General features: G+C 51.3%; 4 protein-coding genes across 5 annotated transcripts; 3 read left to right on the forward strand and 1 right to left on the reverse strand.

Annotated features, from left to right (window-relative positions):
- The first annotated feature begins 357 nt into the window (after positions 1-357).
- TRNP1 (TMF1 regulated nuclear protein 1) lies at positions 358-7,361 on the forward strand. 2 transcript variants are annotated; one of them, XM_064363528.1, is made up of 2 exons: positions 358-1,201; positions 6,555-7,361. In XM_064363528.1, the coding sequence occupies exon 1, from the start codon at positions 358-360 to the stop codon at positions 1,039-1,041; it is 684 nt and encodes a 227-aa protein (XP_064219598.1). In that variant the 3' UTR covers positions 1,042-1,201; positions 6,555-7,361. The 2 variants fall into 2 exon arrangements, with proteins under 2 accessions (XP_064219598.1, XP_064219597.1); XM_064363527.1 differs by having other exon boundaries at positions 358-1,183.
- A 4,011-nt stretch (positions 7,362-11,372) lies between these two features.
- TENT5B (terminal nucleotidyltransferase 5B) lies at positions 11,373-19,379 on the reverse strand. The gene is made up of 2 exons (XM_012440227.2): positions 18,936-19,379; positions 11,373-13,301 (listed from the first exon to the last, which is right to left on the reverse strand). The coding sequence occupies exons 1-2, from the start codon at positions 19,197-19,199 to the stop codon at positions 12,288-12,290; spliced, it is 1,278 nt and encodes a 425-aa protein (XP_012295650.1). The 5' UTR covers positions 19,200-19,379; the 3' UTR covers positions 11,373-12,287.
- On the forward strand, positions 14,232-14,574 carry LOC105708626 (large ribosomal subunit protein eL39-like). Its single transcript, XM_064363747.1, has one exon. The coding sequence runs from the start codon at positions 14,256-14,258 to the stop codon at positions 14,409-14,411; it is 156 nt and encodes a 51-aa protein (XP_064219817.1). The 5' UTR covers positions 14,232-14,255; the 3' UTR covers positions 14,412-14,574.
- An 11,685-nt stretch (positions 19,380-31,064) lies between the features above and the next one.
- On the forward strand, positions 31,065-31,934 carry LOC105708388 (protein JTB-like). The gene has a single exon (XM_064363748.1). It carries the CDS (start codon positions 31,089-31,091, stop codon positions 31,527-31,529), a length of 441 nt encoding a protein of 146 aa, XP_064219818.1. The 5' UTR covers positions 31,065-31,088; the 3' UTR covers positions 31,530-31,934.
- Positions 31,935-69,314: the final 37,380 nt, after the last annotated feature.

Raw genomic sequence — 69,314 nt, forward strand, 5'->3', positions numbered from 1 at the left:
AGCTACCAGAGCTTATGACTCTGAGGGTCCAAACCAGGGAGTATGAGGTTCCCTTTGCAGCCAAAACTTGGGGAGAGGCGAAAGGGGACCGGATGCCCTAGAAGGGCAAAATCCGGCGAAGGTTAGGACCTGAAGGGTTTGGAGAATGCCCTGAAAGCGTAGCAGGGGAGGGGGCGGGTTCAGGGCATGCCCATCTCTGATTGGCTGCGCTGCCCGTCGCTCCGCCCCGTGTTCTATAAGATGCGCGGGCGGCGGGCGCGGCCTTGGTGTGGGGTCTGCGGCCGAGTTTTGATTTTCAGGAGCGCGGTGCTCATCCTCCCAGCGCACCAACAGCCGCAGACCGCCGGGGGGCGGGGGATGCCGGGCTGCCGCATCAGCGCCTGCGGCCCGGGGGCCCAAGAAGGGACGGCAGAGCCAGGGTCGCCGCCGCCGCCCTGGGAGCCCATGCCATCCTCTCAGCCCCCGCCCCCAACTCCGACCTTGACCCTGACCCCGACCCCGGCTCAGTCCCCGCTGCTGCCAGACAGAGCCGGGACTTCGGCAGGCGCGGCCGAGGGCCAGGAGCTGCAGCACTGGCGCCAGGGCGCTAGCGGGGGCGCGGGGATCGCCGGGCCCGGAGGGGGCTCTGGCGCGGCGGCGGGCGCAGGAGGCCGCGCTCTGGAGCTGGCCGAGGCGCGGCGGCGGCTGCTGGAAGTGGAGGGCCGCAGGCGCTTGGTGTCCGAGCTGGAGAGCCGCGTGCTGCAGCTGCACCGCGTTTTCTTGGCAGCGGAGCTGCGCCTAGCGCACCGTGCGGAGAGCTTGAGCCGCCTGAGCGGCGGCGTGGCGCAGGCCGAGCTCTACCTGGCGGCGCACGGGTCGCGCCTGAAGAAGGGCCAGCGCCGCGGCCGCCGCGGCCGCCCCCCTGCCCTGCTGGCCTCCGCGCTCGGCCTGGGCGGCTGCGTGCCATGGGGCGCCGGGCGACTGCGGCGCGGCCACGGCCCCGAGCCCGACTCGCCCTTCCGCCGCAGCCCGCCCCGCGGCCCCGCCTCCCCGCAGCGCTGACCTCCACGCCCGGACCCCTGGCCACCCCAACAGGCCTCACCAAGGTGCCGACCGACCGACTGATCGCGGACGCTGGCTGGATGGAAGACGGATCTGCAGGAAGAGACAGTGGGGGGCCAGGGGCACAGTAGAGGAGGCTGAGGTGCGCTCTTAGCGGCTGGTGCGTTCGAGGGTCAGGATGTGTTGGGGGGCTGGTCCAGGGCCCCGGAACTCCCTTCCCTGGGGCTGCCGGCTTCTGCTGGGTCCCTAGTAAAGCTGCCACTTTCTGTTCCCGTCTCTCCCCGACCATCTGGGTAGTAAGGTGGTAGCACCAAGTCTCCATTATGAGTTGGACTCTTGAGGGGGCTCAGATCCCAGGAACGGGTTGGTGGCAAACTTTACCATTTGGAACCTGCGGCATGGATCCAGCAACCCCCATCCTCACCCCGGCTTGCGTTGCCTTTCCCAGACCCCTCGGGGCTGTGAGCAGTCTTGCCCTTGAGGCCGCTGCTTCCTGGCGCCGCCCAGCTCCATGCCTTCAGGAGGACAGAATAATGAGGCCCCAGGATGGAGTAGGGGCTGGCACAGGGCTGTACCACTGAATTCTGCTCTAGGCCTGTTTCCCATCTGGGGAGACAGAATCCCAGAGAGGTTTAGGATTTGTTCCCTTCATACTTGGGCTCTTCTGCTTCTAGAAGACAGCTTTTCTTATGCCCTCATGCAGCTTCGCTAAGACTATGGCCTGACTCAGATAACCAGGACAGGGTGTCTGGCCCCTGCTCACCCAGGGATCCTTATATAGCAAAACCTACAGACTTAGCTCCCAACCTGCCCCTAAGATAGCTAGGCCAGGGTGGAACCAGGTGATACCCTTTAACAGGCCCCAAGGGGACAGGTAATAACATCAGCTTCCAGAAAGGCGGCCTTAAATGGCCAGATCTGAGGTGAGATCTGCTTCTTTTACTGTCCAAATGCCCTTCAGCTTCCCATTCCTCTGTCCCCACTCAGCTGTGAATGACCTGGCTACTGCATTGCTACTCACCAGCTGAGTTAATTGCACTCACTTGTCAGTCTGTGAAGTGGATCTCTTCACCTCACAGAGGGGCTGTGGTGGTGATAACACAGGGCGGAGGTCCTTCTTCTTACCCCCTAAATCATGAAAAGGTAATTTATTATTTTAACTTATACCTAGAAACAGGCACTGCTTTTGATGATAGAGCCACATGCTAATTTAAAGTCCATCTTTTACAGAGTGAAGAGGGAATTTCTCTATGTCACAGGCCAGTGAGGGAAGAACCAAGGTCCCTGGCCTGTGTGTGCCCTTCCCACGGTACCCTGGGTAGGGGCTAGGGAGAGTTGGCTTCTGGATCCTGTCTGCTCTGTGACTGACAACAACTCTGGGCCGCTTTCCTCAGTCCCTTCCAGGGTCAGGATGTCGGAATGGAGTAAAGTGGGGAGGATGCTTTCTCCCATGGGAATCTGGGAGGGTCAGGTACACTCTTCTGACAGGCTGAGAATTGGGGCCCTTACTAGATCCTCCCTCATCAGCCCTTCCCCCAAGATATGAAACTTTTTGGCTGGTTTCTCAGCCAGCAGCCAGAATTTCCTGAACCCTTTCTTAGCCAGGGAAGGGAGGTTCTGGAAGGGGTCTCAGAGCCTCTGACAAAGCTAGGGGACCCCAGGGAAGTAGTGAAGGGGGCAATGCTATCCTCTGGTCTTTCCAGACAGGAAACATCTTCCAAAGCCACTTGGGTCATTTGGGGTCTAGAGGATTAGAGAGGACAGGACTTCTTGGAGGTGACACATGGAACTCAGCTCAGGCCTTGGTGCTGGGCTGCAGCCAGGACTGTGTTTTCTGGGTTGCATGGGAGGGGGCACTTGGTCCAGAGAAGCTTTTAGCTAGTGGTGTAAAGTGCTCGGTGCCATCATAGTTTTGGCTTTCTCCAGGATTTATTTGTAATCAGCTTGTCCTGATTTGGGGTGGGGTGGGTGAATAGAGAATTAGAGATGACACTGGCTAGTAAGAGAGTGTGTGTGTGTGTGTGTATGTATGGGGGGGTAACTGGAGATTGGTCCTGGTGTCACAGGCAGCTGTGCCCCCTCCCTCCACTTCCAGATGTTCCACTGCTCCTCACCAAGCTTCCTGGCCAGGGCACAAACACACAGACTTGAACCCCAGCTCCTAGTTAGTGCTGTGTCCACTACCTCACAGGCAACTAACAAAAGGCACCTTTCCACACCTGCCTGACCCTCCAAGGCCCCCTCTAGAAACTCAGCTGTCTGGCTCCGTTCAGGCTGGGCTCGGTGGCTGTAATCCCAGCACTTTGGGAGCCTGAGGTGGGTGGATCACAAGGTCAGGAGATCGAGGCCATCCTGGCTAACACAGTAAAACTCCACCTCTATTAAAAATACAAAAAATTAGCCAGGTGTGGTGGCAGGCACCTGTAATCCCAGCTACTTGGGAGGCTGAGGCAGGAGAAATGCTTGAACCCGGGAGGTGGAGGTTACAGTGAGCAGAGATCGTGCCACTGCACTCCAGCCTGGGTGACTTTTAAGGAGGCCACAGCTGTGCCTATCACCGACTCCCTAGGGGCAGGAACCCTCTACTTTAAGGGCTTATGTCTCCCAGCCCTTTTCCTGGCAGCCTTTCCTGGCTGTGACCATCCCAGGGGATCCTTGGGGGCTGAGCAGTTTGTTGGAGGCCAGCTCTAGCATGGGACAGAAGACTGACCCACCTTTCTCCCCACATGACTTTCAGAACACTTTCTTGGTGGCCCCCAGCTCTGGAGAGTACAGGGATCTTGGGGATATGTGAATTGAGGACACTGAGAGCCACCAGTGAATTCAGATCTCAGCAAAGGGAAATGAGGGGCACAGGAGCCTTTCCTCAGGATGGTTCTTAGGGCTGGGAGACTAGTTCAAGGTTCTAACCTGAGACCTGCCCCTACCTGGATAACCAAGTGTATGGTGCCACCAGAGGGCAGTGTGGGGCTGCTTTCTCGAGACGAGGGGGCGCAACCTGGAGCAGATTTGGTTACTTTATTGTTCCCGCCCTGAATTGTCCCTTTACCCGGTAGTCCAGGGGCTTCCCAGGACTTGAACTGTAGGGGTCTGGGAGAAAGAGCAGGGTAGTCATGGTCGGCACATTCATAGAGCGGGAGTGTAGTTCTGGTGATGGCTTCTTGAGTGGGGTGTATTGGAGGCCACAGCAGTGCCCATTGCTGACTCCCTAGGGGCAGGAACCCTCTTTGAAAGGGGAGCAAAGGATGCCCCTTTGGCTAGGCTGAGCCTGGAACCCCAGAGAGGAAAGACTTTCAGGAAAGACAGGTAGCCCTTTTTGGGGTCACCATCAGGATGAAAGACCTGAGTCATTTTGCATTCACGGCTTTGTTACACTAATTGATCAGAACCCAGTGTCCCGCTGCCAGTGGTGGCCAAGGTTGCCTTAGAGATTAGGCTGGAGCAGGCTGGGTGCGGTGGCTCAGGCCCGTAATCCCAGCACTTTGGGAGGCTCAGGCGGGCAGATCACAAGGTCAGGAGTTCGAGACAAGCCTGGCTAATATGGTGAAACCCCATCTCTACTAAAAATACAAAAAAATTATCTGGGCATGGTGACGCATGCCTGTAATCCCAGCTACTTGGGAGGCTGAGGCAGGAGAATTGCTTGAACAGGGGAGGCAGAGGTTGCAGTGAGCCATTTTTTTTTTCAGACGGAGTTTCGCTCTTGTTACCCAGGCTGGAGTGCAATGGCGTGATCTTGGCTCACCGCAACTTCCCCCTCCTGGGTTCAGGCAATTCTCCTGCCTCAGCCTCCCGAGTAGCTGGGATTACAGGCACGTGCCACCATGCCCAGCTAATTTTTTGTATTATTAGTAGAGACGGGGTTTCACCATGTTGACCAGGATGGTTTTGATCTCTTGACCTCGTGATCCACCCGCCTCGGCCTCCCAAAGTGCTGGGATGGCAGGCGTGAGCCACCGCGCCCGGCCCTCAGTGAGCCTTTATTGTGCCACTGCACTCTAGCCTGGGTGACAGAGCAAGACTACGTCTTAAAAAAAAAAGAGATTAGGCTGGAGCCACAGAAAATGGCCGAGGTGCTCCAAGCCTCAAGCCTGCAGCCACTCCCCTTCCCTAAGCCTGTCAGTGGGCTCCTCAAGAACAACTTAGGTGCCCAGGCTTCTCATGGCTGAAGGAGAGGCTCCCTGTCATAAGAGCAGTGCAGGTGGAGGTATTTGGGAAAGCTTGGAGATCCCCAACCTACTTCCCCCCATTAGTCCTTGACTGCACCCTGGCCAGGGGCGATGGGGGAAGGGAACCCTTGGTTCTGGAATAATATCTTAACCACCTCCTCTATGCCAGGCCCCTGAGCACTTTACACCCATTAATCTGTTCCAGTCCTTGCCACCACTCTGCAAAGTAAGGGTTATTATCCCCATTTCCACAGGTGAAGAAACAGGGAGGGCGGGTGACTTGCCCAAAGACATGAGCTGTAACTGGGGGATCCCTTAAACATTAGGCTATATGGTGATTCATTTATCAGGCTAAAGAGGGGTCCATTTAGGGGGATATCTGGGTTCCCACATTCAAGGCTGTGTATAGTGACTTCTGGTCCTTGGGTCTTGGAAGGGACATGAGATGCTGGAGGGATGGCAGAAAGTGCCCCTCCCCCCAGAGTCTGGGCACACCCCAACCTGCTTGGGCTCTGGGGGGTGAGTCAGGCTGAGTCAGCACACCTGGCTTCTGACGAGGGTGGGCCAAGGATGCTCTGGGCTTAAGCCTCCCAAAGGCTTGCCTTGGAGGGCTGCCTCCTCTCCCTGCATATCTGGGCTGGAATGTTTGGTGTCAAGGAGAGCAAAGAGCTGGGATGGCAGAGGAGGAGGATGACACACTTCACGGTGGGGGCAAAAAGGGAACAAGACAGACCTGACATTTAGTCCTGGCCTGGAACTCCTCAACTGAGGGATCCTGAGCAATGCCTTTCCTTTCCTGAGCCAGTTTCTTCTGATTTTTTTTTTCTTTTTTCTTTTTTTTTTTTCAGATCCAGACTTACAAGATGTTTTTGTATTTTTGAGGGGAGCTAGGACGTAGAAAACTTGAATATTAAATTAGAAGTCATACTAAGTACCTAGTATATGGTAGAGATCCATAAATGATGGAACCAACCTGCCCAGCCCTGGAGAGGCCACCAGGACAGAACCCCGGGCAGTGTGGGCTTCTGCTTCTCCAAAGCATCACCATATCAGGAATCCTTGAAATGGGCTCTGGGGAACTCCATAAGGGGAAAAGTGGAGGAGGGGCAGGCTTTTCATCCCAGGAACATTCCATTCTAACTGCTCAGGCTAGGGAATCCCAGCCAAGGACAAAGGCCCAAGGGAACCACTGCTTCCCCCAGGATCCCCATTCCGTACTATTGCCTCCTGCGTCTTCTCTCCACGGTGGCCCTTCTTCAGGCAGATTTCAAGTTGAAGGGTTTGGGTGGGGCTGGGTGGCTGTGGGAAAGAGGTCATTAAAGCTCTTGGAATTATTCTTTCCAGCTCCTTCCAACTCCTCAGAGCCTCCACTCTATGGATCTGGACTCCTGGATTCGGCTTCCTCCCTGGGCACTTCAGGAAGACTTTGAGAATTGACCTTACACAACCCCGCGCCCTCCTTACAGGAGCCTCTTGCTTCACATTGACAAGGGGCTGGGTTCTGAGGAATGGCTGACACTCGGAATTTCTTCATGTACCCCACGTTTGACTTTGGCTTACACTGCACAATTGGAGATGTTGCTACAGGTCCCCAGGATGCAGTCAGATTAAGTGTAGCTAGCATTGCCAATGGGAAACTCAAAATAATTTCTTTTATTTTTTTCCCTTTCCCCCACCCCATCCTGGGCCAAGAATTTCTTTTAGACATAGTCATCATTCCTAAACAATTCACAGCCCAGCAGGGGTCCCCATTTTAGTAGATGTCATTGCTTCAAAGTCTAAGGGTGAGGGAGGCCTGTTTGAGGGAAAATATTAGTTTGAAAAATCCCTGTTTCCTTCATCCATTGCCCTTTTTCTCTCCACGTGGGAGTGTACCTGTGGCCCCTCAGAAAGATAGTCTGCTGGCTCCTATGGGGTAGGGTGAGGGACACACCCTTTTTCTCAGGAAGAGGTGGTGGCAATGTAAAACATCTAGGCAATGTTTTAAATGAAAAAGAGGAAGCGCATTTACTCAAACATCCTGGTAATAGAGGGAAGAGGGGCACATTTACACAGCCCAGAACTTGTAGAATTCTGCCAAGTGAATGTATATTGAATTAGTCTTCTGCCTTATACATTCAGGAAGAATAAATTTCCATAATGAGAGGCAAATGCATGGGGTTTTGAGGTTTACTTTGCCAAGTGTCCTTGCTGTCTTTCCTCTGTGTCTGTTATGGCTATTTAAGTTGACAGTTCCTGGAGCAGCTTCTATTTTGTTTCATTTGGCAGTCTGGCCCTGTCAACTGACTTTGATTTGCAGACCCATTCTCCCTTGACCTGGCTCACAGCCATCTGCTCTTACCCCCCTCCTCAGGAAGTCTTCCTCATTAAAGGATGTGATGAGGGAGCTCAGGTATGAGAATGCACATGTGAGACCGTGTGACACTGAGGGGGGTTGTGTGTATTGGTGACAACATGGTAGCACAATGGCCTGTGGGGGTTGTGTGACTGTGTGTGACTGTGCTGGCGACCATGTGGACCTGTTTGTCAGTGTCTAAGCAGGAGATGCCATACTCAAACTAGAAAGTATTTTAAAAATAGGCTATTCTGGCCTGGCATGGTGGCTCATGCCTGTAATCCCCACACTTTGGGAGGCCAAAGGGGGAGGGTAGCTTGAGCCCAGGAGTTCAAGACCAGCCTGGGAGATCCCTTATCTATAAAAATGAAAAACTTAGCCAGGTGGGGTGGCACATGCCTGTGGTCCCAGCTACTTGGGAGGGTGAGGTGGGAGGATTGCTTGTAGCCCAGGAGGTCAAGGCTGCATTGAGCTGTGATTGTACCACTGTGCTCCAGCCTGGGTGACAGAGCAAGACCCTATCTCAAGAAATAAAACAAAAAGAGACTATTTCCAAAGGCGTGGGCTGGGCTTAAGAAACTAACAAGGGGCTTGGTATGGTGACTCACGCCTGTAATCCCAGCACTTTGGGAGCCTGAGGTGGGCAGATCAACTGAGGTCAGGGGTTTGAGACCAGCATGGCCAACATGACAAAACCCTGTCTCTACTAAAAATACAAAAATTAGCTGGGCTTGGTGGTGCACACCTGTAGTCTCAGCTACTCGGGAGGCTGAGGCAGGAGCATCGCTGGAACCTGGGAGGCAGAGGTTGCAGTGAGCCGAGATCGTGTCACTGCATGCCAGCCTGGGTGAGTGCCATCCCCTCCAAAAAAAGATACTAACAAGGGATGGTGCAGCTCTCTGGGGCCAGCAGGTGAGAAACCTTTACAACTCCTGAGTCTGAGGGTGAGGAGAGGTCACTGTGTGGAGTGGGGCCCCTGACAGGAACAGTGACCTTTGGTTGAGGGATGTGACCAACCATGGCAACCTGGTGGAGAGGGAACAAAGAGAATAAACATCTTCTACTCCTCCCTTAAGTCTTCTTAAGATGTTGGGCTGTCTCATTGGCAATCCAACAGGAAACCGGGGAACAAGGGAGCCATTGATGCAGTCCACAGATGTCAGGCCCCGGGGCACAGAGCAGAAGTGTGGTGAGTGGATGTGGAAGGGCAGCGTATCATGTAACTGAGGGTGTGCCTTGTTCCCCAAAGCTCACAGCAATGCTCTTTCCTCATTCGGAACTCCCGCCACCCGTTGGGTCTGAAGAGGTGGGTGGACTGTTGCTTGGAGAGCACAGTGAGGTTGGAAGGTGGAGGGAGGACAGGGCTTTCCCCTCTCAGCCTTTGCCTTGCTGGCTCTAAGTCCCAGTTCCTGGTCCCTGCCTGTCCTGGTGTCTTAGGTAGCCACAGGAATTGTCCACAAGAGGAACGATGTCAGCCACTGAGTCAGTGTTTTTCTCACACCCAGAAATACTGCACCATTCCCAAACATACCCACAGGCATGCTGCTGCCACCATGAGCCCTTGACAGTCATCACAAGCCATAACTAGTGTCACATGTACATCAAGAAAACGTACATCTTGGCACACTACTACACTGTGCCATAGTCACATACAAAACGACAAATGTCACAGTAATGTCAAATTATGTCCTGCTGTCACATACGTACAGGAGACATACTGTCACATCATGTGAAATCACAGTGCAGGAGCAGGATGGAACAGAGGTTAACAGCAATGGCTCTGGAGCCAGACAAACCTCTTTGACCTCTCTGGCCTCAGTTTCTGTGCCTGCCAAATGGAAAGAATACTTTGTTTCTCCTTGTGGAGTTGTTGCAAGGATGATATGAGAGATCATGATTGGGAAGACCTCAGCATAGTGCCTGCTAGAGTGAAACCCACCAGATATCACGGCTGCTACCGTGAACATGTGTCTCACACGCCCCCACTGCCTCACGCCCGTGTGCTTGTGCAGGACCAGCATCTGCACGAGGCCAGCCAGACACCCTCAGGTGCATGGGCCAGAGCACGTACACATTCACCAGCAAGCTCTGCCCAGAATGCTCTTTCCCTAGACATCCTTATGCTCACCTCCCACCACCTTTGTCTTTGTTCAATCAAAGGTCACCTTTCAATGAGTTGCACCCTGACTTTTTTCAATTTGCAAACCCCAGCATTTCCAGTCCCTTACCCTGCTATATTTTTCATAGTTTTACATGTCATGGACCACCTAAGAACATACAGTCCAGTTTATTTTCTATCTACTCCATTAGAATGTAACCTTCATAAGGACAGGAATTTTGTCTTTTGTTTGGTGATGTATTCCCAGCATCCAGAATGGTATCTGGCACATGGTGGCTGAATGTGGTGTATACACACATGTACCACATGGGTTTCTGGCTTTTTTTTTTTTTTTGAAACAAAGTTTCACTCTTGTTCCAACCTCTGCCTGCCCGGTTCAAGCGATTCTCCTTCCTCAGCCTCCCAAGTAGCTGGGATTACAGGCATGCACCATCGTACCCAGCTTATTTTTTATTTTTAGTAGAGGGTTTCTCCATGTTGGTCAGGCTGTTCTTGAACTTTCGACCTCAGGTGATCTGCCTGCCTCAGCCTCCCAAAGTGCTGGGATTACAGGCATGAGCCACTGTGCTTGGCCTGGTCTCTTCAGCCCTTAAGACAAACACATCCAGGTGAACCCCAGCCCCCAGCCCAAAAAGGTAAGTTTGTTGTATTTACAGTGAGCCTCTCACGCCAAGTCTCAAATGGCCAACTCAGGAGGTGGGACAAACTTAGTCCTTCTCATGACCCTAGTTGGGGTGGGCACAGTTGGGATGGGGGTGGATGTCACCAAGCAAAGAAAGCCTTTCTGCTCGCCTTCCAGCTATTTGGAGCCTAGCAGCAGAAGGGACTCAGAGCAGGTGAGGTGGCTGGACTTACCTGGTGACCTGGAGCCTCCTCTGCAGCCTTGTTTTTTCTACCCTGGCTAGAACCATCAAAGTCACCACTTCAGAGGCCCCTAATGAGGCTGAATATGTTAAGGGCTTTGCAATCCTTAGATCAAAGAGGCTGGGTAAACAGCGGGCAGCGTCCAGGCCCATGACTGACTGGCTGATGCCTTGAGGGCGCAGCATCCTAGGAGCTTGCGGTTGACACTCCTAGACAGCCTGGCATGGCCCCATCTGGGTTTAGAAAGGGGACACCCTCCCGCTCCAGAGGATCTGATTAGAGAGAGCCAGAGTACACTGGTCAGTGCTCTGGGCAAGGAAAGGCGCTGGAGGACTGAGGGAGCCTCTCCCAAGTAGAGGCCCTACCTGAGCTCAGGCTTGGGGGGACCCTAGGAGTTCCCCAGTCTCAGCTGCCTTTACTGGAGGGGCTGCCAGTCCAGATTCACCCAGCCTGTTCTCTAGCTGCTCCCTTGAAGAGATGGGGTAGATAGAGCTGGGCTCAAGTACCCCTGAGCACTAGAGTCTGAGGCTAGGCCCAGAGCTATTGGATTCCAGGTAGAAAACATCAAAATATTTACTTCTTAACAAGAGTCCTAGACCTGCTGAGGCAACGTGCAGGTGCAGGTTACACGTGTAGACAGCAGCTCCCAGTGTACAGCTGGTCAGGCTGGGGCTGATTCTGGGGGAAGGAGGGACAGTCCCCCAGATACAGCCCAGGCTTCAAACCCTGCCCCCCACAAATGCTCCTGTCCACAATACAAGCCAGACTCCACCTGGAGGAGGCAGCTGCAGCCCCCACAGCTATGGAAGGTCCTTCTTTACCCAGAGAAAGCATGGCACTAGGCTCAGTGTAGACAGTCTTTATTGGCAGGTGTTAGGAGTGCAAAATAGCAACAAATCCAGGGGAACGTGCAAGGCGGTTACAGGGCTCCCCTCCCCCACGTGAGAGCCCTGTAACCAAGCCAGTGGGGCAGGAATGTTGACTTGACTGTGGCATATTTAGGCTCAGCACCCTCCAAAGAACAAGCTCCCAGGCAGGAGGGCTCCTTGCAACACAAGGGGGAAAGGAGTGACACCCTGGAAGGGCCTGGGCTGCGACCCACCCTGGGCGGCTTGGCTCCTGTGCACTGCCCACCTCAACCCTTCAAGAGGAAGGCTTCACAGCTTAGGGTATCTATTTCAGAGAACCAGGCTAAACCCAGCCCTCCCCAAACCCAGGTAACTGCCTCATGCCTCAGTTTCCCTCCCCCTAGTGATTACCCAAGTTGGACCATCAGGCCCTGTGGTGGCCCAGCCTAACCCAAAGTGACAAGTCCCTGTAACATACCATATATCAGTCAGTGTGTGGGCTGCAGGCCCTCCAAAGCTGCCGGGATCACCACAGGCCAGCCCTAGTCAAAAAAGACCCTTGTAGGCCATGGGAATCAATGTGAGGTGCTGGGCTACCACCCCAAACTTGCTTTGTCTCCTGAAGGCAATTGACCTCCAAGACAAATGGCTCCCGCACCCCACTGTCATGCTGGGTCCAAAAGTGTGATGCAATAAGCAAAGGGTCCTCCAGCTGAGAACCCCAGCCTGGCCTTAAGCCCACAGCGGCCTCGTGCTCGGGGAAGTCTGGTTTGTTCAACAGAAGGCCCAACCCGGCAGTGCTGGGCCAGCTGGCACAGGCTGCCTGTCCCTAGTCATGTCCTCCACACACTCTTGGAGGTCCCACCCCACCCCGTGAAACCTAGTCCCTTCCCTTCTGGCCAGGGTCTGAGTCAGTTACAAGGCAGCCAGGTGGGATAGGCACGAGCCAGGAGAGGCTGCACAGGGGTCACGTAATAATTGACAGTGGCCGGCACAACTCCGTCGGTGCCTGGTGGGCGCCAGGCCAGGGCAGCAGTGGCAGCGGGGCCCTGCTCAGCCAGTGCCTGCAGCGCCAGTGCAGCAATGAGGCCCAGCGTCTGGCGGCGCTCATGGTTCATGAGGCACACGGTACTCTCGTTGACCACCCGGTGTAGCGTCACCAGGCAGGAGTAGCGGCGGGCGGCATCAGCTCCACCGAAGTGGGCCTCTAGGTAGCGCTCTAGGGTGCGCCGCTGCTCCACCAGGTCCGGAAAGTCGATGAAGAAGCGGGAGCACATGTAGCGTTGCAGGGCGCGCACGTCAGTGCTGGGCCGGGGCCGAAAGCCCCGCACCAGGAGGTGGCAGTACTTGAGGAGGCCACCACCTCGGATCTCCTCGGGACTGCGCGTGGCGATGACACGGTGCCGCAGGTGCTCCAGGGCCTCAGCGAAGTCCCCATACAGGCTTTCGCCTGTGACCGTTGGGTGGAAGGCCTCAGACATGGGAGTGGATGAGCACTGGCCAAAGAGCAACAGGGAGTCCAGGATGATCTGGAAGGAGTCTATGCTGAATTCAAACTGGCGTCTCACTGAGTCCACAAACTTGAGTTCCACATTCTTGCCGCTCTTGTTGGACAGTGAGATGAGGCTCCAGCGGTCTGAGTCTGTGCACACTTTCACCAGCTTCTGTACGTATGCCTCCTTGAGCGTCAGTGGCGTGATCTTGGCCCGGCTCACACCAGCCGGCAGGAAGTCTAGCAGGCAGGCCAGCACCACTGCCTTGGTCAGCTGGAAGGATGCCTCGCTGCGCAGGTCCACCTGGAACACCAGGTCCAGGTCCTTGTAGCCCAGGCCACTCTCAGGGTGTAGCACGTGGCTGGCAGCTGAACCATGCAGCCGCACACTGTGCACGCGTAGTCCCTGCTCCTCCAGGCTGCTGCGGACCACCTGCGGAGGGGACAGCAGGAGGGAGAGGTGTCAGGAGCAGGCCCCAGGGGTCCACCAAGGGCTTCTATGCAATCATCACAGTAACCTCAACCATAGTTGGCCCCTAACCAGCTGTTAGGCCTTTGGAAAGTCATTTAACTTTTTTGGGGGGTGGGGTGGGGGAAGTCATTTAACTCTCTAAGCAGAATCTAGAGAATGGCCCATCTGGAGGAATGACTCAGAAAGAATAGCAATGATAATAGCACACATATGCATGGAATTTACTAAATGGCAGGTCACTTAATCCTCACAATAACCCTGTGAGGTGGATACTATTATTCCCACTTTCAGATGCAAAAATGGAAGTACAGAGGGGCCAAGTACCTAGCTCAAAAGCAAACAGCTGGTGAATGCAGAGGTGCGAATAAAACTGAGAGTCCAAGTCTTAACCATGCTATTCTATCTCTCTCAAACTGCTAGTTAAACAGTTTTGTGCCAGGCACTGTGCTGACTGCTCAAACATGTTGGGAATATGGTTAGCAGTTCACATTCATGACCACATTAACCCTCCTGATAATCCTACATTTGAGTATTATTATTTTGATTGATAGATGGAAGACTGAGGCACAGAGAGGTTAAGAAACATGTCCAAGGTCATAGAGCAGTCAGGCTGAGACCAGAACCCAGGTTAGCTGGATTCTCAAGTTCACGTATGTCCTTTTGACTACGATGTACTCATCCTAATTCATCCTTACAAGGACCCAGTGAGGCAAATATTACATACTTTTTTTTGCTCTCAGATGAGGAAACTGAGGCTTACAGTCAAACAGGCTTACAGGTGAAATAACTAAGGCTCAGTGAAAGGTCTCAGCCCTCAGACAGCCCCCAGGCTTGATGGCACATGACAGATAAACCTATAAGTGGCTCTCTTCCTTTCTCTGCCATCGTGGTGTGTGCTTTACTCCGTTTCTCGCCATGTCTTCTCACAAGACTTTCAGGATTAACCGATTCCTGGCCAAGAAACAAAAGCAAAATCGCCCCATTCCCCAGTGGATTCAGATGAAAACTGGTAATAAAATCAGGTACAACTCCAAAAGGAGGCATTGGAGAAGAACTAAGCTGGGTCTATAAGAAATTACACATGCGATGGCACACATATTTATGCTGTCTGAAGGTCACAATCGTGTTACCAAATCAAGCTGAAAAATGTCACCGCTATCTGGAGAAGTTTGAACAGTTTCCTCTCTGGATCTGTTATGAAGGCATTAGTTAGTATAACCCACAGTGCTTCCATTATTCATGTTAAAAAAAAAAAAAGAGGAAGGCTTTGGTTGCCTGGGTTCAGTAATAAATATGTGAGACCTTTCACTTCAAAAATAAATAAATAAAAATAAACCTCTAAGTGGTTCCTCGACTGAGGTACCAGGTCGGGAGAAGAGTAAAGCTGAGGGTCGGGGCTGTTCAGTTTCCTCCGTAACCCAAAGTTGTCCTGAAAGTGACCAGGCAGCATTCCTGCCCTGAGTGATTCTGCAACCCTGCCTTGCTGCCAAGTCAGCACCCAGCTCTAGACTAGGCTGTTCTCCTTGCCTCCCAGGGAATTACTACAAAGAATGTACCTAAGTGCTGAGAAGGCAAGCTGTGGTGGGGCAATCTGAGGCGGGTGGCACCCTCCAGGAAGACTTCCGGGAGGAGCACCTTTACCAGGAGAAGATATTGTCATGGCAACGGGAGGGTAAGCACCTGGCTGTCAGGAACACAGAGGGTGGAGGAGGGAGGCTAGGCACCTAGTGAGTGCCAGCACTGGACCTTGTTGCCAGAATCTATGCGGACAGGTCTTTTTTTTTGAGATGGAGTCCAGGCTGGAGTGCAGTGGTGCGATCTCAGCTCACTGCAACTTCCGCCTCCGGGGTTCAAGCGATTCTCCTGCCTCAGCCTCCAGAGTAGCTGGGATTAAAGTCACCCACCATGACACCCAGCTAATTTTTGTATTTTTAGTAGAGACGGGGTTTCACCATGTTGGTCAGGCTGGTCTCAAACTCTTGACCTTGTGATCTGCCTGCCTAGGCCTCCCAAAGTGCTGGGATTACAGGTGTGAGCTACCATGCCAGGACAGGTCTTTCTTTTTTTAATACGGAATTTTGTCTGCCTTTCCAAATCCCCTTCTCTACCTTCCTTCCCTCCATTCCTTTTTTTTTTTTTTTTTTTTGAGAGAGAGTTCTGCTCTTGTGGACCAGGCTGGAATGCAGTGAGTGAGTGAGTGCAGTGGCACAATCTCAGCTCACTGCAACCTCTGCCTTCGGGCTCAAGCAATCCTCCCACCTCAGCCTCCGAAGTAGGTGGGATTTAAGGTGCGTGCCATCACACCCAGCAATTTTTTATTGTTTGCAATGATGGGATCTTGCCAGGTTGCCCAGGCTGGTCCCAACGCCTGGACTCAAACTATTCTCTTGCCTCGGCCTCCCAAAGTACTGGCATTATAGGCATGAGCCACTGTGCCAGGCTTGGGACAGGTCTTTATGATCTTCTGGGAAACTGAAGCTCACAGGAGTTATATCACCTGCACAAGATCACGCAGAGATGCCTTCAAACCCGTGTATGGATGACTTCAAAGCCTATCCTGTTTCTACCACATTACAGTCCCAGGGTTCAGAAGGAGCATAGACTACTGTTCTAATCCTCCTTCTCTTTCCAAATTTTGAAGTCAGCCCTCAAGTCACCGAAGCCCAGAGCCAGAGTAGTTGGGGAACAGGAAGGTGGGGGTTGGGAAAGGCCTTGGCCAGACAGGGCCAGTTGCTGCAGTCCAGCCTGTGGGACTTCTAACCCACACCCTGTCAGCTGGCAGCTGTGCCTGCATGGGCCAAAGACCTTGGTCCAAGGACTGCCAAGCCTGCAGAGAAGACCAGCCCCTTCCTCAAATCCCATTAGGGCTGACTGAGGCTTACTTGGTGCCAGCTCCTGCTCCCAGGCCGGTGCCCAGCCCAGGGCATGGCATCTGGCCTAGTGAGTAGGCAGGAGTACTCTTGTTAAATCCCCTGCGTCAGGGCCATGGGGCCAGCTGTGTCAGCCAGCCAGTCGCTGCTGTCTCCTTCCCAGGTGTGACTACTGCCAGTTTGGCAGGCGGTCTCCAGTTACCACCACACCCAAGTACTGCAGGGCAGCTTGGTGCCTCCTGAATCAGACTTTCCAGCCATGGAGGGGGCAGGGGCTGCACCCTCCTTTCTCCCATGCCAAGACCCTCCCCACCACCACTCTCCTCCAGGCTGCTGCTGAGACCTGCGGGGAGGCTGACAGACGCCGTCAGCCAGCAGGCTTACAAAACTCACTTGCGGGGCAGCCTGATGCAGGCCCTCTGGCTGCAGCTGGAGAGATAAGATTATCTAGTTCAATCCTCTGGGCCCAGAGAAGCGAAGGACTTGTCCAAGGTTACACAGCCAATAAAAGCCCTCCTTGCCTGTAGCTTTGGGAAGCCTCCTTACAGTAGGGCGGGTCCCTTTAGCATAGATACAAGCAAGAACAGCATCTAGCTGCTCAGATTGTCACTCCAGGCAAAGCCTTGTAGGGGTGGAGATGGAGAAAGATTCCAATTTTTGAGCCATAGGACAACTCAGCAGTGGTGAAAAGCCATGAGGCAAGAGCTGGCACCACCCTCCCCTCTCCCCGCCCCCATCCCTGCACACATCCCAACAGCTTTCGAGGTTGACAGCTGTGGATTTCTTCCAAGAAACTTTCTTTCCTGTGGAGGCAGCTGTACAGGCCAGGTGAAAGCACCTGTTCCCTTTGGAGTCTGGAACTAGAGGGTGTTGGAGAGAGAGCAGCAGCCTTGTCCATCCATCCCAACTGAACAGACGGGGACACTGAGCCCAGCAAGGGGAACTGACAACTAACAGCCCAGGCCCTGAATCCAGAAGTCCAACTTCCCAGCCCAGCTCTGAAGTCTCTGCCACCCTTCCTCACTGCCGCCGACAGCTCCCTGTTCTGGGCTGTCTCTGACCCGGGTCTAGAAGGACGTGGCACCACCATCACATTGTGAGGTTAGCTCCTATTGACCTGGAGTCTCCCCCATCTGGCTAGGAGCACCTGAAGGGAGGAGGCTGAGTCCCAGTCACATCTGCGCCCTTGACTTCCCAAACAGGGCTTGGCACAGAGCAGACACCAAGAGGGGCAGTTTAAACCATACTGACAGGGCAAGGAGTTCTCCTCCCTCCAGGGTATCCCCTGTTCTTGCAGAGGGAGGCTGCCACACTGGGCTCCACCTTCCCCCTCCCCCAATGCCTGGGGCCACAGTCATGGAGGTGCAGCAGCTGGGGCCCCAGGATTGACTTGACAGTCCTGGGGAGTAAAGCCTTGACTGGTTTCCCCAGGTGACCAGTTTCTTGAGCAGGGCAGCCGAGGAATGCTTCAGCCACATGAGTCAGCCCAGGATAATCTGCCCTCACCCCCTCCTGTTCCTAGTTCCTCAGGAGGGTGAGGGAGGTAATCCCCCAGCAGGCACCCCTCCCCCTCTGCAGGAAGCTAAGGTGGTAGGAGGCAAGGGAAAGGCCTGTTTCATCCAGGCTGTTAAGTCTGCCTCCCCAGGAAGAAAGCTATCAGCTGGCAGGAATGCACAGGAGTCCTCGCTGGGTTTCCTGGTTTCTTTTATCAGAGGAGCCTTTCTAAGACCTAGAAGTTGACCTTGGGAGCAGGGGCAGGGGTGGGAAAACATCGAACCTACCATAATCTGCTCCTGGGAAGACCCAAGATTCCCTGGGTTTGATTTTCACCTCATTAAGTAATCTTAGGTGGCTCACTGCCCCAGCTATAAAATGGGTACAATTACCACATTCTGGTATTTCAGAACATGACAGCATCTGGGCTGTACAGATGAAAAAGCAGTCTTGGGGTCGTTGAGGTTCAGATAAAGGGAAGAGTTGGAGTACGAAGGAGGAGGGAGGGGCTGTCAGAATTCTCTTCTCCGGTTCCTCAGGAGAGATGGGACATGGGGCCTGAGGCCTGGGTCGGCCTTCATTTCCAATCTTGGGAAGAAGAAGCAGCACCTAAATTGGTCATTTAATGTTGCTGTTGGGGGTGGGGTATCAGGTCTGACCTTCGGCTTAATAAATCTTGGGCCACAACCGCAGCTGAGAGAGGGAGTCCCTGACAAGATTTCTTGGCTTTTCCACAGGGCCGAGGGGGAAGGGTGAGTTTCTCCAGCAAAGGGCTGTAGGAACATAAGGCCTAGAGTCTACTTCTAGAACCTCGGGAGGAAAGGAGGCTGAGGGCCAGGGATGCCCAGATAGGGAAGGAAAGTCTATTTTGAACTCAAGCATTCACACTTACCCACCCAGGGCCGCCTGGCATCTTTTGTCCTTGTAGGCAGAGACAAATTCTTCCCCTAATGCCCTCGACATCCTCCTCCCCTCCCCCAGCCAGGCCCTAGGTGAATGGTCTGTGGGGAATCAGAGTTCTCCAGGAGTCGAGATGAAAAAGCCAGATAGGGAAGGATTAGTAGATGCAGGGGGAGGTCTGGTCTGCGATTCATAATGCTATGCAATTGTTACAGCCCTGTCCGCGTTCCTCAGTTTCTCTAGCTGTCTAGAGACTCAGACTCCAAATGCCTTCCAGCCTCGAGAGCTTCAGAAGGGATTCCACCACATCCCCCGCCCAGCGTCGTCTCACCTGCACGATCTGCCGGGGCTGCACGCTCAGCGTGGGGAAATTGCCGCGCCCGTGAATGGGAATCGGCTCGCTCAGAAGAGCGTCCAGTCGCTTCACCTGTGGCCAGCTCAGCCCGCTCAGGTGCCGTCCGGGGGAGGCCGAGAAGGCCTCCGGGTCGGGGCCGCCGCCTACCGGGGCTACCGTGGCCACCACCGTGGCCGCAGCCATCCCCACCTGCACAGCTGCCCCATCCCCGCGCTCAGCTACGCTCTCCGACGGCATCATCTGCCCGGACCCCGGACCCCGACGGCAGAAACCGTGGGGGTGGTTAAGGGGAGGAGGACAGGAAGAGCGGCTGGGCCGGAGCCAAGCCGGGGAGCACGGAGGCAGGGACGGGGCGGCAGCGACAGCGAGAGAAAGCCAAGGTACACCTCGGACGGCGACGACTGACCGACCCTAGCGCCTGCAGCCGGGGGCCCAGCGGACTCTTATAGGCCGCGGGCGACGTGCTCATTGGTCCCGGCCGCTGCCACACATCGGGAGCTGCCCCGCCTCTCGACGCTCAGGACATTGGTCGGCAGAGCTTTGCACGTGAGTCACTGTTCTCCAGGGAGATTCCGATTGGCTGGAGGGCACGCCCCTGCCCCGCCCTCCTTCTCAAGCTGAATTCCCTCCTTTGGTCCTTAAAGAACTTCTGTTCACTGTGATTGGCCCATGTCTGGACTTAAAGGGACAGCTCCCCTCAGGGGCAGGAGGGAGGGAAGTAACCGGCGGAGTTTGTAGTAGAGTCAGGCCACTGAGAAATTCCAAGTTTCTGTTTTTTGTTTTTTAGCGCTGAAAGAAATTGAGAAGTCACCGGGCCTTTGTCTTGGTCATCTGCCATTTTCAGAAGCCCAAATTGCGCCACGTGATCAACTCTGCACAGCACTGCTCACGATCTGGCAGTTTTCCAGAGCCTAGAAAAGGTATAATAATAAACTCTGTTCTGTGCATACCATGGTAAAGGCTTTCTTTCTTTCTTTTTCTTTCTTTTTTTTTTTTTTTTTGAGACGGAGTTACACCGTGTCGCCCAGGCTGGAGTGCAGTGGCGCGATCTTGGCTCACTGCAACCTCCACCTCCCGGGTTTAAGCTATTCTCCTGCCTCAGCCCCCAGAGTAGGCAAGTGACACCACGCCCAACTGACTTTTTTTGCATTTTTAGTAGAGAAGGGTTTTCATCATATTGGCCAAGCTGGCCTCAAATTGCTGACCTTGTGATCCACTCGCCTTGGCCTCCCAAAATGCTGGGATTACAGGCTTGAGCCACCGCACCTGGCCCTAAGGTAAAGGCTTTCTAAAGCACTCTGTTGATTGGCATTTGCAAACCAGAATATGATGAGTGTTGATGTACAGCATAGCAAATTTAGAGAATGGGGGATCCACTCAGAGTTTGTGTGATTACCCCACTGTCACACAGCAAACTAGTTAGGCCCTGGTCCTGAACCAGTGCTATAGAATCTGTGGCTTATGCTTTTTCCACTGCACCTACACAGACCCAGCAGCTTTCTGGGGCTAGAGAATGAATAATATATTTACATGTTTCTCTGCAGGTCGAAGCTATTCTCCTGCCTCAGCCTCCGGAGTAGCTGTGACTACAGGTACCCACCACCACACTCAGCTAATTTTTGTAATTTTAGTTGAGACAGAGTTTCACCATGTTGGCCAGGCTGGTCTCAAACTCCTGACGTTATGATCCGCCTGCCTTGGCCTCCCAAAGTGGTGGGTTTACCATGTGAGCCACCGCACCCAACCTTTTTTTTGAGATGGAGTTTCGCTCTTGTTGCCCAGGCTGGAGTGCAATGGCATGATCCCAGCTCACCGCAACCTCTGGGTTCAAGCTATTCTCCTGCCTCAGCCTCCTGAGTAGCTGGAATTACAGGATGCGCCACCATGCCCGGCTAATTTTGTTTTTTTGTTTGTTTTATTCTGTCTTTGTTTTTGTTTTGTTTTTGAGATGGAGTGATCCACACAACTCAGCCTCCCAAAGTGCTGGGATTACAGCGTGAGCCACTGCGCCCAACCTGTTTTTTTTTTTTGAGACAGGGTCTCACTCTGTTGCCCAGACTGGAATTCACTGGCATAATCGTGGCTCACTGCAGCCTCAACCACTCTGGCTGAAGCAGTCCTCCGAATCTCAGCCTCCTAAGTCCCTGGGACTATGGGCACATGCCACAACACCCAGCTAATTTTTTAATTTTTTTGTAGAGATAAGGGTCTGGCCATGTTGCCCAGGCTGGTCTTGAACTCCTGGGCTCAAGTGATCTGCTGGCCTCAGCCTCCCAAAGTGCAGAGATAAGGCCCAGTGTGGTGGCTTATGCCTGTAATCCCAGTACTTTGGGAGGCCAAGGTGGGTGGATCATCTGATGTCAGGAGTTTGAGACCAGCCTGACCAACATGGAGAAACCCTGTCTCTACTAAAAATACAGAAATTTAGCCAGGTGTGGTGGCATATGCCTATAATTCCAACTACTTGGGAGGCTGAGGCAGGAGAATTGCTTGAACTCAGGAGGCGGAGGTTGTGGTGAGCCAGGATGGTGCCACTGCACTCCAGCCTGGGCAAAAAGAGTGAGACTCCGTCCCAAAAAAAACAAAAAACAAAAAACGAAGTGCAGTGATAAGGGATACAGGTGTGAACTACCATACCCGGCTTGTTGTTACTTTAATTTTTTTATTTTTCCCCAACTCCACCTGTTACTTCAAAATTTTGTTTTTCTGATTTTAAACATATGTGCTGTGGTGAAAATTCAGAAATTGAGTCTATCTGATTTATTGCTGCAACTTTTTTTTCTGTTTTTCTTTTTTTTCATACAGTCTGGCTCTGTTGCCCAGGCTGGAGTGCAGTGGTGTGAGCTTGGCTCACTGCAACCTCTGCCGATTGGGTTCAAGCGATTCTCCAGCCTCAGCCTCTCAAGTAACTGTGCACCACCTGCCACCGAGCTAATTTTTGTATTTTTAGTAGAGATGGGGTTTAACCGTGTTGGCCAGGCTGGTGTCAAACTCCTGGCCTCAAGTCATTTGCCCACCTCGGCTTCCCAAAGTTCGGGGATTACAGGCGTGAGCCGCAGCGCCCAGCCTTTTTTTATCTTAAATATTGTTCTCAGGCCGGTCACGCCTGTAATCCCAGCACTTTGGGAGGCTGAGGCGGGCAGATCACGGGGTCAGGAGTCCGAGACCAGCCTGGTCAACATGGTGAAACCCTGTCTCTACTAAAATACAAAAGATTAGCTGGGTTTGGTGGCTCTCGTCTGTATCCCAGCTACTTGGGAGGCTGAGGCAGGAGAACCGCTTGAACCTGGGTGGTGGAGGTTGTAGTGAGCCTAGATTGAGCCATTGCACTCCAGTCTGGGTGACAGGCAAGACTCTCTCTCTCTCTCTCTCTCTCTATATATATATATATATATATATATACTCCTGGCCGGGTGAGGTGGCTCACACCTGTATTCCCAGCACTTTGGAAGGCGGAGGTGGGTGGATCATGAGGTCAGGAGTTTAAGACCAGCCTGACCAACACTGTGAAACTCCATCTCTACCAAAAATACAAAAAAATTAGCCAGGCATGGTGGCGCATGCCTGTAATCCCAGCTACTCAGGAGGCTGAGGCAGGAGAATCATGATCTTGGCTAACTGCAACCTCCAGTAGGTGGAAATTGTAGTGAGCCCAGATCGTGCCACTGCACTCCAGCCTTGGCAACAGAGTGAGACTCAGTCTCAAAAAAAAAGGGCCAGGCGCGGTGGCTCACGCCTGTAATCCCAGCACTTTGTGTTGCCAAATCACGAGGTCAGGAGATCTAGCTAACACGGTAAAACCCCATCTCTACTAAAAATACAAAATATTAGCCTGGTATGGTGGTGGGTACCTCCTGTAATCCCAGCTACTCAGGAGGCTGAGGCAGGAGAATCGCTTGAACCTGGGAGGCAGAGGTTGCAGTGAGCCAAGATTGAGCCACTGCACTCCAGTGTGGGCAACAGAGCAAGACTCCATCTCAAAAAAAAAAAAAAAGCCAAGTGAGGTGGCTCATGTCTGCAATCCCAGCACTTTGGGAGGCTGAGGCAGGTGGATCACAAGGTCAGGAGTTCAAGACTAGCCTGGCCAAGATGGTGAAACCCTGTCTCTACTAAAAATGCAAAAATTAGCCGGGTGTGGTGGTGGGCACCTGTAATCCCAGCTACTTGGGAGGCTGAGGCAGAGAATTGCTTGAACAAACCCTGTAGGCAGAGGTTGCAGTGAGCCAAGATCGCATCATTGCACTTCAGCCTGGGTGACAGAGCAACACTCCGTCTCAAAAAAAAAAAAAAAGAAAAGAAAAGAAATAGATAGCAGGTGGGAATGGTCACTCATGCCTGTAATCCCAGCACTTTGGGAGGCTGAGGTGGGAGAATCACCTGAGACCAGGAGTTTGAGACCAGCCTTCTTAGCAAGATCTCATCTCTACAAAAATTAAAAGAAAGTAGCCTGGTGTGGTGGTGCATGCCTGTGGTCCCAGCTAGTCAGGAGGCTGAAGTGGGAGGATTGCTTGAGGTAGGGAGGTCAAAGCTGCAATGAGCCATGTTCACACCACTGCACTCCAGTCTGGGTGACAAAGAGAGACCCTGTCTCAAAAAAGAAAAGAAATAGATAGAAATCTCCTTTGGGTGAATCCAGTCTCTAAACCCTTGAACTACCAAGTCTCTCTGAGGCCACTGATGAAAGAGCTTGAGGCTCAGCCACAGCACTGTCTCTTCTTACTCCCACCTCCATACCCCAGCAGAGGAAGTGGGGTTGGGGTGGGGTGGGTGGAAAAAGAAAACTAACATTTACTGAATACCTACTGTGCACCAGATCACTTTACATCATAAGCCCTAGTTCCTAAAGATACACCGCAAGATGTGGGATCATTATCCCCAATTAACAGATGAAGAAACCAAGTTTTAGAGAGGTTGAATGATATGTCCAAGGTCATACAGTCATTAATTGGCGGTATGGGACTCAAATTCAGGTGTCCTGACCCCCGAGCCCTATTGTTCAACCGCTTCTCTAAGGAAGACTCAGCACGGATCATTCATGCTTGGCAGAGTGTTGGCACCACCCACAAGATCTATACATTCATTCATTCATCAGCCAACGTACATACTGAGCACCTACCTGCGTACCAGGTGCTGGGCTAAGCCCTGAGAAATAATAGGTAAAGTCCCTGCCCTTCTAGAACTTTTTTTTTTTTTAGACAGAATTTCACTCTGTTGCCTAGGCAGGAGTGCAGTGGCTCAATCTTGGTTCACTGCAACCTCCACCTCCCAAGTTCAAGTGATTCTCTTGCCTCAGCCTCTCAAGTAGGATTACACACCCACACCACCACACCTGGCTAATTTTTGTATTTTTAGTAAAGAGTTTCACCATATTGGCCAGGCTGGTCTCGAACTCCTGACCTCAATAAATCTGCCCACCTTGGTCTCTCAAAGTGTTAGGATTACGGGCGTGAGCCACCACGCCTGGCCCTTCTAGAACTTTTGTTCTTTCCTTCTTTTTTTGTTTTAGAGACTGGGTTTTGCCATGTTGCCCAGGCTAGTCTAACTCCTGACCTGAAGGGATCCGCCCGCCACAGCCTCCTAAAGTGCTAGGATTACCAGTGTGAGCCACTGGTCCCAGCCCTAGAACTTTCTTTTTCTTCTGAGATGGAGTCTTGATTTGTAGCCCAGGCTGGAGTGTGGTGGCGTGATCTTGGCTAACTGCAACATCTATCTCCCAGGTCCCAGTTCAAGCAGTTCTCCTATTTCAGCCTCCCAAGTGGCTGGGATTATAGTCACGAGCCACCATGCCCAGCTAATTTTTGTACTTTTTTTTAGTACAGACAGGGTTTCACCATATTGGCCAGTCTGGTCTTGAACTCCTGACCTCGTGATCCACCCGCCTCGGCCTCCCAAAGTGCTAGGATTACAGGCATGAGCCACTGTGCCTGGCCAGCCCTAGAACTTTCTAATGTAGGAAGACAACAGTCAAGTAAACAAATAAAGAAGACATTTTCTTTATTTCTTTTTTTTTTTTGAGATGGAGTTTCGCTCTTGTTACCCAGGCTGGAGTGCAATGGCGCGATCTCGGCTCATCGCAACCTCCACCTCCTGGGTTCAGGCAATTCTCCTGCCTCAGCCTCCTGAGTAGCTGGGACTACAGGCACGCACCACCATGCCCAGCTAATTTTTTGTATTAGTAGAGACGGGGTTTCACCATGTTGACCAGGATGGTCTCGATCTCTTGACCTTGTGATCCACCCGCCTCGGCCTCCCAAAGTGCTGGGATTACAGACTTGAGCCACCGCGCCCGGCCCGACATTTCTTTATTTCTTTTCTTTTCTTTCTTTCTTTTTTTTTTTGAGATGAAGTCTCACTCTGTTGCTTGGGCTGGAGTGCAGTGGCAGGATCTCAGCTCACTGCAACCTCCGCCTCCCAGGTTCAAGTGATTCTCCTGCCTTGGCCTCCTGAGTAGCTGGGACTACAGGAGTTTATCACCACACCTGGCTAATTTTTATATTTTTAGTAGAGACTAGGTTTCATCATGTTGGCCAGGCTGGTCTCGAATTCCTGACCTCAATTGATCCATCTAACTTGACCTCCGAAAGTACTAGGATTATAGGCATAAGCTACCGTGCCCGGGCAACTGATCCTCTTTGAGATGGGTCTTGCTGTGTTGCCCAGGCTAAAATGCAGTAGCTCGATCATGGCTCACTGCAGTCTTGACCTTCCAGACTCAAGTGATTCTCCCACCTCAGCCTTCAGAGTAACTGGGGTATGTGCCACAATGCAGGGCTAAATTTTTTATTTGTAGAGATAGAATCTCACCGTATTGCTCAGGCTGGTCTCGAACTCCTGGGCTCAAGCAGTTCTCCTGCCTTGGCCTCCCGAGGTGCTGAGATTACAGGCTTAATCCACCTCACCAGGCCTTAATTGATTTTTTTTTTTTTTTGAGATGGAGTCTTGCTCTGTAGCCCAGGCTGGAGTGCAGTGGCGCGATCTCAGCTCACTGTAACCTCCGCCTTCCAGGTCCCATTCAAGCAATTCTCCTACCTCAGCCTCCCAAGTAGCTGGGATTACAGGCACAAGCCACCACACCCAGCTAATTTTTGTAATTTTTTAAAGTAGAAACGGGGTTTCACCATGTTAGCCAGTCTGGTCTTGAACTCCTGACCTCATGATCTGCATGCCTTGGCCTCCCAAAGTGCCGGGATTACAGGCGTGAGCCACCGCACCCAGCCGATTTTTTTTTTTTTTTTTGAGATGGAGTCTTGCTGTTTCCCAGGCTGGAGTGTAACGGTGCAGTCTCAGATCACTGCAACCTCCACCTCTCAGATTCAAGTGATTCTCCTGCCTCAGCCTTCTGAGTAGCTTGGATTACAGGTGCCTGCCACCACGCATGGCTAATTTTTTGTATTTTTATTAGAGACAGAGTTTCACCATGTTGGCCAGGCTAGTCTCGAACTCCTGACCTTGTGATCCACCCACCTGGGCCTCCCAAAGTGCTAGGATTACAGGCGTGAGCCACCACCGCCTGGCCTTAATTGATTTTATTTATTTTTTACTTTTTAATTTTTTTTTTGAGACAGAGTCTCGCTCTGTCGCCAGGTGCCAGGCTGGAGTGCAGTGGCTTGATCTCGGCTCACTGCGACCTCTGCCTCCCAGGTTCAAGCAGTTCTCCTGCCTCAGTCCCCCGAGCAGCTGGGACTACAGGTGCACGCCACCACACCCAGCTAATTTTTGTATATTTTAGTAGAGACGGGGTTTCATCATGTTGGCCAGGATGGTCTCGATCTCTTGACCTCGTGATCCTCCCTCCTCGGCCTCCCAAAGTGCTGGGATTACAGGTGTGAACCACCTTGCCCGGACTATTTTTTAATTTTTAATTTTAGATGGAGTTTCAATCTTGTTGCCCAGGCTGGAGTGCAGAGGCGAGATCTCAGCTCATTGCAGTCTCTGCCTCCTGGGTTCAAGTGATTCTCCTGCCTCAGCTTCCTAAGCAGCTGGGACTACAGGAGTGTACCATCACACCCATCTAATTTTTGTATTTTTAGTAGAGATGGGGTTTCACCATGTTGGCCAGGATGGTCTCAATCTCTTAACCTTGTGATCCACCTGCCTTGGCCTCCCAAAGTTGATGGGCATGAACCACCCCACCTGGCCTCTCACTCTCAATTGATATATATATATATATATATATATATATTTTTTTTTTTTTTTCTCCATCTAACCAGTGTGCTATTTTTTTTTTTTTTTTTTTTTGAGACGGAGTCTCACTCTGTCACCCAGGCTGGAGTGCAGTACGCAATCTTGGCTGACCGCAACCTCCACCTCCCGGCTGCAAGAGATTCTCCTGCTTCAGCCTCCCGAGGTGCCTGCCACCATGCCCAACTAAGTTTTATATATATATATTTTTATAAAAGACGGGGTTTCACCATGTCGGTCAGACTGGACTTGAACTCCCGACTTCAGGCGATCTGCCCTCCCTGGCCTCCAAAGTGCTTGGATTACAGGTGTGAGCCACCACACCCGACAGTTTTGTATTTTTAATAGAGACGGGGTTTCACCATGTTGGTCAGGCTAGTCTTGAACTCCTGACCTTGTGATCCGCCTGCCTCGGCCTCCCAAAGAGCTGGGATTACAGGTGTGAGCCACCATGCTCAGCCTCTCAGTTGATTTTAAAAGGAAACTTTTTTTTTGTCGCCAGGGTAGAGTGTAGTGGCATGATCTCGGCTCACTGCAACCTCCATTTTCCAGGTTCAAGGGATTCTCCTGCTTCAGACTCCCTAGTAGCTGGGACTACCGGTGCCCACCACTTCGCTCAGCTAACTTTTGTGTTTTTAGTACAGGCGGGGTTTCACCATGTTGTCCAGGCTGGTCTCAAACTCCTGACGTCAAGAACCACCTGCCTTGGCCTCCCAAAGTGCTGGGATTACAGGCGTGAGCCACTGCACCCAGCCTCATTTAATTTTCAGAACATGATCTTATGACAAAGGAGTAAACTCTTACTTTACGGAAGTGGAAACTGAAGCTCAGAGAGGCTGAGTAATTTGTTCAGGGCTCCACAGTTGGAAAGAGGGACTTCGTAGCTAGTTCTGACTGAATCCCAGCCCTATGCCCTATCGGGCTCTGCCTATGAAGATGACACAGTGAGTTCAGTTACACACACCGAAGCAAGGAGGATCACCTATCCCCTCCTTCTGTGGTTCTTGTCCTCCACCCTACCTCAGGTCCTGCCAAGGTAATGGACCTTGTCATTAACAATAATTGTACCCTACCCCAGGTAATTTGAATACGAAGTATCCTATCCTCCTAACACCACCTCCTATCTTTCCAGCTTACTCCTTGTAGATCTGGGACTCCAATAGCTCTTTAACCTGCCAGAACCTTCAGTCCACTGATACTTCCATTTTTTTGGTCACTGTTCCTTCCCTCCTTCATGTTTTGACTTTCCTCCTTAACCAGCTAGACTCCACAGAACATTGCTATAATTACATCCTAGCAACCCCTTATAATTACTTCCCTCAACCCCCTTGCCGTCTCTCATTAAATTGCATCCACCTGGCAAGGCCACACCCTGCTTAGTTCCACGTAGGTGACTGAGGCTAAAGAAAGACACAGGCTTGCTGACTGATCTCCCTCGAATGTCATGCCCACCATCCTCCAGGGGCCCTTAGAACTTGCTGTCGGTCAATCCCACCACATGACCCAAGCTTTTTACTCTTCCGCAATCCTGTAGGACAAGGTCATACCTTCTCCTCTCTCCTCCATCACTGACAGCTTCTCCCACATCGTCCTCTCATCTGGTGTCCCTGCTTCCTACTTCACTAAGAAAACAGAAGCAATCAGAATAAGAGGAATAGTATGGGGTGGTCAGAGGAGAATAAAAATTCCAGACAGCAGTTTCACATGACTAGAGGTTAGGGCTGGTAAGACCCTGAAAAACAGGGTGTGGACCATGCTGGTTTGAGATGGACTGGACCCAACGTGGCACTGGATTTGACCTAGGTTTCTCCTGGGACCTCATTATGATAGATGCAGGAGGAAGATAAGGAGGAGAGTCCCCTGAGAATCTCCCACCAGCCTGCCCATTGGGAGGATGAGGTGGAGCCTCAGGAACTTCATGCCATTTGCGGGGGCGGGGAGGGGGAGGATCGTGGCCTCTCCTGTTCCTAGGATTTAATCTGTGAGGTGGGGCCTGTAAGCAGGAACCCCTCTTGCTATGCAGAGTTTGTTTTTTTTTTCCTTTTCACCCAATAAATTCAGTTCCCCCTCACCCTTCAAAGTGTCTGCGTGCCTAACTCTTCCTGGTCATGGGAGCTACTCAGGACGCTGAGGCAGGAGAATCCCTTGAACCTGGGAGTCGGAGGTTTCAGTGAGCTGAGATTGTGCAACTGCACTCCAGGCTGGGCAACAGAGCAAGACTCCATCTCAAAAATAAATAAGTAAAATAAATAATAATAAGCTGGGCCCGGTGGCTCATGCCTGTAATCTCACCACTTTGGGAGGCCAAGACGGGTGTATCACAGGTCAGAAGTTGGAGACCAGCCTGGCCAACATGGTGAAACCTCATCTTTACTAAAAAATACAAAGATTAGCCAGGCACGGTGGCAGGCGCCTGTAGTCCTAGCTACTCAGGAAGCTGAGGCAGGAGAATCGCTTGAACCCAGGAGGCAGAGGTTGCAGTGAGCTGATATCACACCACTGCATTCCAGCCTAGGTGACAGAGTGAGACTCTGTCTCAAAATAATAATAATAATAATAATAATTTTTTGCATTAAAAAAAGAAACCCCACAACCTTTTTTTGTGGGGTTGAGGGAAACCAAAAGAAACCAAAAGCCTCTCTTGACCCCAAACCTCTTCTCTTTTTGTTTTCCTCTTTTTTTTGAGATGGAGTCTGGCTGTGTTGCCAGGCTGGAGTGCGCTGGCTCCATCTCAGCTCCTTGCAACCTCTGCCCCCAGGTTCAAGCGATTCTCCTGTCTCAGCCTCCCAAGTAGCTGGGTTTATAGGCATGCACTACCACACCTGGCTAATTTTGTATTTTTAGTAGAGATACCTGAGATCTCCCGACCTCAGGTGATCCACCCGCCTCGGCCTCCCAAAGTGCTGGGATTGCAGGCATGAGCCACCATGTCTGGCCCAGATCATGTCTTTTTAATGCCTCCTTCTCACTTGGAGTAAAAGCCGCACTTTCCTCCCACACCCCTTCCCTTATCTTGGGCAGCCACACTGGCCTCCCTGATATTCCTCAACCATGCCAGGCACGCTCCCACCTCGAGGCCTTGCAACTGCTCTTCCATCTGCCTGGCATGGTCTCCTCTGATCTCCACATGGCTGCTCCCTCAATTCCTCCAGGTCATTTTCTCCGTGTGTCCTGTTCTCAGGGAGGCCTTCTCCGACTATCCAATTAGAATGGCACCCTCTCTCCCCATGCCTGCTAGCCTCTTCTCTATTTCCACAGCACCTACCACCATCTACCATGCTGCATGTTTACCTATTTAATGCCCCATTTCCTGCCCCTGGAACTGAAGCTCCAGGAGGGCAGGGATTTTGTCTGTTTTGTTTTCTATGTAATCCAGCACCTGGAAACCTGCGTATGCTCAGTAAATATTCATGGGATGAGTGAAGGTGAAACAGGATTAATACGGGGTGGTTGCAGAAGAATGGAAAATTCCAGGCAGCAGTTTCACATGACTAGCAAAAGGAAGCTGTTGAAATAGCTGCAGAAGCTAGGGGCTCATAAGACCCTGTAAAATCAGAGCATGGACAAAGCTGGCCGAGACCAACTGGACCCAGCATGGCGCTGAATTTGACTTAGGTTTCTCCTAGGACCTCATTATACCCTCATTAACATGCTAAAAACCACACACCCAGCAGCATCATGATAGTTCCCATATTTGGTGTAAAAATGGGTGGCACTACAGTTCCAAGAAATCTCCACCTTTTTCCAGTAACTTTCATAAATATTCCACCCCTTAGTTAAAGAAACCTATAAAAATAGAAACCGGTGAGCAGCGGACGAGGTGCCACCGACCACGGAAGACTACAAGCCCCAGCGGGCGACGAGTCGACGCGCCCGGGAACACCGGCCCCGCGCAAAGGCCATCCTCCACGTCGGGGGCGGAAGCGGAGGTGCGACACTGGGCGCTCCATGCCTGCGGGCGCGGGGAGGCATGGCCTCCCCCAGGGCCGCCGCCTCTGCTGGTTGCTCTGTGCTTTCACATTAAAGCTCTGCCAAGCAGAGGCTCCAGTGCAGGAGGAGAAGCTGTCAGCGAGCACCTCAAATTTGCCATGCTGGCTGGTGGAAGAGTTTGTGGTGTCAGAAGAGTGCTCTCCATGCTCTAGTTTCCAGGCTAAAACCACCCCTGAGTGTGGTCCCACAGGGTATGTGAAGAAAATCACATGCAGCTCATCTAAGAGAAATGAGTTCAAAAGCTGCCGCTCAGCTCTGATGGAACAACGCTTGTTTTGGAAGTTCGAAGGGGCTGTTGTGTGTGTGGCCCCGATCTTCGCTTGTCTTGTCATCAGTCGTCAGCGACAGCTGGACAGAAAGGCTCTGGAAAAGGTCCAGAAGCAGATCGAGTCCATATAGCTACATTACACCCTTTTATCCTGGGTCTTAAGAGACCCGATCTCAGACAGTGAAAGTGAAATGGACTGATTTGCACTCTTGGTTCTTTGAAGCCTTGTGATGATAGCCCCTTTCCCCATCTTCTTCCAGATCACTAATGAGCAGAATAAAAAGAATAAAATAGTTTCCTTGCCTTCTGTAACTTGGATTAGGAAGTCATGAGGGCAGAGAGGGAAAGGAGGCAGCTACTTAAGGCCCCAATCTACCAAGTCTTCCCCACCACTTTCTCTTTGTTTTTCCCCCTCTTCTATTTATTTCAAACTTCTGGGATACAATTTCAGTTAAAACATTTATTTCTCACTCAAGACTTATTTCCCCTCAACTCTATCCCCAAAGAAGAAATAAAATCACAGATACATAAAAAAAAAAAAAAAGAAACCTCAGAGCCCCTGTGCGACTCTTTCTTGAGTATACCCGCACTCCCCTCTCAAGTGTGTGTACTTTTTAAAATTATTATTATTATTTTTGAGACATGGTCTCACTCCGTGGGCCAGTAGGGGAGTGCAGCGGCACGATCGTGTCTCACTGCAGCCTCAACCTCTAGGGCTCAAGCCATCCTCCCGTGTCGGCATCCTGAGTAGCTAGGACTACAGGCGCTCGCCACCACACTCGGCTAATTTTTGTATTTTTTGTAGAGATGGGGTTTTGCCATGTTGCCAGGCTGGTCTTGAACTCCTGGGCTCAAGTGATCTACTCACCTCAGCCTCACAAAGTGCTGGGATTAAAGACATGAGCCACTGTGCCCAGCCAAAGCTCCAATTCCTTTTTCTTTTTTTTTTTGAGATGGTGTTTCGATCTTGTTGCCCAGGCTGAAGTGCGATGGCTTGATCTCAGCTCACTGAAACCTCCGCCTCCCAGGTTCAAGCGATTCTCCTGCCTCAGCCTCCTGAGTAGCTGGATTACAGTCATGTGCCACCACGCCTGGCTAATTTTGTATTTTTAGTAGAGATGGGGTTTCATCATGTTGGTCAGGCTGGTCTCAAACTCCTGACCTCAAGTGATCCACCTGCCTCGGCCTCCCAAAGTCCTGGGATTACAGAAGTGAGCCACCGCACCTGGCCTTATACACTACTGATTTTGAAGAAAAAAAAAAGTCCTAACTCAAAGTAAGAAAATAAAATGAAAGTAATATATAATATCTCTCTCTTTTGTTAAATTAAAATTTTTTTTTGAGACAAAGTCTCCCTCTTCTCCCCCAGGCTGGAGTGCAATGTCTCCATCTTGGCTCACTGCAATCGCTGCCTCCCAGGTTCAAGCGATTCTCCTGCCTCAGCCTCCTGAATAGCTGGGATTACAGGTGCCACCCGGCTAATTTTTGTACTTTTAGTAGAGATGGGGTTTCACCATATTGGCCAGGCTGGTCTCGAACTCCTGACCTCAGGTGATCCGCCCAAATCCCACTCCTAAAGTGCTGGGATTACAGGTGTGAGCCATGGTGCCTGGCTAAATTTTTAATTTTTATTTATCTATTTTGAGACAGAGTTCCACTTTGTCGCCTAGGTTGGAGTGCAGCGGCATGATCTCGGCTCACTGCAACCTCTTCCTCCAGAGCTCAAGCGATTCTCCTGCCTTAGCCTCCCAAGTAGTTGGGAGTACAAGCCTGCTACCACATCCGGCTAATTTTTGTATTTTTAGTAGAGATGGGGTTTCATCATGTTGGCCAGGCTGGTCTCAAACTCCTGACCTCAGGTGATCTGCCCACCTTGGCCTCCCAAAGTGCTAGGACCACAGACGTGAGCCACCGCGCCCAGCCTATTTATTTTTTTGAGACAGAGCCTTGCTCTGTTGCCCAGGCTAGAGTACAGTGGGGCAATCAAGGGTTATTGCAACCTCTGCCCTCTGAGCTGAATCTATCCTCCCACCTCAGCCTCACCAGTAGCTGGGACTACAGGCGCATGCTACCACACCCGACTAATTTTTTTTTTTTGAGACTGGATCTCGAAGTGTTGCCCCGGCTGGTCTTGAACTCCTGGGCTCAAGTGATCCGCCCTCCGCTGCCTTCCAAAGTGCTGGAATTACAGGCATGAGCCAACGCGCCCGGCCTCTGTCTTTTTAAACCTGTAAATACTCAGGCCGACTCTTGTAGAAAAAGGAGTTATCAAATTTGAACGTGCCCGGGAGTCACCTGGGCTCCTGGGAAAATGCAGATTCTGAGTCAGCAAGTCTAGGGCGGGACCTGAGAGCCTGCATTTCTAACTTGCTCCCAGATGGTGCCCAGCTGTTGCTCCGCAGGCTGGCAAAAGATGACGCTGGCTGCAGATCTGAGGTGCTGCGAAGCTCAGGGCGTCCAGTTCCAGGGGTGCCCCTCCGCCCAGAGCCGCCCTCTCCCCAGACCCCAGTGAGGGTCAGCCCTGTCCCGGGCCTGTCCCGACCGCTGCCCAGGGAAGCGCCCGCCCTGCCACAGCCGCCAAGTCTGATTCCTGGAATCCACGTGGCTGGGCGTCCGCTGCAGAGACAGCAGTTCCCACGGGAGAAGCCGCCCCGGAATGGGCCGCGGGGGAGGGAGCGGGGGAGGCCCCGCGGGGGAGGGAGGGGGGGAGGCCCCGCCCCGCCCCGCCCCGCCCCGCCCCAGGACTTGCCCTCTGAAGGGGCGGGGCATGGGCGTCCCCCACCCTGCTAGCCCCATCTCCTTCCCTGTCCCTGCTTGGGTCAGTAAATCCCTAGTACTTTCCGTCCCTCCCCCTTCCTCCTGGCTGGCTCCTTCCTTCTGTCTTCAGTCTGAGCTGGGCCCTTGCAGTGGGGAGCCCACAGTGACCGGCTGTTCCCTGCCCCCACCTCCCTCCAGGCAGGAAGGTTACGGAGGGCTATTGCTGGTCTTGGCAGGGCAGGGGCCGTGGTTCCTGGGGAGGACCGAGGAGGTCTCCCACTCGTGAGAGTGAGGCCAGGCAGATCTACAGGAAGGCAAAACATGAGCCCCTAACACCAACTGTCCTTCCCTCCCAGGAGGACTGCACTTTACAGTTTACAGGACACTTTTCTTGCCACCGTCATGTTTTATCCTCATAAACTTGGTGTTCTTGCCATTTGACAGATGGCAAAACTGAGGGCCAGAGAGGCCAAGTCACTAGGACAGAGGGGGTCAAGTCACTGAGCCAGAGCTCAGAAGACATTCCAGGACCTGAAGCTGGTATGCCATACATGTTTTAGGAGAAGCTTTCTGGGTCTCCAGGCCTGGATTATCCAGGAATACCATTCCAACCCTTGAGCATGGGGCTTTAAATTTCCATCTGGATCCTCAACTTTGAATACCAGAGCTGGAAGCCTAAACCATTATACAGATGGGGTAACTGAGGCCGAGAGGGTCTTGCCCAAGCTCACAAGCCAGATAAGGTTCTGGCCCCCACTGCTTAGGGTCTCAGACGAAGTTTCTGGGGCTTTCACGGCTCCCTGTCTTTCCTACTTGAGCAACTGGGGCCTGTGTTTGGGTACAGTGGGAAGAAGGGTTTAGAGCAAGAATCCTCCAAATCAAAGCGGGCACCCAGCAGGGAAGGGGAGAAGATTTAGTGCCTCTGAAAATACACTTTGCCTTTAGGCTTCATTTCCTAAGACAGAGATGTGTCACTAAAGCAAGGAGATGATAGTGGGTTTTAACTTGATTTTGTTTTTCACTATTTTGCTTCCCAGGCAGGAGGCTCAAGCCCTGACAACAGAGGCGAGAGATGCTGTGCCAGCCCTGGTCTGGGCATGTTTGGGCTCAAGGGCCAGGCTCTGCCTCCAGTCTAGGGCTAAGCTGGGGCCTGTGGCAGGATCAGATAAATGTGAGTGCATTTTCTGTGAGTGACCCCACGAGGCCTAGCCCAGAACAGGTGGGGCTCTGTCTGGGCCTGGGTGGAGATCTTTGTCATTGGGCGCAGGCTCAGTTTATGACCAAGGTCAGGGCCCATCCTGGGATCAGGGAAAAAGGAGAAGCAGCTCTGAGCTTCTCCTAGGACAGAACCGGCCCAGGATTCCTGCTCCAGGAGGGTGAGTCAGGCAGGTGGCTTGGAGCCCACAGGACATAGGCCTTGGGCTAGAGCAGAGGCTCCGAGTGAAGGTATGTCCCCGAGCTGAGGCCCAGGCTCTCTGGCTCACCACTGAGGGGGGTTTTCAGGGCAGATGAGCCCCCATCTCTACCCACATTCCCCACCTCACAGCTCAGCCACCACGGCTCTATAGACGTGGCTGGCCATCTCCTTCCACTGTTCCTGCCTGAGGCTCTGGCACTTACAGAGGCAAGTGGTACGACCACCAGCTCTTTCTAGTGGCAGCTGGATTGTCGGGGGCTCAGCTTCTCTAACTCCTCAGGGCTCTGTCCAGAGGTATGGATTCTGGCAAACCGGCTAGCTGGAAAGAGTAACCAAAAGCCCTCCACCATGGTCAATTTCAGGCTACTCCCATGATGCCACTACAGGTGAAGTTGCGAAGAGATGTGCAGAATTGGCTCCAGCACACCCCGGCCCTATCCCAGGACAGCTCCGTTGCCTTCCACAGGGCCCAGGAAGGGGCTGGGGTCCTGTTGGCTTGCCAAGTTCGGGTACCCTCGAGGGCTTCCTGTCCTGCCCTTGTGCCTGTTGCTGTGAGGTATCTGTGATTAGGATAGTGGCTGTAGCTGACATTGTGATTGTCATGGTTGAAGCTTCAGTTACTGGTGCCTTTTCAGTGACACAGGAGAAGCAGCCAGTCAACAAAGTGCCTCTGTCCCTCAAGGGACACTGCCAGGTGCCGAGGACTATGAGGACCAATTAGGGCCCAGGGTCCTCAGGGCTGTGTTGTGGCTCTATGCAGGAAATGAAACCTGATGTGACCCAACCGACACATCTCCTGCCACTCTCGCCTCCCCTCACTGTGCAGTGATGACCTGGCCTCATGCCGCATTGAGGAGAGAGGAGCCCCAGCTGTGGGACGCTCTCACCTTTCCATGGCGGAATCTGTATTCCCACCTGCACTGTGCCCGTCTTCTTCCTTACTTGCATCTGAGGTTGGGTCCCTCCTCTTATCAAAGGGCAGTCCTTTTTTTTTTTTTTTTTTGAGATGGTGTCTCTCTCTGTCACCCAGGCTAGAGTGCAATGGTGCAATCTCAGCTCACTGCAACCTCTGCCTCCTGAGTTCAAGTGATTCTCCTGACTCAGCCTCCTGCGTAGCTGGGACTACAGGTGCCCGCCATCACACCTGGCTAGTTTTTGTATTTTTAGTAAAGACCGTGTTTCACCAAGTTTGCCAGGCTAGTCTTTTTTTTTTTTTCTTTGAGAGACTGTCTTGCTCTGTCGCCCAGGCTGAAGTGCAGTGGCCTTGGCTCACCGCAACCTCCACCTCCCGGGTTCAAGCAATTCTCCTGCCTCAGCCTTCTGAGTAGCTGGGATTACAGGTGCGCGCCACCATGCCCAGCTTGTTTTTGTGTTTTTAGTAGAGACGAGGTTTCACCATGTTGGTCAGGCTGGTCTTGAACTCCTGACTTCGTGATCCACCTGCCTCAGCCTCCCAAAGTGCTGGGATTACAGGTGCGAGCCACTGTGCCCGGCCTAAAGGACAGTCCTTAGTGGCTTCCCATTGGCTGGAATAAAATGCTGATTCTTTCCCGATGACTTTAACCTCATCTCCCCTCCCACCCGCAGCTCCTTGTGTTCCAGCTTCAGCTGGCCCCTATTCTGTTCTACAAGCACAACAAACTTGTCCCTGCCTCAGGGACTTGAAGTCCACAGTTGCCTCCCAGTCTGCGTGTCTGGTTCCTCATCCTCCTAGACTTGGCTCAGAGAGCCCTTCCCTGACCGCTCCCTCTAAAGGGAGCTTCCTAGTTACCCTCCGTCTCTTCACCTTCGTTGTGACCAGCCCAGCACTGATCATCTGTGGTTGCCTTGTTCACTGCAGTGTGACTTGTTTCAGGGTCTTCCCCACTAGAGTGCAAGCTCCATGAGGGCAGCGCGCTCATTCTCTGTGGTACCTGGGATCTGGCTGGCACCAGTTAAATGCACGTGGAATATATAAGTACACGTCTGTGTTTATTTCCCTTTTGTTGTCCCTGGGCCATTGCTAACATGTTGTTTGCATATCCAGGCCTGGCTTCTCTCCACTGGGCTACAAAGGGAAGGGGTCAAGCATCCCCTCCACATTTGGCTAGAGTTTGAGAGGGACTAGTGCTCTGCAGGGGTCCCTGTGGTGGGTGCAGCAGAGGTTGTTGGGTGAGGTCAAGGGGCTTTGAGCCTCCTGGGGTTGAGAGGTCTGGATGTTTCCAACCTTGATTTGCTTTTGGTTCAGAGGGCATCATTTCCTCCAGCTTCTGTGTGCATCCTGGGCCCTGGGCTTCCTCCCTGAGTGGACTTCCATTGTTTTCTGTCTGCCCTCTGCCCATTTTCTCCTTCCTGCCTCGCTCCTGAGGACGAGCTCCTCTTCTTATCAAAGGACAGCCCTTCCTGGCTTCCCATTCCATCCAAAGCCCCTTTCTCTTTGGAGAGGAGCCCCCACTGCATGAGTCTTGATGGACATCTGGGCCCCATCTCCCACTACCAGAAGCTGGAGGGGACCACAGACCCTTCTTCCTACTCCCTGGCAGAGAGGGCGTGGGCACATCACTTGGGGTGGTCAAGGGACGTAGCCCAGGGCTTGGCCAAGACAGGAGGGTTAGAATTCACTTAGAATGGTGGCCTTTGCCAGGTGCAGTGGCTCATGCCTGTAATCCCAGCACTCTGGGAGGCCGAGGTGGGCAGATCACCTGAGGTCAGGAGTTCAAGACCAGCCTGGCCAACATGGTGAATCCCTGTCTCTACTGAAAATACAAAAAATTAGCTGGGTGTGGTGGTGGGCACCTGCAATCCCAGCTACTCGGGAGGCTGAGGCAGGAGAATCGCTTGAACCTGGGAGGCAGAGATTGCAGTGAGCCAAGATCGTGCCATTGTACTCCAGCCTGGGCAACAAGAGTCAAACTCCATCTCAAAAAAAAAGAAAAGAAAAAAAGAAAGGTGGCCTTTGTCAGCCTGGCCAATATGGTGAAACCCTGTCTCTACTAAAAATACAAAAAAAAAAAAAAAAAAAAAAAAAATTAGCTGGGCGTGGTGGTGCAAGCCTGCAATCCCAGCTACTCAGGAGGCTGAGGCAGGAGAATTGCTTGAACCCGGGAGGCAGAGGTTGCAGTGAACTGAGATCGCAGCACTGCACCCTAGCCTGGGTGACAGCGTGAGTCTCCATCTCAAAAAAAGAAAAAGAAAGGTGGCCTTTGATAGCAGTTGCCAATGTGGTGTCTGATGGTGATAGCGATGTCCAGGTGTCTTGCAGCAGGCTTGCCTGTCCAATGCTGCCACTTCCCTCATTCCTGTTTTTATCTGAGCCTGAGAGGTAGCTTGAGAAGTCGCCAGTGCAGTCACAGAGGGGTGAAGAAAGCAAGACCCCTTTGGAGAGGAGTTAACAGTGTTTCCTGCCCCAGAGCTCTGCCTCCACTCAAGTGCCCAGAACCACCCCTCAATTCCACTCTCTGAGAGTTCAGGGTTGAGCTCCCTCCTTCCTCCACCACATCTCCCAAGGCCCCTCTCACAAGCTATTCCAGCTGAAGAGGCTTCTCCCTGGGAACAGCTGCCTCAGCCCAGATTCAAGTCAAACAACAGGAAGGACTTCCTGACTGGGAGGGATGGGAGGCCCTGGACAAAGTAAATGGGGGCATTTCTGTCCCGAGACAAGCGACTGACTTCTGGAGGCCTTTTTCCAAATGACAGACAAAAAGAGCAGAGTCTTCTTCCACCTGGTCAGGCCAGAGAGGGAAGGTTTTTAGAACAGGGAGCAGCACTTGGGGCCAAAGAACACCAAGGTGAAGAGCTCAGACTCTAGAGCTAGACTCCCTGTGTTAACAACCCAGCTCGGCCGGGTGTGGTGGCTCACGCCTGTAATCCCAGAATTTTGGGTGGCCGAGGCGGGCAGATCATGAGATCAGGAGTTTGAGACCAGCCTGGCCAACATGCTGAAACCCCGTCTCTACTAAAAATATAAAAATTATAAGTGTATTAGGTGAATGGGTTAAAAAAAAAAAAGGAAAAAAAAAATTAGCCTGGAGTGGTGGTGTGTGCCTGTGATCCCAGCTACTCAGGAGGCTGAGGCAGGAGAATTGCTTGAATCCAATGGGTGGTGGAGGTTGCAGTGAGCCCAGACTGCGCCATTGCACTCCAGCCTGGGCGACAGAGCAAGACTCTGACTCAAAAAAAACCAAAAATCTCAGCTCTGCCACTAACTAGTTGTGTCATCTCAGGTAAGGTACTTAACTCTGCTTCAGTCTTTTTATCTATAAAATGGGAGCAATAGTCGTACCTATTTCAGAAGGTTTCAATTAGTGATTAGTGAGTTGAAATTTGTAAAGCGTCAGAGCAGGGCCTGGCACAAAGTGAGCATTAGATACATGTTTAATAAAAGAAAGAAAGATATTAGCAGCTTCCATTTGAGAGCCACTGGGGCGCTGGGCACCATGCCAGCTTGTTTATTTGCATTACCTCTAATCCCCACATTACTCCATAAGGTAATTCTTTTTGCGCCCATCCTACAGACGAGGAAACTGAGGCCCAGAGAGGGCAAGTCAGTTGTCTAAGTTGACCTAGACAGATTCTTCAAGTTTGCTGCATTATCACACTCTTGCTTTTCTCCACCACAAAGGCAAAGCACCGATGAGGAGGGGGATGGACAAAATGGGCCTTGCAGAGGTGCCTCGGACTCTCCCAGCCACTCTACAGCCACAGAGCCCTCTGCTCACAAACCATCTCGCCTCATCAGAACCTGGGAAGGGTTCCTAGTTGTGCAGGGTTAAGGAGTAAGCTCAGAGCCGCAAACATCTCATTAAGCAATTACCCCAGGGAGCACCAAGTCAAGGAAGTGACCTCACTGCCATCTAGACACCACCCTGCCGCCGGGGAGAGAGTAATGGGGGTAATCATGGCAGTGACATTGATGGTGACGCTGAGTGACGAAAAGATGACAGCTCTGTTCGATCTCAATGTTGGTGAAGGAAGTGAGGAGGCTGGCGACGACTCCAGGGTAGTTCAGGTGATTGCTCATGGCGGTGGCAGATCATAATCTTGGTGGAGAGGTGACAGTGGTAGTGGTGATTTGTGGGGCAGACACTGTGGCTTGGCTCTCAATGCTCCATTGCACCCTCCTAGTTGGGCAGCTGGACTGCCTTTCCCTTCCCTGTGGTGCCTGCGCGGGGTTAGGCTCCGCCAAGAGACTCACTGCAGCAAGGTTTGGAAGGCGGAAGTGAGGCTCAATCCTCTGTGCTTCAGTTTCCTCATTTATAAAGTAAGAATAGGCCGGGAGAGGTGGACCACGCCTGTAATCTTAGCACTTTGGGAGGCCGAGGTGGGTGGATCGTCTGAGGTCAGGGGCTAGAGACCATTCTGGGCAGCATGGTGAAACCCCATCTCTACTAAACTTATCTGGGCATCATGGCGGGTGCCTGTAATCCCAGCTACTTGGGAGGCTGAGGCAGGGGAATTGCTTGAACCCAGGAGGCGGAGGCTGCAGTGAGCCGAGTTCACACCATTGCACTCCAGCCTAGGTGACAAGAGTGAAACTCCATTTCAAAATAAATAAATAAATAAAATAAAATAAAATAGGAATAACAATAGAAGAGTGCCTGGTATATAATAAGCACTATGTAAGTGCTGGTTCTTGTTGCTAAATTGTCATTTTATTATTTTTTAAGTGATTTTATGTCCCATTTTGACTGTTTCTGGCAGCTTGCAAGGTCTCGGGAACACGGGTTTTTTCTTTTTTTTTTTTTTTTTTTTGAGACGGTGTTTCGCTCGTTACCCAGGCTGGAGTGCAATGGCGCGATCTCGGCTCACCGCAACCTCCGCCTCCTGGGTTCAGGCAATTCTCCTGCCTCAGCCTCCTGAGTAGCTGGGATTACAGGCACACGCCACCATGCCCAGCTAATTTTTTGTATTAGTAGAGACGGGGTTTCACCATGTTGACCAGGATGGTCTCGATCTCTTGACCTCGTGATCCACCCGCCTCGGCCTCCCAAAGTGCTGGGATTACAGGCTTGAGCCACCGCGCCCGGCCTGGAACACGGGTTTTTTCTGCAGCCATGACCTGATGTCAGGTCTCCAGCATTTAATCCTCCAGCTTCCTGCTTGCTCAGAGGCAGCCGCAGGGCTGAAAGCAGGGGTAGAAACTCCTTAAATCCAGCTTTCTGGTATTGAAGCTTCAGGGATATGTTCTTGAATTCATGGCTCTGGCGTTGGCTTTCTTGGTGGGTCGGGTATATAAAGGTCTGGAATCATTCCTGGAGGCTTGGCTCATTGTGCCTCTCTGATGGTTGTACAAGGACCTACTGCCCTCTATTAAATACCCTCCTACTAAAAACACCAATAGGGCTTTCCGTTTTCTGCATTGAGATAGACCCTGCCCTTACCAGACCCACGTCCTCCGCGTCCCCTCTTCTGGGTCATCATCTCTGCTGCTCATTCCTTGGTGTCAGCCACCTCCTTGAGTTCTGAAACTCCACCTTCCAGGCTCCCCCTCCCCTAGTCCTCTCCTCTGAGTCTCTTCCTCTTCCTCCTTCACAGTGGGGTTCTCGGGGGGGCCAGTCCTAGTCCCATGGCCTGTGTGTCTCAGTGACACCACAGCCTCACATGTCCCAAACTCACGGTGTGGTCTTTTCTCCCCAGTTTGGCCTCTGTCTTAGCCTGGGGCCCAAACCACAAAGAAAGCGGGAAGCCTTCCTAGAACTTGTGCCTCTCTCTTCCCTCCACTCTGTCTGGGCTGTCTAACATTTAGTGAGCACCTACTATGTACTGGGCTGAGCCGCACCCAGAGTTGAGGCTGACCAGGGTGGGCTCCTGGATATATGTAAACACCTGTGAAGGTCCACAAGTGGGAGGGATGGGGCTTTCTTTTCTTTTCTTTTTCTTTCCTTTTTTTTTTGAGACAGAGTTTTCCCCGTCTTTTTTTTTAAAAAAAAAAAAAAGAGAAAGAAAAGACCAGGCACGGTGGCTCACACCTGTAATCCAAGCACTTTGGAGGCCAATTCGGGCAGATCACCTGAGGTCGGGAGTTCAAGACCAGCCTGACCAACATGGTGAAACCAAGTCTTTAAAAAAAAAAAAAAGAGAGAGAGAGAAAGAGAGAGACAGAGTTTTGCTCTTGTTGCCCAGGCTGGAGTGCAGTGGTGTGATCTCAGCTCACCACAACCTCTGTCTCCTGAGTTCAAGTGATTCTCCTGCCTCAGCCTCCAGAGTAGCTGGGATTACAGGCATGCACCACCATTTTTTGTATTTTTAGTAGAGACAGAGTTTCTCCATGTTGGTTAGGCTGGTTTCAAACCCTCAACCTCAGGTGATCCGCCCGACTTGGCCTCCCAAAGTGCTGGGGTTACAGGCATGAGCCACCTCACCCGGCCAATAAGTCTAGATTTTCAGCAGTCAACAGCGAGTTCAAAGACACGGCTGCCTTTCAGCCCAGAATTCCCTGTGGAACAGGCTGAGGCCTCGGCTGTAACTTCTACTGCTCATTCCCTTTCGGGGTGGTCCCATACAGCAGCGCCCCCACCGTAAGCTGTTAAGTGAGGCTCTCTCCTTCTCTGAGTCTGTTTCGGGTTCCTGGAGCCCAGAGGTGACTGTCCCTAGACAACCAACCAGCCGTGGCGGAGGCTCTGGCTTGGCTGTCACCGGAGTCCCCCGAAGGTCAGACTTCCGGCCTCCTCCTTCTTTCTCCATGTCTGCAGCCACACAGGAGGCCAAGGTCATGGCACGTCTGAATTTCCACAGCTTCCTAAGTGGTTTCCCTCCCTTCTCTTGCCTCTTCTGATCCCTTCTCCACAGGGCAGCCAAAGGATCTCCATGAAACTCCAAGCAGATCCAGCCAATCTCCAGCTTAAGCCCTTCAAGGCTACCCATTGCTCTGAGGATAAACTGAGCTCCTGACCCCAGGGGTCACCTCCCGGCTCCGCACACCTGCTCTCAGCTCCCCCAGCTACCTCAACGCTCCTGACCTCCCTGTTCCCCACCCCAGCACCCCAGCAGGGCTCTTTCCCATGTTTCCCTCAGCTCCTTCCTGGCCTTCAGATTTCAGTCAAATGTCCCATTCTCAGGGACAAGGTCATGCCCATTCCCCGGGGACGGCCTGTCACTGGTTAATGGGGAGGCTCAAAGGCCCAGCCACCTTGCCTCAGTTTGGGTCTCACTCTGAAGGGCCTTTCCAGTTTCTCAGGAAAACCACTTCTTTTTCTTTTTTGAGACAGAGTCTCGCTCTGTTGCCCAGGCTGGAGTGCAGTGGCGTGATCTTGGCTTGCTGCAACCTCTGCCTCCTAAGTTCAAGCAACTCTCCTGCTTCAGCCTCCCAAGTAGCTGGAAGTACAGGCTCACGCCACCACACCCAGGTAACTTTCAGGGAAACCACTTCTGACCTCCGCCTGCCACCTCCACCAGGTGAGTGCAGCCCCTGCTCCATCCTGCACTGGCTTCCCGTGGTTTTTATTCTCAGCCCTTACCCACACTTTGCAATCGTCTTCATTCATTTTTAACAAATATTTATTGAGCACCTCTTACGTACCAGGCATGTTCTAGGCTCTGATGCAGCAGTGGACAAGAGACAAGAATCCCTGCTCTGGACGAGGAAACAGATAACTAACAAATACAAAATAGAATGTGGGTTCTATTTAGCCAGGCCAGTGTTCTGGAAGAAAGTGAGGCAGGGCAAGGGAAGGCAGGAAGGAAGGTGCTTTCTTGAGATGCTGACATTTGAACAGAGGCCGGTGTGGAGCGGGAGAGAAAGACATGGGGACGTCTAGGCATGGAAAGTTCCGAGCAGAGGCCCAGAGGCAGGGATGTGCCTGTGAAGTTGAGACCTGGGGAGGCCAGTGTGTTGGGGACAGGGATAAGGTGGGAGAGGTAACAGGACGCCCCGTCATGTAGGGCCTCATAAGTCACCAGGAGTTTGGGTTTTACTCTGAGTGGGGGTCCATGGAAGGTTCAGAGGGAGAGTGCAGAGGAAGCCCTCTGTGGCCCGGGGTGGGGAACTGTCCCAGGAAGGATGCTGAGCCCTTGTTTATAGGACAGCGTGCTCATCCTGAGAGAGATGGAGGTGGCTGGAGAGGAGGGCAGCGTCCAGCTAAGACGCATCTAGTCGTGGGGTACAGAAGGCAGCACCTACAGCATGTGGAACCCCTGGCTTTCATGTGATGACGTCATTACTCTCTGTCTTCCTTTCTGTTCAGGAGAGCAGGGACATTGGTCTGGTCTGTTTGTTTGCATGGACTTTAGCCTATTACCTGGTACACAGTAGATGCTTTACGAATGTTTGTTGAATGACTGAACAAAGACGTGGCAGATTCAGATCAAAGGAGATAGATAGGTAGGTAGATAGATACATAGATAGATGATAGGTAGATAGATAGATGATAGATAGATAGGTAGGTAGGTAGGTAGATAGATAGATAGATAGATAGATAGATAGCACAGCCTCCAGGTCACTCTGGCCACGAGATGGGCATGCTGCCAAGCCAGCTTGGCATAGCCTCTCCTGGGAGCAACCCTTGTCCCACTCACAGTCTGTCCCCTTGAAGTCTAGAGGGGCCCAGCTTGGAACAGCTATGCCCAAAGGGTAGGCACAGGTGCCCAGGCTGGTACCCACGTAGAGGGAACAGTATACTCTGTGCTTCAGACCCTTGGGGTCTGAGCTAACTCCCCCAGGAGGAGATGTGAAGGGGACATAGGACCCCAGGCAGGCTCCTCCCTTCCCTGACTGCTCTTCAAGCCTCTCTCCAGGGCAGGGGAAACCCAGGGAGCTCGCCTTCCCCTGGCTCAGCTGGAGAAACAGTCAGCTGACTTTGGTCTCAGGTCCTTCCTCCCACCTCATCGGTGCCCATGGGCAAGCGCTGGGCCTCTGCCGATCTTCAGGGGCTCTGTCTGAGGCAGTGGGGGAGCGTTAGCCTTAGACGCTACTGTGAAGTTTTTCTGAGATTAAATTGGGGCACCTTGTGATTCTCTCACCTGGATCCCTTGTATTTTTCTCTCCTCACCCTTAACCCAATTTCTAACTACATATTTATTTGTGATTAACTACTGGATGTCTGTAAGCTGTCCATGTGCAAGGACAGTGCCTACCTTGTTCACCAGGGTATACTGGAAGCCTGGTACCATGCCTGACTTATCTAAGAGGCAATCTGTAAATGCTAAATGAATGAATGAAGGGATGAATGAATGAAAGCATTTTGTAAACTCTAAAACAGCAGTGACGGAAAAGGACGGACAATAGTAATTGTAAAATAACTACTGTCTAGCAGGCAGAGGCAGCAACTCAGCAGGAGTCTCCCCAGCCTGTGGCTGAGCAGGGCGTACCCTGAGCAGCCTCCTCCTCACCGCACTCCACCCTACACTCCAGGGTCACGAGTCTTGGTAAGGCTGAAAATAACAAGGATAACAACAGCTATTTCACCCACACTGCCTCATGTAACCTGTACAAGATAATTACGAGGTGATGCTGTCATTATTCCCATTGTAAAAATTTGGAAACTGGGGCTCGGGAGCTTCAGTAATTTACCCAAGATAAATGAATGGTGATGCTGGGATTCAAACCCAGGTCTACCTAAGGTCACAGTCCACCTGCGAGTTCACGCTGACACCCTCCTGCCCCTCTGGTCGCCTTTAAACTTTCAATCTCTCCATCCCCATCTTTTTTTTTTTTTGGAAATGGAGTCTTACTCTGTCACCCAGGCTGGAGTGCAGTGGTGTGATCTCAGCTCACTGCAACCTCTGCCTCTAGGGTTCAAACAATTCTCGTGCCTCAGCCTCCAGAGTAGCTGGGACTACAGGTGCCTGCCACCACACCTGGATAATTTTTGTATTTTTAGTAGAAATGGGGTTTCACCACATTGGCCAGGCTGGTCTTGAACTCTTGATCTTAAGTGATTCGCCCGCCTCAGCCTCTTAAATTGCTGGGATTAGAGGCGTGAGCCACCATGCCGGGCCACCCATCCCCATCTTGTCTCCTCCAGACTCCCTGTGCTCTCCCCAGCAGCTTTGAGCAGACACCTCTCAGAGCCTCAGTTTGTCTGTAAAATGGACACACAAATCTCTGCCTGTTTTGTAATGAAGGTCCAGGAGGATGGGAATGTTCTGTGTAAAACATGTAAAAATGTTTTGTGTAAAAGGGGTGAGTGAGGTGAAGCCAAGGGAGTGGAAGATGCTGTGGTGACCTGCCCAAAGTCACCCTGGGGTGGCAGGGGAACAGGTCTCTGCCCTCTGGCTGGGCACTGTGGGCAAGTGAGGGTGAGGGTGGGAGGCTGTGCGAGTGTGACTAGGAGTGTAGACTACCCCACGACCGACCTCTAGGAGGTCAAGAAAAGCCCCTGCTGCTTCCAATGTTAAGGCTTCCAGTGTTATTAAATTAAAAAGCAAAAAGGCTGCAGAAAACATCATAAATTTTAAATTTAGCAAATGAGCTTTTTAAAAACACACACACAATGCAATGCCATGTAATTGTGCTATTCACAAGATAATTAGAGGATTTATAGAAAATATGAATTCATGGTGCACTGCGGGAGATGTGGCTGGGTAACAAGATGCAAGCGCCAAGTGCCCTGGCGAGCGGCTCCTGCGTCTCTCCCATTGTGTCCCTTTGTCACTACATGTTACATCCTCGTTTGGGCATGCCAGTGGCCAAGAGACCTTCCTCCATCTGTACCCTGTCCTTGGCCCGCTCTCTGGCTTTTTTTTTTTTTTGAGACACAGGGCAGGGACAAGTCTTTGGTTAATTTTTTTTTTTTGTAGAGACAGGGTTTCACCATGTTGGCCAGGCTGGTCTCGAACTCTTGACCTCAGGTGATCCACCAGCCTCAGCCTCCCAAAGTGCTGGGATTACAGGCATGAGCCACCACACCTGGCCTCTTTGGTTAATCTTGCATTAATTCATCCATGTATCAGTTCACTCACAGATGTTTATTGAGCTCATATTTTGTATTCCAGAATGCAAGTTTTGCTCTGGGGACACAGCAGTGAAGAAAACAAAGTCCCTGTTCTCAGGAAGCCCACAGTCTTAAGTGGGAGACAGACACTTAAGTAAATTAGGCCATATGAACAGTGATAGGGGCTGTGAAGGAGGTTAACAGGAACTGAGATAGAATTACAGGAGACCCCAGTGTTCAGTGCAGGTCTCACACAGAGTTGGCCTCCAAACCTTTTTTTTTTTTTTGAGACAGAGTTTCACTCTTATCGCCCAGGCTGGAGTGCTGTGAGTGGCTCCATCTTAGCTCACTGCAACCTTGGCCTCCCGGGTTCAACCGATTCTCCTCCTTCAGCCTCCCAAGTAGCTGGGATTACAAGAGTCTACCACCACACCCAGCTAAATTTTGTATTTTCAGTAGAGATGGGGTTTCATCATGTTGGCCAGTCTGGTCTCGAACTCCTGACCTCAAGTGATCTGCCTGCCTTGGCCTCCCAAAGTGCTGGGATTACAGGTGTGAGCCACTGTGCCCAGCCCCAAACCATATTTGAATTACAGCTGAAGGGCTCCAGGGCCAAGTGGCCAAAGGGCAGGACCAGCTGCCTCACTGTCACTCTCCTTTACAGAGAAAAGCTATTCTGGTCCAGTTCCTAGCTGCATGACCTTGGGAAAACTCCATCTCTCTGTGCCTCAGTTTCCTCATCTGTAAAATGATTTTTTTTTTTTTTGAGACGTAGTCTCGTTCTGTTGCTTAGGCTGGAGTGCACTGGCATGATCTAAGCTCACTGCAACCTCCCCACCTGGTTCAAGCAATCCTCCAGCCTCAGCCTCCCAAGTATCTGGGATTACAGGTGCCCACCACCACGTCTGGCTAATTTTTTTATTTTTTATTTTTATTTTTATTTATTTATTTTTTTGAGACGGAGTTTCGCTCTCGTTACCCAGGCTGGAGTGCAATGGCGCGATCTCGGCTCACCGCAACCTCCGCCTCCTGGGTTCAGGCAATTCTCCTGCCTCAGCCTCTCGAGTAGCTGGGATTACAGGCACGCGCCACCATGCCCAGCTAATTTTTTTGTATTAGTAGAGACGGGGTTTCACCATGTTGACCAGGATGGTCTCGATCTGTTGACCTCGTGATCCACCCGCCTCGGCCTCCCAAAGTGCTGGGATTACAGGCTTGAGCCACCGCGCCCGGCCAATTTTTTTATTTTTAGTAGAGACGGGGTTTCACCATGTTGGCCAGGATAGTCTCGAATTCGACTTCAGATGATCTGCCAGCCTCGGTTTCCCAAAGTGCTGGGATTACAGGAGTGAGCCACTGTGCCCAGCTGTAAAATGATATTAGGCATACCTTAAATATAACTTCCTTTTAAGGCTAGTCAAGATATAAATGTGCTAAGGGCCTGTAAAGGATTGAGCACAGAGACTGGTGTGGTCACTGCTCTGCTCAGTTAACGGAAAGGAGAAGAAGATGGAGATGAGGAGGACGGAGGACCGGAAAGCTGGAGAAGGGTTGGCCTGGCTCCCTCTGCCCTTAGACGTCTGGGCCCCTGTGCAGCCTACGCAGGCAGTTCCAAGGATGGCCACGAGATGGCGTCTGAATCCCAGTTATGAGCTACTCAGCCGCGCTTCTTAGCAGAGGAAGCTGTTTGGGGAAGTAGGGGCCAGAGAAGCAGGTAGGCTCCCTAGGCTTGGTTGGAGTGGGGCTTGGCACTGATTTCCTTAAAGTCCAGCCACTTCAGCCTCTCCTTTCGGTTTATCTCCTAGGGCTTCCCTGTCCGTACCCCTTTCCCTCCAGCCCCCCAACTCGGGAGCCCAAGTCTTCTGCTGAGCAGGCCCACTCTTTGCCCACCCAGGCTTCCTAAGCCACCCCCTCCTCCCCTTGTCATTCATGAACCAGGTAGGAGGACTTAAGGGAACACTTCCTGTGGGCCTTGCAGGGTAGGGAGCCAGAGGAAATGACCTGGTTCCTGTTCTTAGCATCCTGGGGGTGGGGTGGGAGGTAGGAACAGAAACCAAAAGAGAGAAATGGAAAACAGGCAGGATTGTTTTAAGACTTCTTCCCCATCTGTAGGCTGAATCTGTTATTCTCATTTTGCAGATGCAAAAACTGAGGCCCGGAAGCGTTCAGCCACCACCGGGCACAGTGGCTCACGCCTGTAATCCCAGAACTTTGGGAGGCCAAGGCGGGTGGATCACAAGGTCAGGAGTTTGAGATTAGTCTAGCTAACATAGTGAAACCCCGTCTATACTAAAAATACAAAAAAATTAGCCAGGTGTGGTGGTGGTGAGCGCCTGTAATCCCAGCTGCTCAGGAGGCTGAGGCAGGAGAGTCGTGCGAACCCAGGAGGTGGAGGTTGCAGTGAGCCGAGATCACATCATTGCACTCCCACCCAGGCGACAGTGTGAGACTCCGTCTCAAAAAAAAAAAAAAAAGCATTTGGCCACGTGTATGCATTGCCTTTCCCATGTACCTGGTGCTCCATCGCCAGTAATAAGGTGAATTATATCTAAATATATCCACAGACTCATTCAACAGCATCTACAAGAGCGCCGCAGTTCCAGCAAGGATCAGACCTGGCCCCTTCCTGCCCTTGGTTGCTGGCAGTCCGTAGGGTGAGGCTGGATCTGGGGACCCAGAGGATGCAGTTGTTTGTCCAACTGAACAGGTTGGGGGAGGGAAGGGAGGAGATGTGTGAGAGATTTTGTAGAGTTCTTTTTTCTTTTCTTTTTTTTTTGAGACCAATTCTCGCCCTGTCATCCAGCTGAAGTGCAGTGGTCCAATCTTGGCTCACTGCAACCTCTGCCTCCCAGGTTCAAGTGATTCTCCTGCCTCAGCCTCCTGAGTAGCTGGGATTATAGGCGCATGCCACCACACCTGGCTAATTTTTGTATTTTTAGTAGAGACCAGGTTTCATCATATTAGCTGGGATGGTCTCGATCTCCTGACCTCGTGATCTGCCCACCTTGGTCTCCCAAAGTGCTGGGATTACAGGCAGGTATGTATATTCTCTACTGGACAAAATTCATTTGCATGGTTATGAGCAGAAATTATTTGCCTTGTGATCTGTTTTCCAAAAATTGCCCCCTCCCTACAGAGCTATAAAGTCAATCAAAGACAAAAGCACACAAGCACACACCCCCAAAGAATTAGATCTTCACAACTGGGCATGGTGGCTCACCCATTAGTGCTGTAATCTCATCACCAAAGGAGGTTGAGATGGGTGGATTACCTGAGGTCAGGAGTTTGAGACCAGCCTGGCCAACATGGCGAATCCCCATCTGTACTAAAAATACAAAAATTAGCTGGGCGAGGTGGCAGGTGCCTGTAATCCCAGCTACTCGGGAGGCTGAGGCAGGAGAATTGCTTGAACCCAGGAGGTGGAGGTTGGAGTGAACCGAGATTGTGCCACTGCACTCAGCCTGGGTGACAGAGCAAGACTCCGTCTCGAAAAAAAATTAAGAGTCAGATTATCAGTAGAGGTCATAGCCAACACCTGGCCCTCCTCTGAAAAGAATACACCCAGAAATCTCTTGCCTTTTCCCAGGCTTTGATGTATTTTCTTGGCTGACTCTTGGAAGGATCAGGATGAATCTGGTAGCAGCTGTTTCTGAGCAGGCAGTTCATCTTAGAGCCTGGTCCTCCTCTTTCCAAAAATCTTCCCATTCAGGCAGTAACTTCCATCTGCAGCCAAGGTCAGTACCTGCCAGCAGGTGGCGCTGAGGCAAATTCTCAGCTGCACCTGGGGAATTCTTGACCCTTGCAGCTGGCAGGAGCCAGGTTTCCTGACTTCAGGATTTCCAGGGGCCCTTTCTCTCTTCCTCCTCCTCACCTTCTCCTCCTTTTCTCCTCCTTCTCCTCCTCCTTTCTTCTTCTTTCCTTTTCTTTTTTTTTCTTTTTGGTGGCGGTGGTTTAGTATTTTGAGACATGGTCTCCCTATGTTGCCCAAGCTGGCCTTGAACTCCTGGGCTCAAGTGATCCACCTGCTTCAGTCTCCCAAAGTGCAGGGATTACAGGCGTGGGCCACCGCACCAGGCCACCCCCCACATTCGGTTCAAGTTTTCTCATGATCACAGGGGCGCTTCCATATGAGCTCATCTCAAGCCATAAATTCTGCCATTCACTGATTCAGTCAATCTTTCATTGGACAAAGTGTCCAGGCCCCAAATCGTACTCCTGAGGCTCTCCAAGAATTCTTTGTGTCCAAAAAGCAGCCCTTGTCTCTTCTTGCCCAGTTTTGCTGCTCCCAGAAGGAGCAAGGCCTCAGACTCACCTTTGAAGGTGAATTCTGCCATCTCAGGGCCCCACCCCGCCCCACCCCTGCCCCACCTTCAGGTGTGTCCACACCTGGAAAAGTCACCTCAGCAGAGGTTGAATAAAAAGACTTACTTCTCTGTCTCCTTTCAAGCTCTCGTTCCCTTTTGTTTTGTTTTTTTTTTAGACAGAGTCTTACTCTGTCACCCAGGCTGGAGTGCAGTGGCGCGATCTTGGCTCACTGCAACCTGTGCCTCCCAGGTTCAATTAATTCTCCTGCCTCAGCCTCCCAAGTAGCTGGAATTACAGGCGCACACCACCACGCCTGGCTAATTTTTGTATTTTTAGTAGAGACGGGGTTTCACCATGCTGGCCAGGCTGGTCTTGAACCCCTCACCTCAGGGGATCTGTCTGCCTCAGCCTCCCAAAGTGCTGGGATTACAGGTGTGAGCCACCACTCTCAGCCTCATTCCCGTTTTACAGATGAGAAAGCAGCTACTGTTCCTCTGGGTCTGTCTGGCCATGGGGGAAGGCTGAGTCTCTTTGCTATACTCCACTTTCTTCAGGCCAGAGGATGGCTGAAAAGCTGCCTCAGGCTTCACCGTTTCCCTGGCCTTTGCATAAACTCATATTCATGGAGTACTGCAACGTAAGAAGCATGTCCTGTGCCCTTCCCAAGGACCTGGAAAGTTCTCCAGAATGTAGTGGGAATAACTACAAACACAGTCCCATCCCAACTCAGCAGGCAAGGAGTGCTGGGGTGACCACAGCTCCCTCCTCAGCTGAGACCCTGCCCTGGAGTAGGGGCGGCAGGCCCAGGGGACGGAGGTGGGCAGGCAGGGACTGCAGGCCATCATGGTAGTGAGGTCTGCACTGGGGCCAGGGCACATCTCTGTCTCACTAGGTGCTGGGCAGGGTTTCCCTGGCTCCCTGGCTCTTCCCTGTGCAGCATTCCCTGCACAATGCTGGGCACAGAATTGTGGGGCATTGGGGAGAAAACTTTCCTCCCACCATGAGAGGTGGGAAGTGAATTAGGGTGAAGTTCTCTGTCCTCCACCCCTCGATTGTGACAGCAGCAGGACAGAGGTCACCACGGTGCTCTTGTCAAGCATCTCAGAGATTCCCTGAAAGGAAAATCTGAGAGAAAAGAGTAGGACTCCTTGGGAAATAGATCCTGAGCAGAAAGGTCCCTGGTCTCTGAGCACCTGGGGCCTGCAAGCAGCGAGATCTCCTGGGAATGAAGTGGACGGTGGGGTAAATTAGAAGGCAGGCAGGGGAGAAGGAGCACCAGACCCCCAGGGCCCGGATAGGCCAGTCGGTTCCCTGCCATTTGCATGACCTTGCATCTCTCTTCCCTTCCTGGGAAGCCTGTGGCCTGACAGCTTCCAGGACGACAGCTTGTGCCATGGCCTGGACTTCGCTGACAGATTCAGGCATCTGTCTTAGTTTGTGTTCTGTTGCTTACAACAGAATACTGAAATTGGGTACTTTCTATTTTTTATTTTATTATTATTTTTTAAGACGGGGTTTCACCATGCTGGTCAGGCTGGTCTTGAACTCCCAACCTCAGGTGATCCGCCCGCCTTGGCCTACAAAGTCCTTGGATTACAGGCGTGAGCCACCATGCCCGGCCTGAAATTGGCTACTTTCTAAAGGAAATGAATTTATTTTTAAAGTTCTGGAGACTGTGAAGTCCAAAGGGCCACATCTGGCAAGAGCCTTCTTGCTGATGGGAGCTCTCTGCAGGACATCACACGGTGAGGGGGCTGAGGGGTGTCCCTTCCTCTTATAAAGTCCCCAGTCCCACTCCCATCACACTGATTAACTCATTAATTCATTAACTCAAGAATAGATTAAGGCCAGGCACGGTGGCTCACGCCTATAATCCCAGCACTTTGGGAGGCCGAGGCAGGTGGATCACAAGGTCAAGAGATAGAGACCATCCTGGTCAACATGGTGAAACCCCGTCTCTACTTAAAATACAAAAATTAGCTGGGCGTGGTGGCGCATGCCTGTAGTCCCAGCTACTTGGGAGGCTAAGGCAGGAGAATTGCTTGAACCCAGGAGGCAGAGGTTGTGGTGAGCCGAGATCGCGCCGTTGCACTCCAGCCTGGGTAACAAGAGCAAAACCCCATCTCAGAAAAAGAAAAATAAAAAAAAGAATAGAATGGGCTGGGCGTAGTGGCTCACGCCTGTAATCCCAGCACTTTGGGAGGCTGAGGCGGGTGGATCACGAGGTCAAGAGATCGAGACCATCCTGGTCAACATGGTGAAACCCCGTCTCTACTAAAATACAAAAAATTAGCTGGGCACGGTGGCGCATGCCTGTAATCCCAGCTACTCAGGAGGCTGAGGCAGGAAGAATTGCCTGAACCCAGGAGGCGGAGGTTGTGGTGAGCCGAGATCGCGCCATTGCACTCCAACCTGGGTAACAAGAGCGAAACTCCGTCTCAAAAAAAAAAAAAAAGAATAGATTAATCCATTCATGAGGGCAGAGCCTTCGTGATCCAATTGCCTCTTAGAGGTCCTACCTCTCAATACGGCCACACTGGGGATTAAATTTCAACATCAGCTGGGCACGCTGGCTCATGCCTGTAATCTCAGCACTTTGAGAGGCCGAGGTGGGCAGACTGCTTGAGCCCAGGAGTTCCAGACCAGCCTGAGCAACATGGTGAAACCCCATCTTGACAAAAAATACAAAAATTAGCCAGGCATGGTGGTATGCACCTGTAGTCCCAGCTACTTCAGGGGCTGAGGTAGAAGATTGCCTGAACCCAGGAGGTTGATGCTGCAGTGAGCTATGACTATGCCATTGCGCTCCAGCCTGGGTGACAGAGTAAGACCTGTCTCAAAAATATAAAAGAAAAAAATATTTTAACATGAGTTTTGGATGGGACAAATAGTCCAACCACAGCAGTATCCCGGAGTTATTCTATCAGAAGGGTCCCTGGGGCTTTTGCAAAGGCAATATTTAATTTCCTCAGATGTACTCTGAGAAACTGCTGGAACTTCTGGTTTGGGGAAGGCAGGGCCCCTCAGAGCTCTAGATGAGATTTTCTGGTTTCTTCCTCTGCTGGGAAAAACGGGTCAGGATGGCCTCGTTTAGACTGTCAGACACTCTGGGATCCTTGGACCTTCCTCAGGAGAAGAAAGGTTGGACCTTCTGCCACTAATAGGAAAGGCACTCAGAAATCCTGGTGATACAGCTCCAGTGAGTGGAGGAACACCAGGGTTCTTGGTCCTCATGCCGGTTTAGATAAAACAACATGGACACACGTGGAGTGGTTTTAAGGAGCAGAGAGTTTAGTAGGCAAGGGAGAAGGCAGAAGGAAGAAGCTCCACGTACAGAGACAGACGCCTAGCTAATTTTTATATTTTTAGTAGGTGTTTCACCATGTTGACCAGGCTGGTCTTAAGGTACTGACCTCAAATGATCCACCTGCCTCCACCTCCCCAATTGCTGGGATTACAGGCATGAGCCACCGCGCCCAGCCACAGCTGACATCTTGACCACAACTTCATGAGAGAACCTGAGTCAGGGTGACCCAGCTAAGCCGCCCCTGGATTCCTGACCCTCAGAAGCTCAGTGGGAGAATAAATGTATATAAATGTACGTTGTTTTAAGCGGCTAAGCTTGGGGATGATTTGTGTCCTAGGAATAGAGCACTAAAATACCTGAGGATGAGAATGTGCTGGGCTTGGAATATCTCCAGAAATCACTCACAAAGGGGGTGACCAGGTGAGGCTGTGTGGCCCAGATTTGCCTCAGTGGGACTTCAGGCACCAAAGGCAGACGAGCACAGCCCTCCACCTTCTCCTGTAACCGCCCCTTTGGAAACAGAGGGAGGGAGCCCATGCTGTAGGATACTGCTGCTAACATCCCTGGCCCTCTCTGGTGCGCCCTGCTTCATCGGCATGAGAGCCAAATTAAATCCACAGTTCCTCTGATATTCAGAATACCAGTGTTGTAAGAGTTATTAACAAATTATTTTATGCAGATAAAGAGGAAAAGGGTCCTTGGGAAGTTTTCATTTTTTAAAGCACCTCTGAGAAAGTTTCTTGTAAAGCTCAGGCTCTTAGACCCAGGCAGAGCAACCTTTAATATGCAAATGCAGGCCTTTAGAAACTGGGTCCATCCCACTTGGCCGGGCTGGCAACCTTTCATATGCAAATGCAAGGGTTAGAAACTGGGTCCATCCAACATGGCGATTCCTGAAGCCTTCTTGCCCTTGTCCCACGTGTTCCTGCCAACATGGCTGCCCCCACATATCTGCATGTGTGCAGGGCATCTTGGTGCCCTGCATTTGCATATTAAAAGCCTAGGGCGGGCAGGCCAGCTATTTCAAGGCTAAGTGAATGACATGCCTGGTCAAACCAATCCCCTGAGCCGCTCCCAGCACTTTTGGGAGGCCAAGGCAGGTGGATTGCTTTGAGACCAGCCTGGGCAACATGACAAAACCCCATCTCTACAAAAAAATACAAAACAATTAGCCAGGTGTGGTGGCAAGTGCCTGTGGTCCCAGCTACTTGGGAGGCTGAGATGAGAGGATCACCTGAGCCCAGGAGGTTGAGGCTGCAGTGAGCCATGTTTGCACCATTGCACTCCAGCCTGGGTAACAGAGTGAGAACCTGTCTCAAGAAAAAAAAAAAAAAAAAAAATTAGCCAGGCATGGTGACACATGCCTGTAATCCCAGCTACTTGGGAGGCTGAGGCAGGAGAATCACTTGAACCTGGGAGGTGGAGGTTGCAATGAGCCAAGATAACATCATTGCACTCCAGCCTGGGTGACAGAGCCAGACTCTATTTCAAAACAAACAAACAAAAAAATAGGTTCTAGACATTGGGGCTAGGAATCTATATTTAAACCTATTCTATAAGCAATCCAGATGCACAGCAAAGGTTGAGAGGTGTTTTATGTAGCCTCATCCCGGCTCCCAGAGTGCCACAAATTGCACAAAGTGCTGGTGCTCGCTGGAAGGCCACATCCTCGCCCCCCATCCTCTCCACCGTGCCCTGACCATCTCCCTGGTCTTGTCCCAGCCCTGTCTGTTGAGACCTCATGCCCCTCTCCTAGCCGGAGCCTGGGCCCCTGGGAGAGGCAATTTTTGTTCTAACCCTACTCCTGATACCATGTATTCTATTTTTTCTCCTTTCCTTTTCTTTGCCTTCTGATTCTCACCAACATTCATTTTTAATTTTATCATTTAAAACTCTTTTGCAGTTATGTCAACAACCTGAAACTTTTTTTGGAGCTAGGTGATGAATAACTAAATAGGGGAAGGAATTTCAATTGCCCCTAATCCTATATTAGTCCCTGTGCAGATGGCCTAATGAGTACCGCACTAGGATTTCTAATTATCCGTAATGAGCTTCTAAAATTCATGGGGCATGGTAGAGTGAGGTTGATTGTTAATCAAATGGCCCAATGAATCAAGCCTCCTGGTATCTACGCCCTTGGATAGGCCCCTACCATGGTGACTCTGGGATTGGCCACGTGACTTACTTTGGCTAGTGGGACATCAGTGACCATGACACGGAGGCCAGATAAGTACTTGTGATTTGGGGCTTACTCTCTTAGAACTGTCCTGGAGCCACCATGTGAGGAAACCTAGCTAGATGGTCGTTCTTGAGGATGAAAGACCTCATGAAGAGTGAGGCTTAACCATCTGCACTGTCCCAGCTGAACCCAGCCTGCAGCCATTCTTCAGGCTGAACGTAGCTGCACAAGTAAGCCCTGGAAAATCAGCAGCCAACCCATATTATCATGAGAAATAAAAAAACCATTACTGTGGTTTTTTTTTTTGAGGCAGAGTTTCACTCTGGTGGCCCGCTGGAATGCATTGGCGTGATCTCAGCCCACCACAACCTCTGTCTGCCAGGCTCAAGTGATTCTCCTGCCTCAGCCTCCTGAGTAGCTGGGATTACAGGTATGTGCCACCATACCCGGCTAATTTTGTGTTTTTAGTAGAGACAGGGTTTCACCATGTTGGTCAGGCTGATCTCAAACTCCCGACCTCAGGTGATCCAGCTGCCTCGGCTTCCCAGAGTGCTAGGATTACAGGCATGTGCCTGGCCAACCATTACTGTTTTAAGCCCTAAGTCTTGGGTGGTTTGTTATGCAGCAATAGCTAACTGATACAGTGGTTCACAGTAACACTCACAGGACAGTATTGCTGTGCTACTGTTTCCTCCTGATATTCTGGAACTTCATGTAGATCTGCTGCACTGAGGGTTAAACAAGATCGTTTGTTTTCTTGCATGTAAGAGGTTGGAGTTAGGTGGTTTATGTCTGGTGGGGCAACTGTGCCCACCTTCAAAATGACTCTTCTGTGTCTGGATCAAAGCTGAATGCTCTGGCCCTTGCTCTCTCTCCCTGCCCCCACTCCCCCTACACACAAACAGGCCAGGTACAGTGGCTCACGCCTGTAATTCCAGCACCTTGGGAGACAGAGGTGAGCATATCACTTGAGCTCAGGAGTTTGAGACCAGCCTGGGCAACATAGTAAGACCCCATCTCTACTAAAATTACAAAAAATAAGAGGGGCATGGTGGCCCACATATCTAGTCCCAGCTACTCCAGAGGCTGAGGTGGGAAGATTGCTTGAGCCCAGGAGGTGGGGGTTGCAGTGAGCTGTGATTACACCATTGAACCCTAGTCTGGGTGACAGAGTGAGACCCTGTCTCAAAAAAAAAAAAAATAAGAAGAAGAATGAGGTGGGAACATACCCAATCCTATGGTACATATCACTGTGGGATTATAGGCATGAGCCACTGCACCCAGCCCAAATAATTTTAAAAAATGAGCCAAGTGTGGTGGTATGTGCCTGTGGTCCCATCTACTCAGGAGGCTGAGTCAGGAGGATCGTCTGAGGGAGGTCAAGGCTGCCATGAGCCATGATCACACCACTTCAGTTCAGGCTCCAGCCTCTGCAATGTAGTGAGACTATCTCAAAAAAAAGAGTATGGAGTTTTATCTTAAGATATCTTGGGGTAGACTACTTTTGAGTCAAGCTCTTCATGGCTGAAAAATGACTACAGGCTGGGTATGGTGGCTCACGCCCGCCTGTAGTCAGTGGCTCAATCCTAGCACTTTGGGAGGCCAAAGCGGGCAGATCACAAGATCAGGAGATCAAGACCATCCTAGCCAACATGGTTCACCTCCGTCTCTTCTAAAAACACAAAAAATTAGCCAGACATGGTGGCACGCGCCTGTAGTCCCAGCTACTTGGGAGGCTGAGGCAGGAGAATCGCTTTAAACCCAGAAGGCAGAGGTTGCAGTGAACCAAGATCAAGCTACTACACTCCAGCATCGGTGATAGAGTGAGACTCCGTCTCAAAAAAAAAAAAAAAAACGATGACTACAGTGGCTCCAAGCATCATATCCACAGAGAACAACAAAATGACAGCTATTATGTATTGAGTGCTTATCATGTGCTAGAACTGTCTGGGCATTTTAAGTGTATTCACTCTTGATTTTCACAGCACCCTGTGAGGAAAGTCCAATTATTTTCATTTTGCAGATGAGGAACACGAGGTACAGAAAGGTCAAGTAATCTGTTTAAGACAACACAGCCAATCAGAGGCAGAGCCATGCTTTTAGCCCAGATGGTTTGACCCTGGAGCCTGCACTTTTGTGTGGCTGCATGTCATGGGCAGCATCTCAGGAAGGGAGGCTTGGGCAGGGCTCCTCCTAAGACATCTCTTCTTATTAGAGGAGGAAAATTCTCCTCAGGAGCCCCCAGGAGATTCCCCCTCCTATTTTCATTGGCCAGAACAGAGTCTCATGCTTCTCCCCAACCCAATTACCAGCCGATGGGAGTGGATCAAATATAATTATACCAGTCACCATCCACCTGGGGGTAATTAGTAAATTGTCCTCCCACTGGAACAAAACTAGTTTCTTTTAGCAAGGAAGCAGGGGGCAAATGTCTGCCCCCAAGCAGGACCCATCGTTGGTAGCTAGGGTCCGCCAGCCCATTGGGATTGAAATAGAGTTGGCTCGGACCCCATCCCTTACTTTCCACAAGGCTTCTGCAATTTCTCAGGCTTACAATTGTGTGCCTCTGATTTCCGGCTTCTACTGAATTCTAGCAGCTGTTCCCTTTATTTCTGCCCTGGAATTGACTCAAATGTAGATGCAGCCCATTTCTTCTCCCAAGAAACCGTGAATACCAGACTGCTCTGTAAGCAGAATTTCACTGAAGATTTGTGGGTCCCTGGAAGAGTTATAGAGGCGGCTTAGCACACGACTGAAAGTGGCACTGGGACGTCCCTGCTCTGACAAGCTGGTTTCTCAGGCATCCTCCAGCCCTGCCCATGCAGGGCTGCTGCTCCCATCTGCTGGCACCCATCTACCCCACTCCCTCCTTCAGCCCCTGCCTCGGTGCCCCAGGGGCTTCCTGTTCTCATACAGCAGACCAGGCAATTCAGTTCTCCCAAGTCCCCCCTGCTCTTCCCAAACCAGGCTGCCAAGCCAAACCCAGTAAAGGCCTTTTAAGAACAAAAGGGCCTTTTATTTAATGAAGCAGGATCTACTTTCCTTAGAAGGAAGCTGTGGTTATAAATAACAAGGCTTCCCCTCTGGATTCCTCTAGGTGAATTGGAAATTCAAATTTCAGAATAAGCTGACAGCCAAGAGGGTCCTCACCCCGTCAGGGTCTGTCTGCGCCCCTTGGAGTCCGTGGGAAATTCACAGAGAAGGAAACAGTCACTTTTCCTGTACCTGAGAAGGTAAAAACCAAAAAAATCAAACTGCCTTAGAAAGATACTGTCCTCCTTGAGTTTTCTAAACCCTGATCCCCAAAACTGGTGTCTCTGAACACCTCGAGGAGTCAGCGGGCTCTCTGCCTCTGAGCCTTAAAAGCCTCAAGATTTCTTTCTTTCTTTTTCTTTCTTTCTTTTTTTTTTTTTTTGAGACGGAGTTTCGCTCTTGTTACCCAGGCTAGAGTGCAATGGCGAGATCTCGGCTCACCGCAACCTCCGCCTCCTGGGTTCAGGCAATTCTCCTGCCTCAGCCTCCTGAGTAGCTGGGACTACAGGCACGCGCCACCATGCCCAGCTAATTTTTTGTATTTTCAGTAGAGACGGGGTTTCACCATGCTGACCAGGATGGTCTTGATCTCTTGACCTCGTGATCCACCCGTCTCGGCCTCCCAAAGTGCTGGGATTACAGGCATGAGCCACCGCGCCCGGCTTCTTTTTCTTTTTTTGTTGAGACAGGGTCTCACTTTGTTGCCCAGGCTGGAGTGCAGTGATGCCATCTTGGCTCCCTGCAGCCTCAACCTCCCAGGCTCAAGCCATCCTCCCACCTCAGCCTCCCACATAGCTGGGACTACAGGCGCACCTCATCACATCTGGCCAATTTTTGTATTTTGTGTAGAGAAGGGTTTTCGCCATGTTGGCCAGGCTGGTCTGGAACTCCTGGGCTCAAGAGATCCACCCACCTTGGCCTCCCAAAGTGCTGGGATTATAGGAGTGGGCCACCGCTCCCGACCAACCTCAGTAATTTTTTTTTTTTTTGAGATAGAGTCTCGCTCTGTTGCCCAGGCTGGAGTGCAGCAGGGTGATCTTGGCTCACTGCAACCTCTGCCTGCCAGGATCAAGCAATTCTCTTGCCTCAGCCTCCCAAGTAGCTGGGACTACAGGTGCGTACCACCATGCCTGGCTAATTTTTTGTATTTTTAGTAGAGACAGCGTTTCACCATGTTGGCCAGGGTGGTCTCGAACTCCTGACCTCAGGTGATCTGCCCACCTCAGCCTCCCAAAGTGCTGGGATTACAGGTGTGAGACACCGCGCCCGGCTGGCCTCAGTGATTTCTTAGGAGTCTGTTGTAAGCAATCTTGAGAGCTGAAGAAGTGAGAGGGACCCCCCCCACCACCACTGTCCCTGTCCTACTTCTTTTTTTTGAGACGGAGTTTTGCTCTTGTTACCCAGGCTGGAGTGCAATGGCACGATCTTGGCTCACCGCAACCTCCGCCTCCTAGGTTCAAGCAATTCTCCTGCCTCAGCCTCCTGAGTAGCTGGGATTATAGGCACGCGCCACCATGCCCAGCTAATTTTTTGTATATTTAGTAGAGACAGGGTTTCACCATGCTTGCCAGGATGGTCTCGATCTCTTGACCTCGTGATCCACCCACCTCAGCCTCCCAAAGTGCTGGGATTACAGGCCCTGTCCTACTTCTACAGAATCCCTGGCATCCCCACCAATGTTCCTAGACTCCATCTCGGGACCAAGGTAGCACAGACCCGAAGCCCAGCCCTGTCCTGGCTCCCAAGCACCCCACAACCTCCGGGGTAGAGGTGGTTAGCGGCATCCAGCTCCAGGCCTTGGCTGCCTCCCGTCTGCCCTCAGGGTCTGCTCAGATCAGGGCACCCCCTCCCCCAGGCTGGGGCTCAGCCTCAGCATCCTCATCATAGGCTCCCACAGGGGGATTTCCGCAACTTTCCAGCCCTGGCTCCCTGTTCAAGGGTTTGGCCTCAGGCAGGACTACAGCTGAGTTGCAGAGAAGGGAGAAGAGTGGGGAGAGAGCCAAGTTGTTCAGGTTGCCCCAGGGGAGAGAGGAGGAAGGAGACGAGGAGGCGGGGAGGAGCAAAGGGCCTCAGAACCCAAGTGTGGGGCGGCCTCAGGAAGGTGACTTCTGTTTTTCTCCCGTGTGCTGTGTCTTTAGGAAAATCCTGCTCACACAACAGCTTAACAGCCTCATACCTGCAGTTGCTCTGGGTGCAGGGAAACATGTCCTGCAGTCTTGCCCCTCGTTTGGGTCAACTCCAGGGCAGAAGTAAAGGCGACAGCTGCAAGGAATCTGCAGAAGCAGGACAGTGGCCATGAGCACACGAGCCCCCAGAGCCGGCAGAAACCTCAGAGGTTTTGTGTAGCCACGGTGACGGCCACGTCTGGCTGGCAGTCACCTTATGCCAGTCTCTCGGGAGGAGCCAGTGGGTGCAGACGGGGTTACATCTTTTCTCCTCTTCCATGCTGGGATTCTTAAAGTAGGGTCCCTGAACCAGCAGTGTCAGCTCATCTGGAAACTTGTGAGGAATGCAGATTTGACCCCATCTCAGACCTACCGAAGCCTCTGTGGTGGAACCCGGAAGTTTTTTTTTTTTTTTTTGAGTCTGAGTCTTGCTGTGTCGCCCAGGCTGGAGTGCAATGGTGCAATCTTGGCTCACTGCAACCTTTGCCTCCCGGGTTCAAGTGATTCTCCTGCCTCAGCCTCCTGAGTAGCTTGGATTACAGGTGTCCACCCCACCCCAGCTAATTTTTGTACTTTTAGTAGAGACTGGGTTTTGCCACGTTGGCCAAGCTGGTCTCAAGCTCCTGACCTCCGGTGATCCTAGGCCTACCAAAGTGCTGCGATTACAAGCATGAGCCACCATGCCCAGCCTGAAAATTGGTTATTTATTTATTTATTTGTTGGAAATTGTTTTTTTAAAACCCTCAGGTGACTCTGAGGCTCCCGGAGCCTGAGAAGCACCGGTCTATGGGAACAGGGCCCTGCACTGGGTCAGGTGTGTGTACCTATGGTATCCCCATTCCTCTCTGCCTCTATTTGTTTAGGGGCAGGCATAGAATCCCGTTCTAGTCAATGAGACAGAAGGGATTTCTGGAACGGTCCCGCACCCCCTGATGAAACAAGGAGGACGTCTGAGGACCTTTTGCCTTTGGATGCTGCCAGAGGGGTTAGAAGCAGGGGCTCCACGGTCAGGCAGCTAGGCTGTGTATCCTAGGGAGAGAGCAAGGGACAGTGGGACAAGTAACAACAGTGATAGCAGCTAATGCTTCTCGAGGACTTTCCATGTGGCAGGCCCTATTCTAAGCACCTCATGTGGCATATTTCACCCTCAACCAGTCCTGAAGTAGGTTCTGTTATTCCCATTTTATACATGAGGAAACTGAGGCACGAACAGGTTTTTTTTTGTTTTTTTGTTTGTTTTTGAGATGGAGTTTTGCTCTGTCACCCAGGCTGGAGTGCAGTGGCGAGATCTTGGCTCACTGCAACCTCTGCCTCCTGCGTTCAAGCGACTCTCTGCTTCAGCCTCCTGAATAGCTGGGACTACAGCACCGTGCCCAGCTAATATTTTGTATGTTTAGTAGAGATGGAGTTTCTCCATGTTACCCAGGCTGATTTTTGAACTCCTTGGCTCAAGCAATCCGCCCACCTCTGCCTCCCAAAGTGCTGGGATTACAGGCATGAGCCACCGTGTCTGGCCTGATTTACCTTTTAAAAGTCACTGAAATGCTTTGCTCATAAAATTCTCTGCTGGGGACAAGCCAGCCACACTTGCATGGCCCATTCTTCAGCCTCTTTTCCTCCCTGAGACATCAGTCCCTTAGCATCTTGGGTGACTGGGACCAGGGTGACTCAACGGCAGATGCTGATGGCCGAGAGAGCCACAAAGATGATCTTGGGAGAGTGAATTATAGGTGATTTGTTTTATTTATTTTTTAAATTTTTTTATTTTTTTGAGACTGAGTCTCACTCTTTCGCCAGGCTGGAGTGCAGTGGTGTGATCTTGGCTCACTGTAACCTCCTCCTCCCATTTGAAGTGATTCTCTTGCCTCAGCCTCTGGAGTACTTGGTATTACAGACATGTGCCACTACACCCAGCTAATCTTTGTATTTTTAGTAGAGACAGCGTTACCAAATTGGCCAGGCTGGTCTCGAACTCCTAATGTCAAGTAATCCACCCACCTTGGCATCCTACAAGTGTTGGGATTACAGGTGTGAGCCACCACTCCTGACCAGGTGATTTGTTTTAAACCTGAAGTTTTACATTTTTACATTTTCTATAATAAGTGACCATATATCACTTGCTACTTAAAAGTTTTTTTTTTGTTGTTTTTGTTTTTGAGACAGAGTCTCACTCTGTCACCCAGGCTGGAGTGCAGTAGTGTGATCTCAGCTTACTGCAACCTCCGCCTCCTGGGTTCAAGGGATTCTCTTGTCTCAGCCTCCCAAGTAGCTGGGATTACAGGTGCATACCACATGCCCAGCTAATTCTTTTTTTTGTATTTTTAGTAGAGACGGGGTTTCACCATGTTGACCAGGATGGTCTTGATCTCTTGACCTCGTGATCTGCCCACCTCCACCTCCCAAAGTACTGGGATTACAGGCATGAGCCACGTGCCTGGCCTTTTTTTTTCTTGAGATGGAGTTTTGCTCTTGTCACCCAGGCTGGAGTGCAATGGTGCAATCATGGCTCACTGCAACCTCTGCTTCTCAGGTTTAAGTGATTCTCCTTCCTCAGCATCCTGAGTAGCTGGCACTACAGGCGCTTGCCACCATGCCCGGCTAATTTTTGTATTTTTAATAGAGATGGGGTTTCACCATGTTGGCCAGGCTGGTCTCAAACTCCTGACCTCCAGTGATTCGCCTGCCTCGGCCTCCCAAAGTGCTGGGATTATAGGCATGAGCCACTGTGCCTGGCCAAAAGTCATTACTTACAGAAAGAAAGACAAGGGGCCAGCGGCCCGCCCTCCCCAGGGTTGCTGATTCCTGCTGGTACTGACTGTGGTGAAGTCACCTTGGAGGGCGGATAGTTAGTTCACTGGCAGCTTCCTCAGTGCTTCATGAGACCTGTATGAACTCATTTAATCCTCACTGGCTTGGCCAAGGCCCCGGAGCTGAAGAGTGGCAGGCTAGCATCCGGACTCTCAGCTATGTACCAGGCTGCTTTTCTGAAAATGGTTTCAGTTTCCCTGTGGGTGAAAGGCCTGTCCTTCCCACACCTTCCACAGTGGAAGTGGCCTCGATTCTGTGCTGTGCAGGATTGCTGGTGGGGAAGTGGGTGTTGAGGAACTGAGGGCAGGAAGTAGAAGAGATTGGACAGGAATGTCCTGCAGTTGTTTGAAGTTGAAACAAAAACCCATTCTTGGCCAGGCGTGGTGGCTCATTCCTGTAAACCCAGCACTTTGGGAGGCTGAGGTAAGCAGATTACTTGAGGTCAGGAGCTCGAGACCAGCCTGGCCAACATGGTGAAACTCCATCTCTATTAAAAATACAAAATTTAGCCAAGTGTGGTGGTGGGTGCCTGTAATTCCAGCTATGAGGGAGGCTGAGGCAGGAGAATTGCTTGAAACTGGGAGGCAGAGGTTGCAGCGAGTGGAGATTGTACCACTGCACTCCAGCCTAGGTGACAGAGCAAGACTCCATCTCAGAACAAACACACAAACAAGCAAACCCATTCTTCTTATGGTGTCAGCCCACAGAGCCGTCAGCTTACATAGGCTCTGCCTTTCTTGCGACCCTAAGCTCCTGGATCTGTCAGTACGAGTAGGGAGGGAGGGGTGGTCACTTCAGGGATGTAGACACTTGATAATTATGGCTAAGAGTTTGCATCTTCACATTCCTGCTCTGATACTTACCACCTTTAAGAACTTTGGCAAGTACCTAAGCTTTGTAAGTCTCCATTTATTTTTATTTAGAGATGGGGTCTCGCTCTGTTGCCCGGGCTACAGTGCAGTTGCACAATCATAACTCACTGTAACTTTGAACTCCTGGACTCAAGTGATCCTCCCACCTCAGCCTCCCAAGTAGCTAGGACTAGAGGTTCCTGCCATCATGCCCATGCCTGTCTAATTTGTAGAGACAGAGTCTTACTATGTTACCCAGGCTGGTCTGGAACTCCAGGCCTCAAGAGATCCTCCTGCCTCAGCCTACCAAAGTGCTGGGATTACAGGCGTGAGACACAACATTCAGCCCAAGTCTTAATTTCCTTATTGGTAAAATAAAGATCTTGGCAGTTGTCAGGGTCAAATGGCAGAATATATGTAAAGTTCTTAGCATGGTGCCTGGCACATGGTAGGCATTTATTAAATAATGGTTGTCGGCCGGGCGCGGTGGCTCACGCCTGTAATCCCAGCACTTTGGGAGGCTGAGGTGGGTGGATCACGAGGTCAAGAGATCGAGACCATCCTGGTCAACATGGTGAAACCCCGTCTCTACTAAAAATACAAAAAATTAGCTGGGCATGGTGGCGCGTGCCTGTAATCCCAGCTACTCAGGAGGCTGAGGCAGGAGAATTGCCTGAACCCAGGAGGCGGAGGTTGCAGTGAGCCGAGATCGCGCCATTGCACTCCAGCCTGGGTAACAAGAGCAAAACTCTGTCTCAAAAAAAATAAAAATAAATAAATAAATAAATAAATAAATAATGGTTGTCATTATAATTCAACAAGCATTTATTCAGCGTCCATGTGGTACCCAGCACTGTGTCAGCGGCAGACCCCCTGGCAGTGCCAGAGCCCAGCAATTGCACCTTGAGGCTTCAAACACGCACAGACTTAAGAATTCAGCAGAAGGAGGAAGCCAGAGTTAGAAGTTCCCTGAGCGCAAAAACCCCTGGAGTGTACAGAGAATGCAGGGAGCGCTTCACATGATTCAGGGCATGGGATAGAGCTTGAGCAAAACTTGCCTGTCTCATGGGCACCCCTGCCAACACCCGGTTTACAGACATCATGGCAGACTGTGCCCCTCCTCCTGGCTGGCAGAGGCCTGACTCTGTGAAGGTGTTGGGGCAACATCCCCAGGTGGAGGGGGTGAGTTTTGCTTGGTCCTAATTAAATTTTTTTATTTTTAGTAGAGACGGGGGTTTTACCATGTTGGTTAGGCTGGTCTCGAACTCCTGATCTCAAGTGATTTGCCTGCCTCGGCCTCTCAAAGAGCTGAGATTACAGGTATGAGCCACCATGCTCGGCCTGTTTCAGCTTCTTTAGACACTCTGTGTGCCTTACCTTACGATTTACAAAAAGTTAAGTACATTTATGCATTTTCCCACCTCCCTTATAGCAGCTCTCACCATAATTACTAGGTTCTGGCAAGGAGCAGTGGCATATGCAATTTTCTTTTTTTGAGACGGAGTTTTGCTCTTGTTACCCAGGCTGGAGTGCAATGGCGTGATCTCGGCTCACCTCAACCTCCGCCTCCTGGGTTCAAGCAATTCTCCTGCCTCAGCCTCCCGAGTAGCTGGGACTACAGGCACGTGCCACCATGCCCAGCTAATTTTTGTATTTTTAGTAGAGACGGGTTTTAACCTTGTTGACCAAGATGGTCTCGATCTCTTGACCTCGTGATCCCCCGCTTCAGCCTCCCAAAGTGCTGGGATTATAGATGTGAGCCACCGCACCCGGCAGCATATGCAACTTTCAAGAATTGCCCTTATACTAGCTCATACTTTGTTTCAATAGCCCCCCAAAAAAAGAAAAAAAAAAAAAAAAAATTGCCCTTAAACAGAGGGATTGTGTCTTTCTCCTCCCTCTTCTTTCCTGCTGCATGAAATGCAGGCATGATGGCTGGAGCTGGAGCAGCTATGTTGGGCCATGAGATAAAAGCTGAATGCTATGGATTTGGGAGCAACAAGACAGAAAAAGTCTAGGTCCCTAATGATTGTGGCATCACTGTGCCTGCCTGGACTGTATTCCAAGAGAGAATAAGATTTAAATGAGAGAAACAAAATTCTATCATATTTAGGCTTCTGTTTATCAGGTATCCATCAGTTGTAGCTGAAATGAATCCAAACTGATACTGGAGTAGAATTTGGATTTAGACCCAGGCTTGCCTGACCCTGAGATACTCCACCAGTGTTTCTTAAAGTGTTGATGGATGACTACCTGAATCAGAATCATGGTGAGGAGCTTGTTTAAAACACAAATTACAGGCCAGGTGCAGTGGCTCACGTCTACAATCTCAGCACTTTGGGAGGCTGAGGACGAAGGATCACTTGAGCCCAGCAGTTTGAGACCAGGCTGGGCAACATAGCAAGATCCCATCTGTACAAAAGAATTTTTATTTTTTTTTGAGATGGAGTCTGGCTTTGTCACCCAGGCTGGAGTGTAGTGGTGCCATTTCAGCTCACTGCAACCTGCGCCTCCCGGGTTCAAGTGATTCTTCTGCCTCAGCCGCCTAAGTAGCTAGGATTACAGATGCCACCACACTTGGCTAATTTTTTTTTTTTGTATTTTTAATAGAGATGGGGTTTTATCATGTTGGCCAGGCTGGTCTCGAACTCCTGACCTCAAGTGATCTGCCCGCCTTGGCTTCCCAGAGTGCTGGGATTACAGGCACGAGCCACTGTGCCCAGCTCCTACAAAAATTTTTTTAATTAGCCAGGCTTGGTGGCACACACCTATCTATAGTTCCAGCTACTCTGGAGGCTGAGGATCACTTGAGCCCAGGAGTTTGGGGTTGTAGTGGGTGCCACTGCCTTCCAGCCTGGATGACAGAAGTAGATCCTGTCTCTAAAAAACTAAAATAAATAAAAAATAAATATAATGTCTATTCTGGTATACCACTTCAGCTCTGCTGAGTTAGATTCTCTAGAGCTGAGACCCGGGGAAGTTCTCCTTTAACCAAGCTCCCCATGTGGAGGACTTCAAGGCACACTTAAGGTGGAGAACACGACTTCATTCCTTTTTTTTTTCTTTTTTTTTTGAGACAGAGTCTTGCTCTGTCACCCAGGCTGGAGTGCAGTGGCATGATCTCAGCTTACTGCAACCTCCACCTCTCAGGTTTAAGCAACCCTCCTGCCTCAGCCTCCTGAGTATCTGGGACTACAGGCATGTGCCACCACACCCGGCTAATTCTTTTGTATTTTTTTAGTAAA

Source organism: Aotus nancymaae, unplaced genomic scaffold (assembly GCF_030222135.1).
Source record: "Aotus nancymaae isolate 86718 unplaced genomic scaffold, 86718_ANA_hifiasm-v0.15.2.pri h1tg000053l, whole genome shotgun sequence".
Classification (NCBI taxonomy): domain Eukaryota; kingdom Metazoa; phylum Chordata; class Mammalia; order Primates; family Aotidae; genus Aotus; species Aotus nancymaae.

Excerpts from the sequence above, each read along its gene's own strand:
- TRNP1 (XM_064363528.1), top strand. The coding sequence starts at position 358 with ATGCCGGGCTGCCGCATCAGCGCCTGCGGCCCGGGGGCCCAAGAAGGG.
- TENT5B (XM_012440227.2), bottom strand. The coding sequence starts at position 19,199 with ATGATGCCGTCGGAGAGCGTAGCTGAGCGCGGGGATGGGGCAGCTGTG. Across the intron at positions 13,302-18,935 it reads AGCCCCGGCAGATCGTGCAG|GTGGTCCGCAGCAGCCTGGA; the intron begins GTGAGACGACGC and ends TCCCCTCCGCAG.
- LOC105708388 (XM_064363748.1), top strand. The coding sequence starts at position 31,089 with ATGCCTGCGGGCGCGGGGAGGCATGGCCTCCCCCAGGGCCGCCGCCTC.
- LOC105708626 (XM_064363747.1), top strand. The coding sequence starts at position 14,256 with ATGTCTTCTCACAAGACTTTCAGGATTAACCGATTCCTGGCCAAGAAA.